The 72,089-nt window shown below is 37.0% G+C and overlaps 1 protein-coding gene and 4 long non-coding RNA genes across 9 annotated transcripts in view; all 5 read right to left on the bottom strand.

Moving 5' to 3' along the window:
- The window catches only part of LOC126876359 (uncharacterized), a 663-nt gene extending 355 nt beyond the window's left edge, over window positions 1-308 (bottom strand). Inside the window, exons 1-2 of one of the 4 annotated variants that reach the window (XR_007694134.1) lie at window positions 207-308; window positions 1-122 (exon numbers count right to left, since the gene is read on the bottom strand). The exon at window positions 1-122 is cut by the window's left edge and continues 19 nt beyond it. This is a non-coding gene — a long non-coding RNA (uncharacterized LOC126876359). Of the gene's footprint in view, window positions 148-193 lie in introns of all 4 variants that reach the window. The other 3 variants (XR_007694135.1, XR_007694137.1, XR_007694136.1) reach the window with 3 other exon arrangements.
- A 10-nt stretch (window positions 309-318) lies between these two features.
- Window positions 319-7,085, bottom strand: LOC126876360 (uncharacterized). Its single transcript, XR_007694138.1, has 4 exons — window positions 7,071-7,085; window positions 3,876-4,156; window positions 465-556; window positions 319-347 (listed from the first exon to the last, which is right to left on the bottom strand). It is a non-coding gene; the product is annotated as an uncharacterized LOC126876360 (long non-coding RNA).
- Window positions 7,086-27,187: 20,102 nt separating this feature from the next.
- On the bottom strand, window positions 27,188-28,071 carry LOC126876364 (uncharacterized). The gene is made up of 3 exons (XR_007694144.1): window positions 27,721-28,071; window positions 27,541-27,637; window positions 27,188-27,378 (listed from the first exon to the last, which is right to left on the bottom strand). It is a non-coding gene; the product is annotated as an uncharacterized LOC126876364 (long non-coding RNA).
- Window positions 28,072-28,083: 12 nt separating this feature from the next.
- LOC126876363 (uncharacterized) lies at window positions 28,084-30,363 on the bottom strand. Its single transcript, XR_007694143.1, has 4 exons — window positions 29,883-30,363; window positions 28,728-29,472; window positions 28,420-28,515; window positions 28,084-28,343 (listed from the first exon to the last, which is right to left on the bottom strand). It is a non-coding gene; the product is annotated as an uncharacterized LOC126876363 (long non-coding RNA).
- A 51-nt stretch (window positions 30,364-30,414) lies between these two features.
- LOC126876356 (venom serine protease Bi-VSP-like) lies at window positions 30,415-65,235 on the bottom strand. Of its 2 annotated transcripts, none has more exons than XM_050639213.1 (4): window positions 64,759-65,235; window positions 31,052-31,249; window positions 30,778-30,873; window positions 30,415-30,706 (listed from the first exon to the last, which is right to left on the bottom strand). In XM_050639213.1, the coding sequence occupies exons 2-4, from the start codon at window positions 31,122-31,124 to the stop codon at window positions 30,510-30,512; spliced, it is 366 nt and encodes a 121-aa protein (XP_050495170.1). In that variant the 5' UTR covers window positions 31,125-31,249; window positions 64,759-65,235; the 3' UTR covers window positions 30,415-30,509. The 2 variants fall into 2 exon arrangements, with proteins under 2 accessions (XP_050495170.1, XP_050495169.1); XM_050639212.1 differs by lacking the exon at window positions 64,759-65,235 and adding an exon at window positions 32,643-33,119.
- Between the last annotated feature and the right edge of the window lie 6,854 nt (window positions 65,236-72,089).

Raw genomic sequence — 72,089 nt, 5'->3', positions numbered from 1 at the left:
TTCTCCTAGTTCTTTCTACTCTAATTATATGTTCCCTCCTAGCATGCTGTCTACTCCTGTTGCTAGCTATAGACCTTTTAATAGTAATTTCTTCCATTTCTTCATCATTTCTTGCTACATACCTTTGGATCAAATATAGAACTATAACTAATCACATCTTTAATGTACAATCTCTGTATCATCATGTGTATACATTTTTGTTTTACCTCCGTTTCTAACAAACTTGCAGTTATCTCTGGAGTATAGGGTCACACGCCTGGAATCATATTGTTTCTGATCCACGATATTTTCTCTCCTATTGAATTCTGTTTCTGCAGGACATTTCTGCCTTCTGTCTATTTGATATTCTGAAACAAAACACATTGTCCATTTCCTTCTTTATTACACAAAAGTATTATATAATCATATAAAATAAATGAAATGTACATAACAAAATCACATAATTTAATAGTAATTGTATTTACTTTTTGGCTTTTTTCGTAATAGCGATAGACTTTCTGCTATTTGGGTGTATCATTTTCTTTGGCTTCAGGAATTCTTTTCTCATTGCAGTGGCCTATAAAAGACAACAAAATAAATTAGTTAAAATATTACCATGGCTATGAATTATTTCGATTATCCTAATCATCAAAACTCCAACTCAGGCTATCCGTTTACTCAATGTATAATCATGCACAGGCGAATCGTCGACAGTATCACACGCTTAGAAGCACTAATAGAGTAGACAAAACATCCTACATGCCACAGCTATCGAAACAATAACCAGATAGCAACGGATAGGCGCCTCTGATATACACCCGACGATAACCGCTTCAGAGGGACTAAAACCTCAGTACAAGAAGTCTTCCAAATTAGCGTTCTATACCTCTTTGTTATAACACCCTGAACCGTCACTCTGTTGGATTCATACGATAAATTTTACCACTATATCTAAAGTTTAATTCTTTAACTTATTTGTGAAACGTTCGAACTGCGACTCGAGGAGATCACCGGTGATTTGTCAATTTCGTGATTTGTTGTGTCTCGTATATGATAACAGCAACGACGGCGACGCCTATCGATAGTAAAAGTAATATCGAAGTATACCTTCCTACCATGACATTTCCGGGCTAACAAACTTCAAAATTGGTTTCTTTTGTTTCAAGATATTTTTAGCTATTTTTTTTTAATCTTATAATGATAACCTATTTTAAAATGTGCAATGTTTGATAAATGTACATTAGTAAAATTTCATACGAAGAAAGTTTTTGGGAATCCGTATTATATTCAGCGAGCAGAAAACGAAGACTTGACGGAAGTTGACAACAATGGAGATAAAAGTCTTTATCGTAATATTGTTTTTATTGATTTTAACGTCAGATGGAACGGGTTTCGACAGAAAACGATCCACCAAATTTCAAAGAGGTAACGAGCAAACTTCAAGTAAAAACGAGCAGAAGTCAACACCCGATTATTATTATTACTGCGACTCAACAGAGTTTGGAGTAGTATTATACAAAAGATTCCGTATTTGCGTTCTTGTTCGCCGTGCGACATGATAGAAATTGATTTCTCTTCCGCTTGTATCAGATGCGGGATGTTGGTTGATCCTTTTTCACCGGTCTCGATTATCCTATTTCTCTTTATTCGCCTATTTTTTAAACACAAATGTAATATCGTAGAATAAATTTGAATTAGAGATCGGTTGAAAATAGAAAAAACCGTGTATGTCGTCCTTCTGTGGTTCGTTTACATTTAAGAGCGCCTATGTGACTAAAGTCACCTAGTTCTTACAGAGATATGAGAAAAACAATAAAGAACGCTAGAGCAGAAGGACGGTTTCGGGTTCAAGGAGCGATGACCGAGAGGTCAGAGTATGCGAGTCGAAAAGCGAGTGTGTTGCGAGAGTCAGAGCGAATTGAGTCGTTGAAGAGTAGAGTCGTTAGAGCTAATTGAGTCGTTGAAGAGTAGAGTCGTTAGACGTTTCGAGTCGTCGAAGAGTAGAGTCGTGAGAATTGATAGAGTTGTTAGAGAGAGAGAGTGTGTGTGTTAGATTCGTTGTGACGAGAGTGATCAAATAACTGTAAAGTTATTTGATATAGATACGAGTATTGCATTTAGTTTCCGTTAAATATCGTTCTCTGTCCAATTTATATCCGTATATTCAGTTTAATATTAATAAATTGTAAGTAATCGGGAAAAAATTTCTATCCTTATTTTCCGATATTACACAAATATAGATTTTTTACGATTATTTATATTGTTCATGACATCATTTGACGAATTCTTCGAGAACTTCGCAAGGGAACCAAGACATAAATGATATTTAAAATGTTTATAGCAGTTCTGAAGTAAAGAGAAGCGATATTAGTTTGAAATGATGGATCATTTCAATGACTTTATTATTTATTGCCTTAATAGCTATCTACATATTATTTTAGTTGCGTTTTTCTTTTGGATCGGAAATGACTATCCTGTGTTTCGTCAATAATTTGTCTTGCTTCTCTTGGTGCATTTCTAAAAGTAGTATTGACATAAATGAATTTTTTACTGCAAGAGTTAACATCACTTTTTTTCGACTTCTCTTTTAGGTTACAAGAGTACAAAGCTATATATAGGCCAAAACATGTATGTATCTTTCGATAAAAGATAAATTTTTATTCAAAACCTACGAGACTGCACGCAGATATTTCAAATTGCAGCGAATATTATCACGAATACTTCGCGTTAAACATGTTATATCTTTTAACATTTTCAGAGACGCGTAAACATCTGCAAGCTATTTATCACTTTATTCGATTGCATATTGTAGCGGCATATGAGTCATAGGACGATGCGAATCGAGAGTAACTCATGTTGTTGTTTTGCCTCGGGGCATTGATACCGTCTCGAGGTACGAAACTTGATAATAAACAAACTCCGGACAGAACAATATCGCCGCTACGCGCAACCGTCAACCGAAGTCGAATTTAAATTCGTTAGAGGGAGATCGTTAGAAGAGTACTGCCGATAGTTTTAAATACATTTGACTACACCAAATATCAACTCGTCTCATCACTATATACACCAACGCGTTTAATCAACCTCCACATAATCGAGAAATGATTTCAAATTTGACCCACGTTTCTATCGACTTCGCTTTCTTCTTTATTTTGGAAGAAATGCACATTCACTATTTATCAGCTAAGCGAACTCGAAACGAATGAAAATTCCCAACCACCACGTAGACCAAAGCCTATCAGCCTTTTCCGAACCTGTAGGTTACAACGAGATTCTTAATTAATTAATTCGTTTCTTACAGGCTACAGAGTCTGAGAATAAAGAATTTTTTTGACCGTTTTGTTACGACCTATGTTAAAACCACATCATAGGAATAAGATAATAATACAGATCGTAATCATTATATATCGGTACATACTATCAATTTGATTGTGCAATTAAATAACATAATATCAAAAGTAATCAAATGTTGGGATACTTTTGCGCGATAGTGTATATGTGTAAAATAATATGATTCTATAAATTCATTCACAATAAATCAAAAACAATGTTGTGTTGCTTATTCTAGTAAACAATCCAACCATTTAACTGTAAGATATTTGGAAAGTTCATGTAACAAGCATACAATATGCCACCCGGAAGGTACCAACTACGTTCCTCTATGAAATTAGTACAAATGTTTCAAGACTTATATATTATTAACATTTCACGCAACGTTTTTATAAGATACGTTAATCCGTAGAAATGACCCGTCGCAGTAAATTTATACATAGATCAGAGTTAGAAAATACAAAAGAACGATATTTTCTCTGAGTATACGAAGTTAAAATGGTGTTGGACGCAAATTAATTGGTTGGAAAGAGGCGCCTTGAAGCGTACTAAAAGAGGTAGCTTACCTCGTTGAAATACCATGGAACGAAACCCTGTTGGGCAATGGGCATTCTGCTGTAGCCTGGAATTCCTTTTGCTCCCGTATTCTTCTTCTGTTTTCCGTGGTTTTTGTTACAACACTCGCGACGTTTTCATTCAAACGAACACACAACGCATAAACGGAGAAAAACAAACGTTGAAGGTTGCGTCGCGTCACGCGAATCACTGACGCTACACTTATACGTTGGAAACAGGAACGAAACCGACGCAGGTGCAACACGGGGCCCGTGAAATGTAAACTATCGAACTACGTATAATAGCACACGAAAGTATTTCTATTGTTTGTATATATATATATATGTGTGTGTGTTTGTATATTTGTGTGTGTGTATATATATATTTGTGTGTGTATATATATATATATATTTGTGTGTGTGTATATATATATTTGTGTGTGTGTGTGTGTGTGTGTGTGTGTGTGTGTGTGTGTGTGTGTGTGTGTGTGTGTGTGTGTGTGTGTTCATATATATATATTATAAATTGGTTATATATATATATATATATATATATATATATATATATGTCGGGTCACGATTCGAATTTTGGGCGCGCGACGACTCTTCGTGTGGACTAGCCATCGTTTCACAAAGCCGAGATTTTATTTAGACATATATACAGGTCTATCACTAAGCTTAACAAATAATAAGTACAACTAATAATAAGTCTAACAAACACTAAGCCTAATGAATAATACGATCTACGAATAATTAAATTAAATAATACTATTAGCAATGTTTGAGTTCAAACGAATCCACGATCACCGGGATAACTCCTTACTAAGCGAAACTAACTTAGACGCAAATGCGATCGTCGAAAATGCTCGATGTATCACTGCGCCAAATACGATAAGGATAGGTTCGACAAAAACAAAGCTAAAATAGTTAGGTTCAACCTTGGCGATTTCGTGTTACGTAAAAACGAGGAAAGAAACCAGACGAAGTTAGATCCGAAATTCAGGGGTCCATTCGTAATAGCCGAGATTTTGGAAGGAGATAGATATACCCTAAAAACCTTAGACGGCAAACGATCATATAAGGACAGACACGACAGACTGAGAAAAATGCCAGAAGGTTGCGTCCCTGCTGAGTTAGACGTCTGCGGTGATGACAACGGCGGTGATAATAACGATGCAAGTACACTGACCTCAGAGGATCATTAACACTGCGTTGTGGTCATAGTAATACACCGAGTGGTTTTATGTGCTTTTGTTGTAACCCGTTGAGTGGGTTGATGTGTTTTTGTTGTAACCCGTTGAGTGGGTTGATGTGTTTTTGTTGTAACCCGTTGAGTGGGTTGATGTGTTTTTGTTGTAACCCGTTGAGTGGGTTGATGTGTTTTTGTTGTAACCCGTTGAGTGGGTTGATGTGTTTTTGTTGTAACCCGTTGAGTGGGTTGATGTGTTTTTGTTGTAACCCGTTGAGAGGGTTGATGTGTTTTTGTTGTAACCCGTTGAGTGGGTTGATGTGCTTTTTGTTGTAACCCGTTGAGTGGGGTTACGTGCTTTTGTTGTAACCCGTTGAGTGGGGTTACGTGCTTTTGTTGTAACCCGTTGAGTGGGCTTACGTGCTTTCTGGGTGTAATGCACCCAACGTGGCAATATGATCCAACAAACTGAGGTTCACCGGTGTACGAAATCGAAAATGATCTGTTGTGTCATTACGGTCTGGCTGGCGACTCACAGAACGCACCTAACACTTTGAATACAAATTATAACATTACAAATTCCTATTCTCTTTTATTTTTCTGTTGTCAAACCTCCGAACGAAACTTTGTTATTGCACTGGACCCTTGACTTACTTGGACATTTAGTTAAATCGCAAATAATGTCAGTTGTATCGAATCTAATGTAAGAAATACGATATTTTAGTTACACACGAGGACGTGTGATAGTCAGGATGGCCGTGTCGGAGATGAAAGAACACCGGAGCCTTTGGAATTTTGGATAATCCCGCAACATTGTAACCTAGAGTCTACTATAGCTGTAATTGAACAATTGTAGTTATTCAACCCGATTGTAATTATTCGAGAATTGTGATAATGAGCTTGGGTTCGAGGCGACAGTCAGTCGCCGAACGTAGCCGCGGTCACGGGATGAACGCTTTGCCTAACAAAGGTATGAAGTAATTCTATAGCTCTCCTTAAAAGAAATATTTGTGGCGACACGCGACAGTAAACATTCCAACGGTTTCTGTCCCGTGGCTCGCCACGTGCAGACCCTATTCTTCGAGTAAGATGATTGCCAGATGTCGATGCGTCTCCGCAGTACATGTTCGGCTAGCCCGAGGGCCCGTTATAAATCTTAAGGTTTAGTTAACTAAAGTCCTTCAAACAGACAAACAGTCTTTGTCCCAACTACGGGAAGATAGGGAAGACATATTTTTCAACGAGCGGCGTCTCCCACTAGCAACTTTCCCTCGAGGGCGGCTAGCATCCTTTTCTAACCACCGATATGGAGATTAACCAATTAGCAGCAACACTTTCTGAACGAAGGCTTTTCTCGACGAATCCGATGATCTCGTATCCTTAGACACACCCCGTTATAGTTTTCCTGTGTGGCATCATCGGGACGGGAAAGGCTTTCTCGCTCGCGATCTCATCGATCCAAGAGTAACGCCTTCGCGATCAGTGATTATTCTCAGACTTAGACTTTGTGAGTACGTTCTGTTGTCATCCCGTTGACCGCGGATTCGTTATTGAACCTAGGATCATTGTCATTAGTATCTCGAGCACCTAACTACCGCGGTTACTTGTCCGGTTCTATAATAATCGTATTTGCACTAGTCAATGTCTTCTCCATTGCATAACGACAACGTGTAACCCAAACGAAGATTCGTTTCACGCCCCTAACCCTAATTCTAATGTAAACCCGATATATATATATATATATATGTATGTATAAGATTTATAAAATGAATGCTCGGTAAAATGTCTGTGATAAATAATAGCAATTAAAATGGAAAAATTTTTAATTGCATTGCTTCGACTATACATATACATATACTTAATGTGACTTACTTTGTATGAGAAAAATTCTGTTTGCCAATTCGATATCGAGAGCTGATAATGCTAACATACGATGAAACGATAACAGAAGAATCCGAATATTCAGAACTTTTCACGATATATGTTAAATAATATTATGAAATAAATTAAATAATTACCCCGCATTGCTTCCAGCGTACGTGTTCACGATTCTCGGCGAAACCGAATATGGCAGCAGGAAATCAACCAATCACAACTTCGGAAGAAAGTAAAGCGCGGGAAGAAATCGCGGCATCCAGCTTCCTGCGAATCTATTCTCGATCTCGATGTAAGCAGTAATCTTTCGATAATCGTTTTGCAAAATGGCGTGTCTTAAACGAAGTGTATAGTAAAATTCGTATTTGAGAGACGCATAAATAAACGATATCAGGCTATTTCCCGCGAGAAATTCACGTTCGGTTGCAACATAACATGTCACGTATGTATTTTCGTCGAAAACTGATTTCGAGGGACGTGTATATGTGCGTATCAAGTTACTTGGCGAAAGTTCAACGACAGACTGTGACTTTAAAACAGTATGTATGCCTATGTTTGTTGTCCGAGAATTGGAAGAATCTGTCATGTTTTGTTTACGTCGGCTGTAATGGAGTGGTGTTTTTGTCTTGTGGTAACTGAATGTCTCAAACAACAAACTCGAGATTTCAATCGATCTTCGAAAAGAAGTCATACCCATTGGCCTTGGGTGAGTTGTGATTTCATTAACTTTTTAATTCATAATTGATAACATAAGGTTATTGTAAGACCGATGAAAATATGGATAGCAACCAATTGCAATTGAATATCTGGCCTGTCTTGCACTATTGAAATTTTGCAAGTCACTAAAGTTACCAGCATTAATATGTTCCCTTGCACAAGTTTGACGATAAAACAAATGAAATTTTACTATTTGCAAGTTATTTGATTATTGTATTTAACGAAAAATTATAAAATCATAAAATAGAATTCTATATAACCTGTAAATCGTAACTTGTCAATCTACTAGTACATATATTATAAATTGGTAAACTTTTGTGTGTGGGGGAGGGGGTGCTAGATGTAACACTGATACGACATTTTGAAAAAATATTTAATTATAATCATGAAAGGCGTTATTGAAATATTGAGTTTTTATTAATGTTCCTTGCAACTTCGAGTTTGCGTACTATATTTAAAATGTACATAAGATATAAAGTATATTGACAAGTAACAGTCACAAAATTGTTTCAAATGAGGATAATCATCCTAATATCAACTTATCAATTGTGATCTGATAAACAAGAATTCAAAATACAGTTAAACTGTGTTCTACATACAATAATCTTTTTCGGAGGAGATTTAAATATATGAACATATTGTGATATTTTGTCCATAATAACATGAATAATATAAAGTTTCGTATTACATATACTCTATTTTTTAATATATTCTGCATATCTCATTTTATGACAACAGACAAGCAAACTATATTCCCATTATAAGCTTCGCTCTAATTTCGCATCGTTTCACCTGAATATATCGTGAAATTTCATCCCGTCAAAATTTTGCGTCAATCTTTTTTATCTTAAAGGATTAAAGACAGTTGCAAAACGCCACGGTGTTTCGGGGTTTGTTTAAATTTCCGCCAAATGAAAAAGAAGTTTCGCGAAAAATGGTAGTTACTAACGGCACGTCTGGTTACAATTTTCGTTTACAATTCTTTTGGCGAGTAAATATGACGTACTGGGTCGATACTAAGTAGTCGGTTGTCCCTGAAATTTGAACTGTTGAGAACGAGGTAATAACAGGGCGACTGGTTTGTTGCTGTGTAACGTATACACGTTTCTGAATAGTTTTCTACTTTAAATGAAATTAACTGCTACCCGACGGAGTTTCGACGTAGCGATAAACACGCCACTGAAAAAAGCGACGAATGGGAATGGAAAATACGTAAAGATTTTTTTGACAAAATAAAGAATCATTTTGTCAGATTTCAAGAAGAGTTTGGGTAAATTCAATTTATGCTCTTTGCTACTTGACTTATGTTTATAACACTAAAAGTTATCTTTACAAGCAGCGAAGTGATTTAGTTTCATCCGTAGTTCGGTTGCTTCCAATTTTTTCATTTTCACATTGTGTAAATTTCGACCAATTGCGGGGAGACGTAATCGCGAGGAGAGACGTCAACGGGGGTCGTAAATCCCCGTTACGATTATAACAATCGACACCACGAATTGATCGATCCCCTGATTTCCGTTGAGATAATAGGGGTGATTGAGTTTGTATAACACTGTGATTCACAGAATTATAAATTATATATTTCCAACACTTAGATTACACTGACGTAGAGAAATAAATAGTTAACAACTTGTCGCATGAAGATGCGATAGATATGTACGCTAGAGCAGGGCTCTTATAATGGAAATTAATGTATTAATGGACTTAGCACTATAATATATTTAGGAGAGAAGATGTGTGTTCGACAACACCGAGAACCGACAAAAGATTTGCGTGAAGTATGCGACTCTCGCGCTATGTGTAGACTGCCGCGTTAGGCGTTAGTTTTTAGACTGTCTGTCGCTCTTTTTCTAATACGGAAGAAAAGTTCGGTGTGGGTGTGCCCCTGTGCCTAAAGAACGCGGATTCGTTGTTCCCACTTTCGTTAGAAAAAGTGAGGGCCACGAAGCGCGGTGTCGATTGGTCATGACCTGCACTACTGCTCGAAGGGATGAGTATCGAGTCTCCTACCATCGTGGTGGATAGATGACTGTGTGCGTGAGAAAAACCTAGCTTGTTTTATTACAGGGCTATTCGGATTTTCCTAATGGGTGCATACCCGCTTTCTCCGTGTTTTAAGTGCGACTAATAAACCCAAGGACCTCTCTAAAAACCGACTGTGTTTCGAGAATATTTTTAAGCTTTAGAAATTCTTCAAGACAAACGGATTGAAGACACATGGCGAAACAATACAGGGAAGTGAAAGTTATGGTGGGTCCTTAGGTTTATTGAGGGTCGAAGTGACGTTACGCAGGTCGGTTGTTGTCCGGTCGCGCGGGCTGGCGTGCAGATGTTTTAGGCGGCGTAACACATTGCGTATTACAATATTGATGTTAAAATATTATTATAGAAAAACATGTTAGCAACTTAATTTTCTATTTGTTCGTTTCTCTGTTTTCCTTATTCTGTTTTTGGATTTGTGGTGGATGATTTAAATAATGACGTGACGAGTTGATACTTGATATTGTCAAATATATTTAAAATTATTCTAAATACAGAATTAATCGCACGGGAGACAAAGATTTTGTAACGAATCCTAGCGGCTGCCATTTGTCGTTCACGCGCTGTTGCCGATACCGAATGCGCTAATGTCACGTAAAATAACAAAATAAAAAAAGAAATTTGAGGTGTAAATAAAAAAAAGAAACTTTATTTTTTTTCTAACAACAATTCACTTTACAATCCACTTCCAAACTCTAGGCGTGACTTTCCAAGACTGAAGCTCTTATGATTTGACTTTCGATCGAATCCGATTACTTTCTTTTGTCATCCCTCAACATCCCCACCATGCATTTGCATTTGCTAGGCGTCCGCGACCGTTGCCACGTGCTCTTTCTTCTAGAACCTTCGGCGGAAGGACCGTTGGGATGTTGATGGTTCATTAGACACTTCAGCGATATTGCCGCCGATTGTCGCCGAGTGCCGCCACATCTTTATCTCCATCGTCAGTCCATCGGATTTGAAGTATGCCGGTCGTGACACTAACATTGTGGCGTCAGAGACGATGCGTTTTGACTCGCGAAAGGCGTTTTCGGTTTGCTTCGACCACTCGATTCGCCGCGAACAGCTCGTACGTATCTTTGTTCGCGGATCCGCGTAGTTTGTTGCACGAGTATACGTTTATATTGACACCGGTGTTCACAAGAAAAGAGATCCTTGGTGCCCTGTCCGTCACGAAAATGCGATGGGATACTAAAGCCATCGCCACATGCCGCGTTTACGGACGGCTGGTCTCGTTTCACTGGGTCCAGTTGCAAGGGGCCCGGCACTTCCTTGCGCGGTCTCGAAAGGTCTCGTGGTAATAGCAGAGACCAGACTTCTGCGGTCTGTCCTTCGAACTTGATATCAATCTTGCCTTCCGTATGTAGAATAACGATGTGAGGTGGATAGTGGGTGAAGGTGCCCACAAGAAATACTCTTGATGTTCAACAAAAAAGTTAATTAAATTATTAACAATCAACAGTCAACAATTTATGATCAACAATTAACGACTAACGATTAACTGTCAACAACAATTAACGATTAACGATGAACGATCAAAAACAATTAACGATTAACGATGAACAACGATTAACGATTAACGATTAACTATCAAGAGTCAATAATCACGTATCTCTAATTGTGTTTGCTTCGCTATGACGCTTAACCTTTCGCACTCCGCAGCTCGGGGCAGAATGAATCTTTGATTCGAAACCAAATGGATTCTTTTCTTTGTTGCCCCTCGATATCTCCACTACGCACGCGTTTATTAGATGTCCGCAACGGTTGCCGCGTATGCATTCTTCCGAATATTCGGCGAAAGAACTGTAGGGATATCAATGGTACATTAGGCGTGTCGGCCTTACGCTTTGAAGGTATAGCGCTTTGTGTCGCGAAACCGTTGGAAAGTTCCATGGTCGAGTGCCACCACAGATGCATGACGATTAGATACAAACGCTTCAAGTATTACAATTAATAGCTGATACAATTGCAACAAAACAGATGTCCTTTATGCAAGACTACTGAAATTACACAGCTACAATAAAATAAGGAATACGTCTGTACTATGGGAAACATAAATAAATATACACATAGTAGCTTATACAACATGTATGTGGAGGACGATTAAACGCGTTGTTGATTAATGACCAGACGAGTTGATACTTAGTGTAGTCAAATGTATTTAAAATTATTTGCAGTACAGAATTAGTCGTCGTTCGCTTAGTGTTGCTCGATATGTGTATACAAGGTAATGCTTACGTTCGTTCGATATTAATTCGCTATAAGAATGTTCGATACTAACTGTCTTAACGATCGTGTTCTTTTATTTATACTCGGGGGAGTATCGAAAACTTTAAATTCAACCTCGGTTGACGATTGCACGCAGCGGCAACATTGTTTTGCCCGGAGTTTGTTTATCGTTACGCTTTGCTTGTCACGTAAAAGTAATGGGAAAATAATAATAAAAAAATGTTGGGTTCTTGAACCAGAGTTCGAGATACCTCTATTCTATAATAGGATTACAAGTGTGCGATTAAACTGTTACCGAAAGACTGAAGCCTCGATCAAGAACCAGCCCTTCTAGATGTTCGTTTATCTTATGCCTACGTGCCGAATTCATAATCCTTTATTTTGGGAGTCGGTGTCGTGTGCAAGGCGGTTCAGGTTTCCTGAGTCGGTTGGACATATTTGTTGACGTTACATTCCCCCAGTGTTAGAGTGCGGCTGGTCCTCCAGACTCTTATTTTCGGTGTAGTGCCTCCTTTTGTATGCCCTTTTGGAATCTTACATGCCTTGCTTCGAGGATGACTGAATTGGTGTCTTCAGGTAATTCTCGTAATGGTTGTATTTCAGGTGTGGAATATGTGTTTAAAGGTGCGCTCTATTGGTCTAGAGATATTGCTTATACCTGTGTCTTTTTTTTTCTTTGGTTTTACAACATAATACGCGAATACATAATTTGGAAGGTAGGCATTTGCTTATAATATCGAATAATCCTATTTTGTTAAATATACATATGTTCCTAGTAATGCTAGATCAATATAACTAATAATTTATAAGACACTTAGTTCCTATTTCTTAAGACTTCTAATTCTATGTTCATAATTAAGAGAGTTTACTTCGTTGGAAATTTGATTGAGGTGCATTCTATACGATTATACATTATTAATGATTTTTGGAGCGTTTTCAATTTTTGTTAGGATTTCTTCTAGACTGTCAGTTAAGGGTAAAGCTATAGTTTTGAAATTTGTTTTGTAAGTTATATTGGTTTTTAAGTTATTGTTTTCATCAAAAAATTTATCTATATTTTTATTCATTAATTCTAAATTATCGTTATCCAGAGTTACAAATAGACTTCTAGAAATGGATCCAACAAAATTCAATGAGCCTCTTCGGTAACAAGTGTGTGTCATAAATTTAATATGCATGATTACATTGTCTAAATTTCTTTTGCGAGCGCGTGTAATCATTTCATTGGAATACGGGCATTCACTTTTAAAATGTTCTGTTAACATTAGTCTAAATCTTTTAATTTCGCTGAGTTTTGCATATATATCCTTAATGTCTAAACCTATAATTACGTTTACGGATTCGCTATATAAGTATGCATGAGCTAATTTTTCTTGATATATAGAACTACCATTAAGGGGTATAACGTTTAGCTTAGCTAACTATGAAGAAGGTGAAGATCGTCCTGGAAAGTAAGGTTTAATACGGTTACCATGTATTTTCCTAATCGAGTGATTTACTATTATTTCATAATAAGGGGTTTTTCACTTTTTCAATGGTGTATGGCCCTGGCCATTCAGTATCTATCTTGTGTTCTTTATGATCGTTATGAATTAATACTAAATGTCCTTCTTTAAAAATAGATTGAGGTTTGGCAATTTTAGAGAAGTTTCTAATAAATTTTCTATAGTATCCAGCTAGCCCAAGGAATGATTTTACATCTGTAGGATTTTTTGGTAGTTTGAAATTCTTTACTGCTTCTATCTTTTTAGGGTTAGGTTTTACTCCATCTGCTGTCACTACATGTCCTAGATATTCTAATTCGGGCTTTAAGAATTCACATTTATCTGGTTGTATTCTTAGACCTACTTTCCCGAGTCTTTGGAATATAATGACTAAGTTTTTAGTATGTTCTTCCATCGATTGCCCGAATATAATGATATCATCGAGATAAACGAAACAATGATTGTTAATCAAACCTCTTAACGTGGTATCCATCATTCTTTGAAAGGTAGCAGGTGCGTTCTTGAGCCCGAATGGCATTCTATTATAGTGGAAGTGTTCTTATGGTGTGCTAAATGTAGTGTATTTCTTTGAATTCTCGTCCATGGGTATTTGATGGAACCCTGAGGATAAGTCTAAAGAGGAGAAATATTTCTTATTTCCTAGCTGTGATAGTATATCGTTAATGTCAGGTAGTGGATACGCGTCTTGGTCTGTTAGTTCGTTTAACTTCCTAAAGTCAATCACTACTCGCCACTTTTGTTTCCCTGATGCGTCGATTTTCTTTGGAACGACCCAGACAGGAGAGTTATAGGGAGAGTCGGAGGGTTCTATAATCTCTTTGTTTAACATTTCAGTCATCTGTTTATTTATTTCGGTTTTATGATGTTCGGGAGGACGGTAGGATTTTACGTTGATGATCTTGTTACGTAGATGATACATTTACACTGTACACGTGAATGTGTGTGTAAGCGTCAGAGGGCGTCCAGGTCTCAGTAGAGACAAAAGACGATTGGAGGCTGTTAGGAGAATCTAGAGGAGGTGGTTGACAACAAGCGTGCGTGCAAGAAGGTTATCGAAGTCTTCAGAGTGTAATATATATATGTATAGCTGTTGTGTGCGAAATAAAGTAAACTATTTGTATTTTCGAATCCTCTCTATACCTTAACATGGTAGCAGAGCGTGGTTACTAGTTTTGCAAGCTATTTAGTGCGTGGTTTTTAGTCTTGCGAGTTTAGTAAGGGAAGAAACGTTCAAAGAATATAAAATAAAAGAAAAAATACTTCAAGCACGTAGGAACGCTTGAGTAAAGAATAGGAAATCAATTAAAATGGAGAGATCGGAAATTATGCTATCGATATTCGATGGTGAGGGTTACGGTATGTGGAAGAAAAGAATAACAATGTTTCTGAGATATAAAGAATGTGATATTGTTATAACTAGAGTGAAGACTGAAACAGACAATCCAGACTGGGATAAAAAGGATCTGAAGGCGATAAATATAATTTACAGTGCCTTCTCAAATAGACAATTAGAATATATTAGGGAAGAAAAAACAGCGTATGAAATAATGAAAAAGTTCGACGAAGTGTACTTGAAAGAATCGACGGCACTAGATCGTGTGCAGAAGGAGATTGGAGAAGATAAGTCTTGATAAATACAGTGATTCAGCATCGTTTTTTAGCGATCTTGAAAAATTAATAAATGAATTAAAAGGTGCAGGCGCAAAAGTGAGTGAAAGGGAAAAGCTGAATTACATGATAAATACGTGTTACGTCGCGTAACTCTACCTAGCCCAGGCCACACACCGCGGGCAAGATGGCAACCAGATGTCTTCGGATACTCACTGCGTACCCTCAATAGTCTCAAGTATCTTCCATAAATCTTAGGAATTTCCTAGTCGAGGTCCTTCAAACTGAACAAACGTCTGTTTCCAAAGCATTTCTAAAGACCTTTGTCTACTACGGCTTGACAAGGGAAAGTTGGTTTTTCTCACGTATGATGCAACTTTCCTCCCACGAACCACTTTCTCTCGAGGGCGGTTAAGACCCTTCGTTTAACCAATTAACAACGAAGACTATTTCCCTCACTCCCTTAGTCAAAATCGTCACCAACAAATCCGATGGTCCCGTGCGCTAGACACACCCATCCTTAGCTTTCCTCCGCCACAGCATCGTCTCCGAACATCACTGACTTTACATCCTTCGAACAGTCAACATCCTTCGACCGGGTTTACACCCGAAGATCAGTCAGTCTCAATCAAGCATCTCGTCAAGCGGTCAGCAATTCGAATACAATGAGTCGACAAATCCATCAGTATACGCGATAATCCGTCTAGAGACTCAGGTCGCACTCATTCGTAGTCATCTCATAACAAATATTCATTTTGTGTTACACCGAAGTTGTTGGTTTGTGAAAATATATAATAACCTGTTAGCAACAGCGTTATCCTTCATTTAACTACCCTTATTATCCTAAACGAAATAAGGGATCGAGCGATTCGCGGCGTCGATTAGCAAATCGTAACGGGAATTTACGACTCCCGTTGGCGCGCTTCTTCGAGATCGCGTCTCCCAGCGAACGTGCGAAAACAATACGTTACCCGAAGAGTATAGCTACATAGCGGATATAATAGATGCAGTGAAAGAAGAGAAACAAACGGTAGCGTGCGTGAAGAATAAAATAGAAATAGCGGAAAAGAAAGATAAGTCTAATCGAGGAGAAATGAAAACTAATGCCTTTGCTGCAAAAAAGGAAGGATGCTTCAAATGTGGAAGAGTGGGATATTTTGCATGAGAGTGTCAAAATGGCGTCCAAGCGGGAAGCAGTAACAGTTATCGGCGTGGGTCAACACGTGGTCGCAGCAGAGGAAGAGGAAACAAAGGCAATACGAACAGGGGGCGTGGAAACTTCCATCGTCAATCAGCAGCCGGCACGAGCGAATATGGCAACTCAGGAGCAGGCATATGGATGGCAACAGCGCACGCAGCACACAGCAGCGAGATGAACGAGATAAGTGGTAACGAAATAACATACTTATTTGTTAGGGAAGTGATACATTTACACTGTACATGAGAGTGTGTGTGTAAGGGTTAGAGGGCGTCAAGGTCTTAGTGGAGACAAAAGACTGTTGCCAGATGTTAGAAGAATCTAGGATAGTCGGTTGGCGACCAGCGTGCGTGCAAGACGTTCTTCAGAGAGTAATATAGATGTATAACTGTTGTGTGGGAAATATAGTCAATTATTTGTATTCCCAAATCCTCGAATTTCCTTAACATGGTAGCAGAGCGTGGTTACTAGTTTTGCAAGATATTTAGTGCGTGGTTACGATCTTGCGAGTGAGTTTTCAGTAAAGAAAAAAAAACTTTCAGAGAAAAAAAATATACTTCGAGCACGTAGGAACGCTTGAGTAAGAAAAGAAAAAAAAAGAAGAATCAATTAAAATGGAGAGATCGGAAATCATGATACCTATATTCGATGGTGAGGATTATGGAATGTGGAAGCAAAGAATCACGATGTTTCTCAAATATAAGGAATGCGAGGTTGTTACAACTAGAATGAAGAACGAAAGAGACGATGAAGACTGGGACAAAAAGGATTTGAAGGCGATAAATATAATTTATAGTGCAATATCGAATAGACAATTGGAGTATGTTAGGGAAGGAAAAACGGCGTATGATATAATAAAAAGGTTCGATGAAATGTACTTGAAAGAGTCGACGGCACTGCAGATCGTATGCAGAAGGAGATTGGAAAACATAAGACTGGAGAACTACAGTGATTCAGCATCATTCTTTAACGATTTCGAAAAATTAATAAATGAATTAAAAAGTGCGGACGCACAAGTAAGTGAGAGGGAAAAGCTGAATTACATGCTGAATACGTTACCCGAAGAATACAGCTACATAGCGGACATAATAGACGCATTGAAAGAAGAGGATCAAACGGTAGCGTATGTAAAAAATAAAATAGAGATAGCAGAGAAGAAAAATAAATCCAATCGAGGAGAAAGGCAAACCAACGCCTTTTCTGCAAAAAAGGAAGGATGCTTCAGATGTGGAAGATTAGGACACTTTGCGAGAGAGTGTCAAAATGGCGTCCAAGCGGGAAGCAGTAACGGCTATTGGCATGGGCCAACACCTGGTCGAAACAGAGGAAGAGAGAACAAAGGCAATACGAGCAGAGGACGTGGAAACTTTCATCATCAATCAAGAACCGGCACGGGCGAGCATGGAAACTCAAGAGCAGGCATATGGACAGCAACGGCGCACGCAGCAAACAGCAGTGAGACGAATGAAATAAGTAAGAACGAAATAGTGTGGCTATTAGATAGCGGTTGTACCGATCACATAATTAATAATATAAATTATTTCGATAAATCTATCGACCTAAAAGAACCGGTAAATATATATTTAGGCGATAATAGACCGATAAAAGCGACAAAAGTTGGGAATGTTATAAGTTATTTTGAAGCATTCGGAAAACAAAATAAAATAAATATGAGGAAAGTATTTTACGCGAAAGAAATGTCCGCAAATTTGATTAGTTTAGGTAAACCAGCAGACGATAAGAATACGGTTATTTCCAAAGGAAATATTGCGAAAGTAATAGATGAGGATAATATACTTACAGCTCAGTTCAAAGAGAATGGGACATATAGAATAAAAAGTATATTGAAAGGGAAGAAGCACTTAGTAAACAGCGCCGAACGTAGTGGTATGAGTAAAAAGGAAAGATGGCATAGGATGCTAGGACACGTAAATTTTAAATATTTAGAGATTTTGGGTAAAGAGCAGCTAGTGACTGGCATACCGAATGAATTTGAAAAGGAACTTTTGAAATGTAGGGTGTGTATAGAAAGCAAAATGCATAACTTACCTTTCAAAAATAATCGAACTAAGGCTAGGGAAATAATGGAAATTATTCATACGGACGTATGTGGTCCCTTTAAGACTACCGGATTCAATGGAGAAAAATATTTCATTTCATTTATCGATGATTATAGTAAAATAGCTAGGATCTATTGTATAAAATCAAAAGATGAGGTCTTTGATTCTTTCGTACAGTTCGTAAATGAAGCCGAAAATTTAACGGGCAAGAGGTTAAAAATATTAAGATGCGATAATGGTAAAGAATATTTAAATAATCGAATTTATAAATTTGCTAGGGATAAAGGTATAAGAATAAATAATTGCCCAACATACGTACATGAATTAAACGGGACAGCGGAAAGGTATAATAGAACAGTGATGGACATGGCGCGTTGCTTGTTAGCGGAAGCGAAAGTACATAAAAGGTACTGGCCGGAAATAGTTTGTACAGCGGCATACTTGAAAAATCGAATATTAGCGAATACTATAGAAAGAAAGACACCTTTTGAAATATTCTTCGGGAGAAAACCAAGTGTTAAAAATCTACATCTATATGGAAGTAAAGTTTTTGTAAGAAGGCCAGAACAAAAAAGAGTTTCCAAATGGGATAAGAAGGCAGATATGGGAATTCTGTTAGGATATAGTGAAGTAGGTTAGAGAGTCCTATTAGGTGTAAAAATAACAGTAGCGACATGTAGAGGTCGTAGAAACAGACAAAAAATGTATCGGTTTTGAGGAGAATTCATTCGATGCAGTTAGCGATGATAGTAAAGATAATTATTTATTGGACAGCATGAATAAGGAAGAGTTAGAAAGTAGAGAAGATGAAAATGATAATAGTTCTGAAAGCGTAAAGATTCCTAGGAGATCTACACGTAATAAGAAAACTCCAGTAAGGTATCCAGAAAAGGAAAACAGTAGTGAGATTCACGCAAATTATTGTAGAGTAGATATCTTTTGCACATTTGAGGAGGCGATTTGTTGTGAAAATAGTGAAGTTTGGAAACAGGCTATGGATAAGGAAATAGAATGTCTCTATAAGAATAAAACTTGGAAATTGGTAGAAAGGGTAAAAGGCAAAGAAGTATTAGATGTAAAATGGGTTTACACGAAAAAATCAGAGGACAGGTATAAGGCTAGATTAGTGGTAAGGGGATTTCAACAAAGAAACGTAGCCGATGACATATATTCTCCAGTGGCGAGTAATCAGACCTTTAAGATATTGCTATCATATTGTTGTCAAAATGGAGTAATAATTGAGCAAATGGATGTAGAAACTGCCTTTTTAAATGGTGAAGTAACCTCGGAGGTATATGTAAATCAACCAAAGGGATATGCGGACGGAACGAATAGAGTTTGTAAATTATCGAAAGCGCTTTATGGGTTAAAAGAAAGTCCGAGGGATTGGTATGAGTGTTTTGATAGGTATGTGACGACATTGGATTTTAAGAAGAATAACATAGAGTTGTGCCTATATACTCATGGAGAGGGGGAAAATGTTGTTTATTTGCTAATATATGTAGACGATTTGTTAATCTGTAGTAAAAACAAAAAAAGGATACAAAATGTAAAGAAGCTATTACCTGATAAATTTAAAATGAAAGATTTAAGTGAAGTAAAAGAATATTTTGGAATAAATATAGAGTATGATTATATAAAAAATGAAATGAAACTAAGCCAAACGAAATACATTGAATCATTAGCGAACAAATATAAATTACAAAACAGCAAATTGTACTGTACACCAACGGAAACAAATTTAAAAATTGAAAACGCTGAGATAAATAGAAATGACATTGGATACAAGAATTTAATTGGCGCATTGCTGTATATTAGTACAAATACCAGACCCAATATAAGTTATAGTGTGAATTATCTTAAGTAGATTTCAAGATTGTTGTAGCGAGACACATTTTAAATATGCTTTGCGAATATTGAAATATTTGTACCGAAATATTGAAATATTTAATATTAAAGATTTAAGGTTACATTAGAAAAGGAATGAAAAGTGTGAAACGATAGATTGTTATGTGGACGCTGATTGGGCAGGAGATCATTTAGATAGAAAATCTACTTCTGGATATGTAATTAAATTGTATGGAAATGTAATCGGTTGGAAATCTAAAAAACAAAGGTGTGTGACAAAAGCCTGGACGTATGCAGAGTATGTAGCTCTATCGGAAGCGGTGAGTGAATTAATGTCTATTAGAGAAATTATGAAGGTCTTCAATGTAAATCTAGACAATAACCCTGTAAAAATTTATGACGATAACTCTGGAGTGATAAGTATAGCAAAGTACGGAAATTTCACAAAAAATTCTAAACACATTGAAGTTCATTACCACTACGTTCACGAATGCTTAAAGGAAAATAAGATAAATATAATTTAAGTAGGTACAGACGAAAATACTACATAGGTTCTCTAAGAGGTTTTTCTATGTGCGATAGTCGAATCAAAGATTTGAATTTTTAGATTTGATCTACAGTGTTTATATTTTCAATAATGTTAGAAATTTGGACTGAAAACTTACCACCATTGATAAAGCATACTGGCGTTGGCTTTCCGTCGAAGTATACAATTTTTTGAACGATTTCTCCCGATGCGAGGGGTGGTTCTTGCTGCAGCAGAAGAGTATTATTATCTAATTTTAATGTTTTATTGGAGAGTTCGAATCGATATTGATTTAAACCGGGTAAGCCTAATATGCCGTCTTCTATGATAGGGAAATTATCATCTACTAAGGAAAATTCTATCTCTTTGTTGAATAAATTTAGTTTAATTTTGGAATTGGATTCGTATTTGGAATGTTCCATGGAGAATTTCTATGTGTCTGGTATTATTGTCCTTCCTGGGTAGCATCCTCGTTTAAGCAAGTTGATTCCTGCTCCCGAGTCAACGAAAAATCGCAATCCTCGTCGTCCTGGTAATTGTAGTCGTATTGTGGATAATCTTCCTGAGGTAGCATTGTTAATTCTGATTGTTCTTGAATGTGGTTTATTCCTGGAGGGGCTTTTGTTTGAGGCGGTATTCGAAAATTTTGGCATTGATTGGCAAGGTGTCCCAATCGATCGCATTTGAAACATTTCGTTTGTGGCCTTTCGTTTAATGGTCGATTTTCAAGCTTTGTAAAATTATTCATTCTTGGTAGAATGTTTTGTGTGGGTGGAGTTTTGTTATTCATGTTACTTGTAATCGTGAAGCGGTTACCTACTGGACGAGACGTCTGGTTACGATAAGATGGTGGAGTGGTTGTTTGTCGTGTCATCCGTCTGCGAGCGTTGTCTTCGCGAAAGTATTTTTCCACGTCCATTGCCTTTTTTTCTGCATCGATGATGTTTGGGGGGGGGGATTAGCCAATAGCACGTGTCCTATTTCTGAACGAAGGCCTCTTACATAGTCAATCACAGAAACCATGTATAGTCGATCGTTCATCGCTCATCGAGTTAGTTCGTCTTTATATTCATTGGTAATGCTGTATTGAAGTTTGTTGAAAACACGTCGAAATCTAATGTTATAATTTTGCACGCTTTCGGTTATTCCTTGCTTTATCACTCTTAACTGATCTTGGTGTTCTCTTACTGATGCTTGAGTAGCTACGTTACGTCTTAATCCTTCGTACAGAGTTTCGAATTCGTTAATATGGATATTGCGGATTGTCATTGCGGCTTTTCCTACAATTTTCTCTATTTTGATCATTTTTAATAATAACGTTTGTTCGCTACACATCATTCTCATTTCTTTTATTTCACGAATAAAATCTTCTACACTTATATCGTTTTCTCCGTTTAGTATCGGAGATACTAAACAGCTTTTAGATTTCCAGAGTTTCCAGCTGTTGAATTGGATGGTTGGACATATGTTGGTGGCTTTTGTGGCATAGGTGGAGGTGGATTAGTATCGTGTTTTAATACTGATATATTATCGTCATCGTCAGTCATCATAGAACCGAATTCAGTTGATTTTACGTTTATTTGTGGTAGTTTAACACGAGAGAGGTTTCTACTTAATATTTCCATTTCGTTAGCGCGTTTTCTATTTTCTTCGTTCGCTAATTTTAAAGCATTCTTTATTTCGTTAAATTGTTGTCGAAATTCTTCGTTCTGTCTCTGTATTAAGTCTAAAATTGCTCTGGTAGAGGAATCGAGTGTTCCCGTTTTATTTTGAACTCCACTTGTAGAGGGTAAACTTGTCTCGGCTTTTGTGTCTTTCTTGTTCATATTGTCTCTTCGCTAGAGTTACTAGAGAAACTAACTTTTCGCGTTCTATATTGTTTAAAAGAATTCCGACTTTTCTCACCTTGATACGTAAGTTCGTAGAATGAGGTTCCCTTGCGGTGTTTTCCTCTGTGGCGCGTTCAAATGCGTTTGAGTGTCAAACTCGTTCTGTTGATTTGTTCTATGCTGACAGTGGCCCCGTTAATTTGGTCCACCGTGGTAAATTATTGACAGCAAAGTTCATAACACAAGTAGTTCGAATCCTTCGATCTTCAATAATGTCCGTAGACCGAAATCGTAACTTCGTTTACACTGAAGCGAATGGATCCTGGCAGAATCGCCAAAATGTCACGTAAAAATAATGGGAAAATAATAATAAAAAAATGTTGGGTTCTTGAACCAGAGTTCGAGGTACCTTTATTTTATAATAGGATTACAAGTGTGCGATTTGACCGTTACCGAAAGACTGAAAGACTCGATCAAGACACAGCCCTTCTAGATGTTCGTTTATCTTATGCCTATGTGCCGAATTCATATTCCTTTGTTTTGGGAGTCGGTGTCGTGTGCAAGGCTGTTCAGGTTTCCTGAGTCTGTTGGAGATATTTGTTGACGTTACATGTACGTCAAGACTGTGTAAGTGTCACGAGGCAAAACAATAATATGAGTCGCTCTCGATTTGCATCGTTCTCTAACTCATGCGCCGCTACATACTTATATAGCTATTATTTCTTACAACCTAGCGTATGCAGTTGTGTATGGGGCCTTAAGTTCACTGTTTATAGATACTGCTAGGAATTAATCGAACGAATTCAACGCAGTCGCGTTTACAGAGTTCCGTATTATCGGAAATGCCGAATTCGCGTGGTTTCGCTTTGACGTTCGTCCACGTTGACGATTGTTCAAAGAACAACCGAGAGGCCTCCGCGTCGCAGCTACGAAAGACATCGAAGCCGCGACACCCTTCAGTGACTTCCCTATCTTTTCCTAAAACCAAGGATGACGCAACTCAGGCAATCGTTACAAGCGTTCGAACTTCACATTTTCTTACCATACTATCAACAAAAAATGAAAGCTGGTTTTCAATGAGTCATTATATAATTATATGTCGGAGATGAAAGAACACCGGAGCCTTTGGAATTTTAGATAATCCCGCAACATTCTAACCTAGAGTCTACTATAGCTGTAATTGAACAATTGTAGTTATTCAATCCGATTGTAATTGTTCTAGATTAGTGACGGTGAGCTTTGGCTCGAGGTGACAGTCTGTCGCCCAACGTAGCCGCGGTCAAGGGATAAACGCTTTGCCTAACAAAGGTATGGAGTAATTCTATAGCTCTCCTTAAAAGAAATATTCGTGGCGACACGCGACAGTAAACATTCCAACGGTTTCTGTCCCGTGGCTCGCCACACGCAGACCCTATTCTTCGAGTAAGATGATTGCCAGATGTCGATGCGTCTCCGCAGTACATGTTCGGCTAGCTGGAGGGCCCGTTATAAATCTTAAGGTTTAGTTAACTAAAGTCCTTCAAACAGACAAACAGTCTTTGTCCCAACTACGGGAAGATAGGGGAGACATATTTTTCAACGAGCGGCGTCTCCCACTAGCAACTTTCCCTCGAGGGCGGCTAACATCTTTTTCTAACCACCGATATGGAGATTGACCAATTAGCAGCAACGTCAATTTCCCTTACTTCCTAAACGAAGGCTTTCCTCGACGAATCCGATGATCTCGTGTCCTTAGACACACCCCATTATAGTTTTCCTCTGTGACATCGTCGGGACGGGACGGGCATTCTTTTACGCGCTCCCGTCGACCAAAGAGTAACGTCTTTACGCTCAGCAATTATTTTTACGAGTCAGACTTAGATTCAGCGAGAACGCCCATCTGTCATCCCGTTGGCCGCGGATTCGTTATTGAACCGGAGACCACTGTCACTAGTGTCGCGGACGTCTCACCGCCGTGGTAGATTGTCAAAACCTGTGTTATTCATGCCTGTGTCAATAAATCGTATCTTCGTTACACCGCAACGATGGCTACCTTCAATGAAGACTCCTCAAACACCGACAACCCTATCCCCAATGTCATTCCGACATATATATCCACCGAAAATGCGCTCTTGTAGACAAACGCTCGATTCGCGTCATAGCTTTTAAAGCTTGTCGCATCTCAATCCGTTGGAAAAAATTTTTCCTGTAGCATATTTTATTTTTACGAACCAACAAGGTCTTTGTTTATTTCCTTCTTTTTTTTTGCTCCAATTTCCCCATTGTTTTTTCAAGGATAGTATTTCAGAGCCACTAGTCAAGTTTATTGTAACAATAAACTTACGTTTCGGAAACATTTTGTGCTGTGAAACAGAATACACTAAAGTTTGAAGGTCACATCGATTTTCGAAAGTTTATAAATGGAGGTGTATGACAGTATCACCAGCTGTTGCTGTCCAAGTAACTCCAACATCGAAATACTACAACGATTCCAATCGAAAGCGCTAAGAGCCTTAATAGACGCACCTTGGTATGTTACCAACGAAACCATCCATCGCGACCTCAAGATACCTACAGTCAAAGAGGAAATAGCAAAATATAGCGACAGATATAGCAAAAGAGTCAAGAAACACCGAAACCCCCTAATCACTGGACTACTCGATACGACGGACCAGATTCGCAGGCTGAAGAGGCACTACTCGCTAGACCTAAACGTTAGATTCATTTAATTATCCAAATTAAGCATATGCACTTACTTATAATACTTATAAATTATACCTATCTATAATAAGTATTAACTTATTGTAAATAAACAGCCATGTCACTGCGCCACGCCGGAAAAATTACTGAAAATTCTCAACGCGAGAATTGATTGTAATTTCAACAAATAAATAAAAACAAAAAAAAAGCTGTTGCTGTCCCCAAGCGCCAAAATACGTTCTGACTACTATTTTATGTATCTCACAGAAGTATGTCTTCATTCATCATCTCCCATGCCATCCACCAACGTGTTCTTAACATGTTATCTCCTAGTAAAATATTGATGTTGAGTCAGATATCCAACTGAATAATCTTTTCGGTGTCTACTATAAGACATTTAAAACCAAGGCTCGTACACACGTGTGCTTATACGTCAGATGTAATACTTAACACGAAACCTGCTTATATTAATATTAAATTTATGCATAGTAGGATGTTCGACCTTTGTAAAAATGAAATTATAATACATACAGTTTCACCGTGGAAAAGTGAATCTTTCTAGCATGTCCACGCAAATGCAGCGGAGGGGAGGACTGTGCATGCACCAAACAACTTTACGTTCGTAATTTTTCACACAAATGTACAACTGTAGGGAAAAAATTATCTCTGATTTTTCGGATGTTAGGAATCGACAATATCGCATAACGGAATGCTGTGTTCTACGTATTCTATTTTTGTTACGAAAGTGGTACAAACGAAGTCCACGTAAGAATAGTACAACAAAATCGGTTGAGGTTAGGTTATCGTGCAGATATCGCGGCTTTTGCATTGGAAATCACGCAACTGCCAGTCTCGTCGTTCCTTGTAAACGAAAGAAAGGTATTGTAATCGGTCGGAATTAACATAAAACTCGTCGTTTCATGATAATACTGTGCATTCTGAATATGCTATGATTTGGTTTAAAATAATAAATAGTCCATTCTTGCATACTATTGCTCCAGCTTTACTTGTATTTTCGATATTGGTATAAATAGAAAGACAATTAATGTCGTTCGAGTCTATTTTCGGATCATTTATATTACGTTTAATCCATATAGTTATCATATGAGACATAGTATCGTAAAATTTGGAAGAATAAAACGTTCGTACAGGAAGTACATTTTATAAGAACTCCAACAAATCTGCGTGTGCACCTAAAATACAAACTGATAGTGATAGTGATTGTTCATAAGTTTATATACATTATCTAATGTCAATCGAAGGTATCAATTCTTTTTCTCCATAAGAGTACTTTTTCATTTATATGTGTTCAAAAATACATGTGTTCAACCGTGAAGCATATGTCACCTACAACGAAAAAGAGTTTTCCTATACTTAATATTTCCTTTATATACCTATGAAAGTCTATTCTTCGCGTAGTATGAAATTATGAATAAATCTGGAATATTGTTCAATCTGAAAAGAAAAATAACTTATTGACATCATTCATTGATACGAGATTCAGAATGTTTGTTTTGTCTTGCAGAAAAAGAAGGCAGCCCTCCCTTTCTTTTAATGTGAAATAGAAAGCGAAAATTTGAAAACAGATTTTTTGGAAATTTACTTGCAAATATCGTTTTCAATATCGTGATTTTCTTCCCAATGGTACTGTACTTTCAAATTTTCCAGTATCCCTCTAAAAACAAAAAGTCGAACCTCGTTATTGTTAACGTAGGCATTACAAGGAAGAGAAGTATTAGAAAGCAGCTCCTTTTTGTTATGGATTTCTTTATAATCATGTAAATAAGAAATTCCGGAAATTTTTTCCTAAAGAATTTAATTCTTGTGCTTTGATTGATAATTATTACACTACATACTAACTTTTCGCATACTGTTCGCGTCTAACAATTTCCTAATAATAACTACTTCAAAATAACATATGTTCTTGCACGAATTCAAAAGTACGTATGATACAATTACAATTGATTCTAAAATAATAATTATTTAAAGATATTAAGATACTAATTAAACGTTTCACTATATTTCAAAATCTGGAACAACAAATTTTTATTTATAAAAAATGAAACTGTGTTTATATATTCTTTGTCATGATGCTATTTCTTATTACCATGTCGACATTTTTTAAAATTCATTTTGTTATCTCTACGCAATATGAAAATTCATATACTGCTTAATATTTTTTACATATTATCCATCCACCGCATGATATCTCCTGAAAAATCAAAATATTAATGTTATATTATTACAATGCTTCTTAAATTTCAATTTTTGACAAATTTGAAATCCAATATATTTTGCACAATTATTATTTATCAAAAAATTCCAAGTTAGTAACTTTCTTTTCAAATGGCAAATAACATATACTTTGACTTACCTGTAAGTTTTTGTTCCTAATCATCATTTCCTCTTATAGAACATCATTATTGTTCTTATAATTACTACCAGTGTCATAGATATTGTAGTGGCTACAACTGAATTAATAGAAAATGATAAATAACTGTGTATAACACTAACACATAATTGTGTATAACAATGACAGATAACTTTTACTTACATATCAGTCGATAAGGGATTACTGTGATATCCTGTTGATGTTTCTTAAGGCACTTGATTAGGTGCGATACGGTATCATTCCTTATGGTATACTGTAGATAAGTATTTTAGAAAATAACAAGAATAAATCTAAATTATTCAGAGGTTCCAGTTTCGGCTTAGACATAAATACAGGGCCATTTGCAAAGAAGAAAGGGTGCGTTTCTACAGCCTCGTTATAGTAACCATGAATACCAATCTCTGAATTACTGGTTACTAAACATAAATATCCTATAAAATTTAATATATTTCTTTAATTTTTAATACATACATGAGTTAGTAGTTCTAAATTATGAATCATCCTACCTGTGATATTACGCTTTTCCTTATAATATCATCACTCGAGTGAACAACATTAAGATCATGTAAACCATGTCATCCTATCTTACTGTGAAGATACTTAGTTATGTTATCTAACATTATAAAAATATCATCAAATTCAAGTCCTTTTATTCACATCACATGGCCACGACGATCTGGTTCTTCGTTATATAATGTTCTAAAATTTGTCGTATATATAGGATGTACAAACCGTGATATCAAGGTATCAGTTCTTCCTTCCCAAGGGACAGTTTCATTAAAATTCTGATAGAATTAAAAATTAATTATTAATATTCTAACAATCATATATGTTAAATACATTATAGTCAACGATATATACCTGAGCGAATGTAGGGGTGATTCCTTGATAATTATAAATGTCATCAGCCCACATCATTGTGCCACTTCTTTGTACTCCAGCCTCTAGATTAACAGCCTAAACAAACATACGAAATTTTATAGAAGCTGTACAAAATATAGTATATATGCGCAATATTGAAGCGTTCAAGGGGATATAAAGGTAATGTACATCACATACACGTGTACTCTCATGCAACAAAATACAATTAGATTTAATAGTATAAGCTCTTTTATTCATCATAATAGATTGGAAATTTAAGTGTCTTACGAGGGTGAGTAAAAAGTTACCCGCTCTGTCGGTGTAGAATTTATTTTAAGCAATTGTCAAAAAAGACATACATCATTTTTTGACATAATCACTCGATTTCTGTATACACTTTGTCCATTTGCCGAAGGACCTTTATATTTTCTCATTAAAAAATGTTTTGGGCTGAGCTGCGAACCACGAATGCATCGTCGTCTTCACCTTTTCATCAGCTTTTTCGGCATCCATCTCGCACAAACTTTTTAAAATCCAAATCTGTCGTGCACTATTGCATAAGCAGAGCCGTGGCTGATTTGCAAATGATTTGCCACATTATCCAGTGTCACTCGTCTATTCCATAGAGCATAAGTTCATGAGCACGTTCAATGTTGTCATCGTGGATGTGGACGGGCGTCCAGCTGTTTTTTCATAACACTCGTGCGATCTTCTTTGAACTTTTGTGCCCATTCAAACACACTTCGTGACAAAACACTTTCTCCATAATGTGCATTAAATCTTTGATAAATATAGGCATCAAACATAACCTCCGACCACAAGAAACGAATCACAGCATCCTGCACTGTTTTCCTGCAAATCACCATTGCAAAGCGCCATTACTCGCGCAACGGTCACAAACGAATTGACGTAACACAAAGAAACCTGCGCAGCAGCACTGAACAGATATTGACGTCATACGAAGAGTGCAGATGGATCAATACGGTCGACAGAAGTTTTAACTATCTGGAGTGCGGATAAATTTTTACTGAGAGTCGTATAGGAATCTATAATCTGTAAGTACACCTTTGGCTGAATGGAAATTTCTCTTACATATAGTCAAAAATGCAGAAACTGTGTATTGAATTGGAAAGTGATAAAAAATAAGTGAAGTTTCGAGGTTGCATGTGATTGCATGAGTACACAGGACGTTTTTAGCGAATAAAAAGTAATTTTGAAAGACACGAGACTTATCTTGTATTTTATGCACTCTCTGTGTCCGAATTTTCAGAAGCTCTCTATCTTATGAAGTGTTTTAGATTAGCCGGAAAATTTTGTACGTACATACAAGAAGTATACGATCTAAGTGGAATATTCCATTATTCTCTTGATACAACAGAAACGAAATTTACAGAACTTCTCAGAAAGTTGGTTTATTATTACCAAATTTATAGAATTAATATACGTTTATCATCTTTACATACCTAAGTCGTGGAGGTTTATCGTGCGTAAAAAATTAGTGTCGTTTCAAAGTTACATTTCGTACATTTTAAGCCTATAATTTGTAACGTACAAAACAATGTAAATTTGAGCTGTTTCTTATCTCCACAATAAGAAAATCCAACTTTACGTTTTTTACACAATGATATTTATGGAACAGTAATATCATATTATTGCATCGCTTGGAGAATGAAGTCAAGGTACGATGTGACCCTAGTGTAAACGCTGGGATACCCAGCTGTGCCGCACTTATAAGCATAAGACACAATACCTATTAAATACGAGGTTAATTCATGTTGTATCAGCAGTGATCCGCCGCGGTCAGCCTGAAAGGATCGTTAAATTTTTAATCAAAGATACTGAAATATATCGATCGAATTGTATTGAAATTATACTTATATACAGTAATAATCTTCTATTGATTTGTGTATTGAAATACTCCAATTTATAACGTACATGTTATATGTATTTTGAGCAAAACTAAGATTAGAGGAAATTAGATTAAATACCATAACGAGGTGTGAGAAGTGGGCAAAACTATTAAATTGTGTTTATCTATTATTTTTAATGTTTAAGACGTCGATTTGATGTTAATTCGAATCGACGTGTCTTCAGATACCGTATAGTTTGTAGTAACTCTGTAACTTAATTACCGTACAAGAATCCTCTCCACCCTGAGCATGTTCGGCGCATATTATACCATCAGTGATATCAGGTGCATTAGGAAATTTGGAATAAGCTATTTTGCATTCGGCGTTCTTAATCACTGGCATTTGTACTTCCATTAATGCATTACGTCGTGGTCGTCCTACGAAGAAAATAAGAAAGATATTTAAGACTGGAACTATTTAATTTTATTATAAAATTGATATCACTTACTATATCTTAATGCTCCCGATCCAGCAACAAGGGGGTTATAGCCGACGAAGTTGCTCTTTCGTAGGGGCTCTTTCGTACAAATGGGATATACGTACCCTGAAAAATAAAAAAATAAATGAAAATGCAGGAAACTAATGACCAAAAGTATGAGAAAGAATTATACACGCTTTATGACACAATATATGTGTACAGTAAGAAATTTCAGGATATGATACTTCAGTAATACTCAATAGCATATATATATATATATATATATATATATTTGAGGACTTACTCGAAAATGGCACCTCCTCCACCAATCTAAGAATGGCAATATTATGATTGTGTATGTTTTCTATTCCATCCATATGTGCACAATGTGCTGCGGTCAAAACATGCCTAGCCGATATCAGGGAACCTCCGCACTTCCATAGTGGTTTGTCTGGGTTTCGGGGATTACGAAAACCTAATGCAGCGATTCATGGCCAAGCGCCTAAAATGCAATAGTCATAGTTGTGAATATACATAATTTTTTCTCACATAACGAGTAACAACGATTATTACCTATTCGAAATTCGATCATACAGCAGACGATAAGTACATACGTACAAATACTCTGAAACAGAGATTTGATAAAGACAGAAATTAAATTTTTATTCCAGTGGAATACAAATTATTAAATAATTCTATATAATTTCTATTTGAACTATACTGAACTATAAAGTTCAAACGTGTAATTTCTGCCCTAACAGTTTTTGATCTCTATCCATATTATTACTCCTATATCAATTTTTTATTTCAAGCAAAAAGATACTCTTCCTAACATGAAGTAAAAGAAAGAAATAATTCAAGTTAATAAGTAAAGTTACTACCGATAAAATCATAGCATTATTATTTAGTCTAATTGAAATGTACATTGATGTGCTGTTTAATGCCTTTAAAGTTCATTCTTTGCAGTAAATGGCTTATTATTAATCGGAAAGAAAGACATAAAACGTACCAAGTTCAGCTGGTTTACCATCGACCACCCTGGTATGAGAGACGTTGCTAAAACCTCAGTATGGTGGTCGCAAAGCCTTATACTTATACACAGTTTTTATTAAAATTTCTCTCTTCTCTTTGTTTGGATCGTTCGGACAGCAAACGATCGTAACATTGCCCTGGTATCTGCACACTGATCGTCTATAAAAATCGGTGGCTGTACGGTACTGTATCTGCCATATTTCTTGCAGAGGTTTACATTTTCTGTAGTCAAGGCACCTGCCTTCTTGATTGTCCGGTGTGGTACATTCTGGATCAAACAATTTTAAAACATTTATACAGTTCAAAGATGCGTAAGAAAGCGACACCGATTACTCAACTTTCGAAGTAAAAAGCCGATCGAGTCCACCGGATTGCCCTACAGACACGTATTAATCCGTAAGAGTTAGTCATCATGTTGATAATAATTATCTAAAGAAACTTTTCACGTGAAAATATAAAATTTTAATTGATTAGATATTGTGTTAGCCATACTTAAGAAAGAAAATGAAAATGAATGAAATGAAAGAAAAGGACTACCTTCAACCTCATTTTTTAAATAAACACTTTGTCAGTTTTGCGGTAAATAAGTTCTTAGGAATTCAGGACAGTTTTTAGTGAATCATTTTGTTTCGACCGTTCGCGGAGAGACGCGATCGCGAGATAGCACGTCAACGAGAGTTGTAATTTCCCGTTACGATTAAATAATCGACGCCACGAACTGATCAGTTCAGTAGTTCAATGAAATTCCACAGAATTAACACAAATAAATTAATGTTTATTTCAACAACTTATTAACTAGAAAGATATAAATGGAACAAAAAAAATGTAACTGCGTTTTGGTTGATAAGTAATGCGCGACATACCACCTGTGTTGACGGTTCGACTTCTCGAAAAGTTCTGAACGCCTTTCGATTTTTTTCGTTTTTTCTGGAAGGCGACCCCCACTACGTTCGGATCACGCCACATTCTTTTACGCGAGGTAAAATAACGACCACGAGTCGACGTTTCTGGAAGTCGCCCTGCTTAATGAATCATGCGCTTGCCACTACAATGTTTGTTTGCCGGGCAGACGCGACGGTCCGTCTGCGACATTATAGTGCCGCGATCGATAGTTAAGAATATGACCTATGGTAAGCCGCATGGCGTAACATTCTCCCCCCGTTGAGAGGGTACCGATCAAACTAGCGAGGTGTGGTTGAAGTTCCCATCTTATTTCGTCTCGGTGGCTAGTTGTTCGGGTTTCTCGAGATCGGGTTGAATTGGCAGTGGGACAAGCCTTTTGACGCCCCGATCCAAAATGCTTTTTGCCGTCTGAACTGTAGCTGTCCGGATGACACTGTCACGACCGGCATACTTCAAATCCGACGGACTGACGATAGAGATAAAGCACTCGGCGACAATGTATATCGCTGAAGTGCCTAATGAACCATCAACATCCCAACGGTCCTTCCACCGAAGGTTCTAGAAGAAAGAGCACGTGGCAACGGTCGCGGACGCCTAGCAAATGCATGGACGGTGGGGATGTTGAGGGATGACAAAAGAAAGTAATCGGATCCGATCGAAAGTAAAATCATAAGAGTCAGTCTTAAAAAGTCACGCCCAGAGTTCGGAAGTAGATTGTAAAGTGTATTGATGTTAGAAAAAAAATAAAGTTTCTTTTTTTTATTTACACCTCAAATTTCTTTTTTTATTTTGTTATTTTACGTGACAACACCATCGGCGCCTGGATGAACTCGGCCCAGAGGCCAATGCATGGAGGGAACGTTGTCCTCTCTGAGGATGACGATTGTGCCCTTTTGGATGCTGTGTCCACCCTTGCTCCATTTATTGCGGTTGGTTAGCTCGTTCAAATACTCCTTATGCCAGCGGTTCCAAAAATGTTGTTTAAGCTGTTGGATATGCTGCCATTTGGAGAGTCGGTTCGATGGAATGTCTCTGAAATCTCGATCACGTAAGCACATTAATGAATCGCCAATGAGGAAATGTCCGGGAGTGAGGGCTAGGAGATCATTTGGATCGGTGGAGATAGGAGTTAGCGGGCGGGAATTGAGGACTGCTTCTATTTCTATGATAAGAGTATTACGGTGTTAAGCTCATATGTTTCTGTTTCTCCACTCGCGCTGCGCCATAATATCCTTTGATATTTCCGATCCTCTGGTCGTACGAGGAATTGCCGATACATTTTCTCGATCTCGCCAGTGAGTACGTACTGATGAGCGCGGAATCTAATTAATATACAAAATAAATTGTGAATTGATTCGAGAATATAGGATTTCCCCATTTTCATGATTATCGTGATTTTTGTATAAATATATTTTTGAAGATACTAATAATTAGGTACTTATAAATTAGTATTATCAATTATTTTGCATTTATAATTCCGCCTCTAGTATAAGTGTTAATTGAAAACTAACTTTATGTTTCAAAAAGTACTAGCAAAGTCGTTGAGTAACAAGCCACTGATGCTAACACAAATAGCATTGTCGTAATTAAATATTTCTAAATATTCATTTTTCATTTTGAACCTGTAGAAACAATTTATTATATATACTATTAGCTAAGTAATTGCATATTTAATTAAGTCGAAATATAAAACTTAGTTATTTTAATAATTTAAAAAATAAAAAACTGACAAACATTTCAATTTAATTTATGGTTGGAACAAAAGACATTTCATTAATTGAAATATTGTAACGCAGAGTACTTTCCAAAATACGCCGAGAGTATTCCTGATGGTGAAACGAGCGTTGCTTCATCGAACGCAGCTAAAGAAAACAACATCTATGTAGTTGGTGGTACGATGCCTGAAATAGAGGGCGATAAATTGTACAATACCTGTACTATTTGGGGTCCCGATGGAACTTTGATAGCAAAACACCGAAAGGTAAGTAATATATTCCTTTATGGCTTTGAATTTGAAAATATTGGGGCGAAGAAAGTGACTCTATCTAGGAATAATTTAGGAATATACATATGTACATACGTATACTATAACCAATTCTATAATTTACGGTTTATAAAATACGTTATGATACGGGAAACGCCCATTTTTGTTGTAATGTGTTTGTGTTGTATAAATTTTTCAAATACTTAAAATATTATTATACTTATTTTTTCTCCTTTTTAAACATTATTAAATGATAAGATTTTTTAATAAAAGAAAGTGATAAAAACGCTGTCAGTTATTAAATAAAAAATAATTAAAGTTTAGGAGTTGGTAACTTTGATATTAAATTACAAAAGTTGCAGCAATAGAATTAGCGACTACATTTTTATGTTATTAGGTACATCTATTCGACATCGACATTCCTAATAAGATTACTTTTCGAGAGAGTGATTCACTCAGTCCTGGTAACTCCCTAACGACGTTCGATGTGAAGGGCTGCAAAATAGGTATTGGCATTTGCTATGATATTAGATTCGAGGAAATGGCACGCATTTATCGGAACAAAGGTACAGTAACTTAATCGATCAATACTTAACTAGCAAAAAATTAAATATCTTTCTTAAATATATTCTATATAAAATTAATATAATCTGTAACTCTGTATAAACAGAAGCTTAATTTAAAAAAACCAGTATATTTGCTGAAAATGAAACAAATAAAAGAATTAAAAGCACAATAAGAGGACTGTCCTCGCATATTCAGAAATGATGGAATGTGAACCGTGCAACTACGAAGTTAATTGGTATTCGGTAGCTTCATATTTCCTGCTTCTCTGGGTTAGGTTGCCAAATGCTGATATATCCAGCGGCATTCAATATGACCACTGGACCACTGCACTGGTCATTACTTCAGCGTTTCAGAGCGAATGATAATCAATTATACGTTGCCTGCATATCACCGGCTCGTGTTCCTTAAGCAAGTTACGTCGCATGGGGACATACACAGTTGACCAATCCCTGGGGAAAGATTCTTTACGATTTGGAAACTCAAGAGAATATGGCAGTCACCGATATCAAAAAAAAAAAAAACTGGCGAACCGTGTGTTACCACAACGAGACACGCGATGCTATTTGTCGCTTTAAATTGTGCCGCAACTCGTTTTTGAGATCTTTGCCAGGGGCGCGTTAAAACATGCTGAAAATATATTTCTGGCTTTTCTGGGGTTTAACTGAAATATGACAAATAACGTTGTAAAACATATGTACTTATGACTTACAGAGTAATTGAGTGTACAAAATATATAGTATACAAAATAGCCAGCGATTTAGGGCTTTAAAAGATCAAAAGGAAAGAAAAGGAAAGAAAAGAAGAAAGATAATATATTGTGGCAGTCTAAGTCGATCTAAGAAAATAGATAAAGGGAGGGAGGGGCAAAGCTAGTTAATCTGGAAAGAATCCAAGCGTCAATTTCAAGCATTTACAGAGAATCAAGCGGGCTGGTTAAAGTCGTGAGTTGAGCAATTATCCCGCGTTAGGTTCAATCAGGTTAGTCCCACGCGAAATTGATCCAACCATGCGAAAACGAGTGTATTCTGATTTCTGTCGCAGATACTTCTGGCTAGTGCAGTACCTACACGGTGGTTGTTGAAATAGCCGCTTCTCATCTATTTTCCCTAGCGCGGACATCATCCTTTGATCCCTTACGACTAACGAAGTTTTCTAAGATGTACGGCAGTTTGAGATTCTACTTGAAAATGATCATGATTGCGGTCTGTGTGTCGTCTGCTCTTCTTTTTGTCCTTCCGTTAAAGACTGGTAAGTTGATACTGATTAATTATGCGATCGAAACCCTATATAATGGCTACAAAAATGCCGCTAATATAATATTCCTTCTTTCTTGTATCTTCTTTCTTGTATCTTCTTTCTTGTATATATATCTTGTATATATATATATATATATATATATGTCGGGTCACGATTCGAATTTTGGGCGCGCGACGACTCTTCGTGTGGACTAGCCATCGTTTCACAAAGCCGAGATTTTATTTAGACATATATACAGGTCTATCACTAAGCTTAACAAATAATAAGTACAACTAATAATAAGTCTAACAAACACTAAGCCTAATGAATAATACGATCTACGAATAATTAAATTAAATAATACTATTAGCAATGTTTGAGTTCAAACGAATCCACGATCACCGGGATAACTCCTTACTAAGCGAAACTAACTTAGACGCAAATGCGATCGTCGAAAATGCTCGATGTATCACTGCGCCAAATACGATAAGGATAGGTTCGACAAAAACAAAGCTAAAATAGTTAGGTTCAACCTTGGCGATTTCGTGTTACGTAAAAACGAGGAAAGAAACCAGACGAAGTTAGATCCGAAATTCAGGGGTCCATTCGTAATAGCCGAGATTTTGGAAGGAGATAGATATACCCTAAAAACCTTAGACGGCAAACGATCATATAAGGACAGACACGACAGACTGAGAAAAATGCCAGAAGGTTGCGTCCCTGCTGAGTTAGACGTCTGCGGTGATGACAACGGCGGTGATAATAACGATGCAAGTACACTGACCTCAGAGGATCATTAACACTGCGTTGTGGTCATAGTAATACACCGAGTGGTTTTATGTGCTTTTGTTGTAACCCGTTGAGTGGGTTGATGTGTTTTTGTTGTAACCCGTTGAGTGGGTTGATGTGTTTTTGTTGTAACCCGTTGAGTGGGTTGATGTGTTTTTGTTGTAACCCGTTGAGTGGGTTGATGTGTTTTTGTTGTAACCCGTTGAGTGGGTTGATGTGTTTTTGTTGTAACCCGTTGAGTGGGTTGATGTGTTTTTGTTGTAACCCGTTGAGAGGGTTGATGTGTTTTTGTTGTAACCCGTTGAGTGGGCTTACGTGCTTTCTGGGTGTAATGCACCCAACGTGGCAATATGATCCAACAAACTGAGGTTCACCGGTGTACGAAATCGAAAATGATCTGTTGTGTCATTACGGTCTGGCTGGCGACTCACAGAACGCACCTAACACTTTGAATACAAATTATAACATTACAAATTCCTATTCTCTTTTATTTTTCTGTTGTCAAACCTCCGAACGAAACTTTGTTATTGCACTGGACCCTTGACTTACTTGGACATTTAGTTAAATCGCAAATAATGTCAGTTGTATCGAATCTAATGTAAGAAATACGATATTTTAGTTACACACGAGGACGTGTGATAGTCAGGATGGCCGTGTCGGAGATGAAAGAACACCGGAGCCTTTGGAATTTTGGATAATCCCGCAACATTGTAACCTAGAGTCTACTATAGCTGTAATTGAACAATTGTAGTTATTCAACCCGATTGTAATTATTCGAGAATTGTGATAATGAGCTTGGGTTCGAGGCGACAGTCAGTCGCCGAACGTAGCCGCGGTCACGGGATGAACGCTTTGCCTAACAAAGGTATGAAGTAATTCTATAGCTCTCCTTAAAAGAAATATTTGTGGCGACACGCGACAGTAAACATTCCAACGGTTTCTGTCCCGTGGCTCGCCACGTGCAGACCCTATTCTTCGAGTAAGATGATTGCCAGATGTCGATGCGTCTCCGCAGTACATGTTCGGCTAGCCCGAGGGCCCGTTATAAATCTTAAGGTTTAGTTAACTAAAGTCCTTCAAACAGACAAACAGTCTTTGTCCCAACTACGGGAAGATAGGGAAGACATATTTTTCAACGAGCGGCGTCTCCCACTAGCAACTTTCCCTCGAGGGCGGCTAGCATCCTTTTCTAACCACCGATATGGAGATTAACCAATTAGCAGCAACACTTTCTGAACGAAGGCTTTTCTCGACGAATCCGATGATCTCGTATCCTTAGACACACCCCGTTATAGTTTTCCTGTGTGGCATCATCGGGACGGGAAAGGCTTTCTCGCTCGCGATCTCATCGATCCAAGAGTAACGCCTTCGCGATCAGTGATTATTCTCAGACTTAGACTTTGTGAGTACGTTCTGTTGTCATCCCGTTGACCGCGGATTCGTTATTGAACCTAGGATCATTGTCATTAGTATCTCGAGCACCTAACTACCGCGGTTACTTGTCCGGTTCTATAATAATCGTATTTGCACTAGTCAATGTCTTCTCCATTGCATAACGACAACGTGTAACCCAAACGAAGATTCGTTTCACGCCCCTAACCCTAATTCTAATGTAAACCCGATATATATATATATATATATATATATATATATATGTATGTATAAGATTTATAAAATGAATGCTCGGTAAAATGTCTGTGATAAATAATAGCAATTAAAATGGAAAAATTTTTAATTGCATTGCTTCGACTATACATATACATATACTTAATGTGACTTACTTTGTATGAGAAAAATTCTGTTTGCCAATTCGATATCGAGAGCTGATAATGCTAACATACGATGAAACGATAACAGAAGAATCCGAATATTCAGAACTTTTCACGATATATGTTAAATAATATTATGAAATAAATTAAATAATTACCCCGCATTGCTTCCAGCGTACGTGTTCACGATTCTCGGCGAAACCGAATATGGCAGCAGGAAATCAACCAATCACAACTTCGGAAGAAAGTAAAGCGCGGGAAGAAATCGCGGCATCCAGCTTCCTGCGAATCTATTCTCGATCTCGATGTAAGCAGTAATCTTTCGATAATCGTTTTGCAAAATGGCGTGTCTTAAACGAAGTGTATAGTAAAATTCGTATTTGAGAGACGCATAAATAAACGATATCAGGCTATTTCCCGCGAGAAATTCACGTTCGGTTGCAACATAACATGTCACGTATGTATTTTCGTCGAAAACTGATTTCGAGGGACGTGTATATGTGCGTATCAAGTTACTTGGCGAAAGTTCAACGACAGACTGTGACTTTAAAACAGTATGTATGCCTATGTTTGTTGTCCGAGAATTGGAAGAATCTGTCATGTTTTGTTTACGTCGGCTGTAATGGAGTGGTGTTTTTGTCTTGTGGTAACTGAATGTCTCAAACAACAAACTCGAGATTTCAATCGATCTTCGAAAAGAAGTCATACCCATTGGCCTTGGGTGAGTTGTGATTTCATTAACTTTTTAATTCATAATTGATAACATAAGGTTATTGTAAGACCGATGAAAATATGGATAGCAACCAATTGCAATTGAATATCTGGCCTGTCTTGCACTATTGAAATTTTGCAAGTCACTAAAGTTACCAGCATTAATATGTTCCCTTGCACAAGTTTGACGATAAAACAAATGAAATTTTACTATTTGCAAGTTATTTGATTATTGTATTTAACGAAAAATTATAAAATCATAAAATAGAATTCTATATAACCTGTAAATCGTAACTTGTCAATCTACTAGTACATATATTATAAATTGGTAAACTTTTGTGTGTGGGGGAGGGGGTGCTAGATGTAACACTGATACGACATTTTGAAAAAATATTTAATTATAATCATGAAAGGCGTTATTGAAATATTGAGTTTTTATTAATGTTCCTTGCAACTTCGAGTTTGCGTACTATATTTAAAATGTACATAAGATATAAAGTATATTGACAAGTAACAGTCACAAAATTGTTTCAAATGAGGATAATCATCCTAATATCAACTTATCAATTGTGATCTGATAAACAAGAATTCAAAATACAGTTAAACTGTGTTCTACATACAATAATCTTTTTCGGAGGAGATTTAAATATATGAACATATTGTGATATTTTGTCCATAATAACATGAATAATATAAAGTTTCGTATTACATATACTCTATTTTTTAATATATTCTGCATATCTCATTTTATGACAACAGACAAGCAAACTATATTCCCATTATAAGCTTCGCTCTAATTTCGCATCGTTTCACCTGAATATATCGTGAAATTTCATCCCGTCAAAATTTTGCGTCAATCTTTTTTATCTTAAAGGATTAAAGACAGTTGCAAAACGCCACGGTGTTTCGGGGTTTGTTTAAATTTCCGCCAAATGAAAAAGAAGTTTCGCGAAAAATGGTAGTTACTAACGGCACGTCTGGTTACAATTTTCGTTTACAATTCTTTTGGCGAGTAAATATGACGTACTGGGTCGATACTAAGTAGTCGGTTGTCCCTGAAATTTGAACTGTTGAGAACGAGGTAATAACAGGGCGACTGGTTTGTTGCTGTGTAACGTATACACGTTTCTGAATAGTTTTCTACTTTAAATGAAATTAACTGCTACCCGACGGAGTTTCGACGTAGCGATAAACACGCCACTGAAAAAAGCGACGAATGGGAATGGAAAATACGTAAAGATTTTTTTGACAAAATAAAGAATCATTTTGTCAGATTTCAAGAAGAGTTTGGGTAAATTCAATTTATGCTCTTTGCTACTTGACTTATGTTTATAACACTAAAAGTTATCTTTACAAGCAGCGAAGTGATTTAGTTTCATCCGTAGTTCGGTTGCTTCCAATTTTTTCATTTTCACATTGTGTAAATTTCGACCAATTGCGGGGAGACGTAATCGCGAGGAGAGACGTCAACGGGGGTCGTAAATCCCCGTTACGATTATAACAATCGACACCACGAATTGATCGATCCCCTGATTTCCGTTGAGATAATAGGGGTGATTGAGTTTGTATAACACTGTGATTCACAGAATTATAAATTATATATTTCCAACACTTAGATTACACTGACGTAGAGAAATAAATAGTTAACAACTTGTCGCATGAAGATGCGATAGATATGTACGCTAGAGCAGGGCTCTTATAATGGAAATTAATGTATTAATGGACTTAGCACTATAATATATTTAGGAGAGAAGATGTGTGTTCGACAACACCGAGAACCGACAAAAGATTTGCGTGAAGTATGCGACTCTCGCGCTATGTGTAGACTGCCGCGTTAGGCGTTAGTTTTTAGACTGTCTGTCGCTCTTTTTCTAATACGGAAGAAAAGTTCGGTGTGGGTGTGCCCCTGTGCCTAAAGAACGCGGATTCGTTGTTCCCACTTTCGTTAGAAAAAGTGAGGGCCACGAAGCGCGGTGTCGATTGGTCATGACCTGCACTACTGCTCGAAGGGATGAGTATCGAGTCTCCTACCATCGTGGTGGATAGATGACTGTGTGCGTGAGAAAAACCTAGCTTGTTTTATTACAGGGCTATTCGGATTTTCCTAATGGGTGCATACCCGCTTTCTCCGTGTTTTAAGTGCGACTAATAAACCCAAGGACCTCTCTAAAAACCGACTGTGTTTCGAGAATATTTTTAAGCTTTAGAAATTCTTCAAGACAAACGGATTGAAGACACATGGCGAAACAATACAGGGAAGTGAAAGTTATGGTGGGTCCTTAGGTTTATTGAGGGTCGAAGTGACGTTACGCAGGTCGGTTGTTGTCCGGTCGCGCGGGCTGGCGTGCAGATGTTTTAGGCGGCGTAACACATTGCGTATTACAATATTGATGTTAAAATATTATTATAGAAAAACATGTTAGCAACTTAATTTTCTATTTGTTCGTTTCTCTGTTTTCCTTATTCTGTTTTTGGATTTGTGGTGGATGATTTAAATAATGACGTGACGAGTTGATACTTGATATTGTCAAATATATTTAAAATTATTCTAAATACAGAATTAATCGCACGGGAGACAAAGATTTTGTAACGAATCCTAGCGGCTGCCATTTGTCGTTCACGCGCTGTTGCCGATACCGAATGCGCTAATGTCACGTAAAATAACAAAATAAAAAAAGAAATTTGAGGTGTAAATAAAAAAAAGAAACTTTATTTTTTTTCTAACAACAATTCACTTTACAATCCACTTCCAAACTCTAGGCGTGACTTTCCAAGACTGAAGCTCTTATGATTTGACTTTCGATCGAATCCGATTACTTTCTTTTGTCATCCCTCAACATCCCCACCATGCATTTGCATTTGCTAGGCGTCCGCGACCGTTGCCACGTGCTCTTTCTTCTAGAACCTTCGGCGGAAGGACCGTTGGGATGTTGATGGTTCATTAGACACTTCAGCGATATTGCCGCCGATTGTCGCCGAGTGCCGCCACATCTTTATCTCCATCGTCAGTCCATCGGATTTGAAGTATGCCGGTCGTGACACTAACATTGTGGCGTCAGAGACGATGCGTTTTGACTCGCGAAAGGCGTTTTCGGTTTGCTTCGACCACTCGATTCGCCGCGAACAGCTCGTACGTATCTTTGTTCGCGGATCCGCGTAGTTTGTTGCACGAGTATACGTTTATATTGACACCGGTGTTCACAAGAAAAGAGATCCTTGGTGCCCTGTCCGTCACGAAAATGCGATGGGATACTAAAGCCATCGCCACATGCCGCGTTTACGGACGGCTGGTCTCGTTTCACTGGGTCCAGTTGCAAGGGGCCCGGCACTTCCTTGCGCGGTCTCGAAAGGTCTCGTGGTAATAGCAGAGACCAGACTTCTGCGGTCTGTCCTTCGAACTTGATATCAATCTTGCCTTCCGTATGTAGAATAACGATGTGAGGTGGATAGTGGGTGAAGGTGCCCACAAGAAATACTCTTGATGTTCAACAAAAAAGTTAATTAAATTATTAACAATCAACAGTCAACAATTTATGATCAACAATTAACGACTAACGATTAACTGTCAACAACAATTAACGATTAACGATGAACGATCAAAAACAATTAACGATTAACGATGAACAACGATTAACGATTAACGATTAACTATCAAGAGTCAATAATCACGTATCTCTAATTGTGTTTGCTTCGCTATGACGCTTAACCTTTCGCACTCCGCAGCTCGGGGCAGAATGAATCTTTGATTCGAAACCAAATGGATTCTTTTCTTTGTTGCCCCTCGATATCTCCACTACGCACGCGTTTATTAGATGTCCGCAACGGTTGCCGCGTATGCATTCTTCCGAATATTCGGCGAAAGAACTGTAGGGATATCAATGGTACATTAGGCGTGTCGGCCTTACGCTTTGAAGGTATAGCGCTTTGTGTCGCGAAGCCGTTGGAAAGTTCCATGGTCGAGTGCCACCACAGATGCATGACGATTAGATACAAACGCTTCAAGTATTACAATTAATAGCTGATACAATTGCAACAAAACAGATGTCCTTTATGCAAGACTACTGAAATTACACAGCTACAATAAAATAAGGAATACGTCTGTACTATGGGAAACATAAATAAATATACACATAGTAGCTTATACAACATGTATGTGGAGGACGATTAAACGCGTTGTTGATTAATGACCAGACGAGTTGATACTTAGTGTAGTCAAATGTATTTAAAATTATTTGCAGTACAGAATTAGTCGTCGTTCGCTTAGTGTTGCTCGATATGTGTATACAAGGTAATGCTTACGTTCGTTCGATATTAATTCGCTATAAGAATGTTCGATACTAACTGTCTTAACGATCGTGTTCTTTTATTTATACTCGGGGGAGTATCGAAAACTTTAAATTCAACCTCGGTTGACGATTGCACGCAGCGGCAACATTGTTTTGCCCGGAGTTTGTTTATCGTTACGCTTTGCTTGTCACGTAAAAGTAATGGGAAAATAATAATAAAAAAATGTTGGGTTCTTGAACCAGAGTTCGAGATACCTCTATTCTATAATAGGATTACAAGTGTGCGATTAAACTGTTACCGAAAGACTGAAGCCTCGATCAAGAACCAGCCCTTCTAGATGTTCGTTTATCTTATGCCTACGTGCCGAATTCATAATCCTTTATTTTGGGAGTCGGTGTCGTGTGCAAGGCGGTTCAGGTTTCCTGAGTCGGTTGGACATATTTGTTGACGTTACATTCCCCCAGTGTTAGAGTGCGGCTGGTCCTCCAGACTCTTATTTTCGGTGTAGTGCCTCCTTTTGTATGCCCTTTTGGAATCTTACATGCCTTGCTTCGAGGATGACTGAATTGGTGTCTTCAGGTAATTCTCGTAATGGTTGTATTTCAGGTGTGGAATATGTGTTTAAAGGTGCGCTCTATTGGTCTAGAGATATTGCTTATACCTGTGTCTTTTTTTTTCTTTGGTTTTACAACATAATACGCGAATACATAATTTGGAAGGTAGGCATTTGCTTATAATATCGAATAATCCTATTTTGTTAAATATACATATGTTCCTAGTAATGCTAGATCAATATAACTAATAATTTATAAGACACTTAGTTCCTATTTCTTAAGACTTCTAATTCTATGTTCATAATTAAGAGAGTTTACTTCGTTGGAAATTTGATTGAGGTGCATTCTATACGATTATACATTATTAATGATTTTTGGAGCGTTTTCAATTTTTGTTAGGATTTCTTCTAGACTGTCAGTTAAGGGTAAAGCTATAGTTTTGAAATTTGTTTTGTAAGTTATATTGGTTTTTAAGTTATTGTTTTCATCAAAAAATTTATCTATATTTTTATTCATTAATTCTAAATTATCGTTATCCAGAGTTACAAATAGACTTCTAGAAATGGATCCAACAAAATTCAATGAGCCTCTTCGGTAACAAGTGTGTGTCATAAATTTAATATGCATGATTACATTGTCTAAATTTCTTTTGCGAGCGCGTGTAATCATTTCATTGGAATACGGGCATTCACTTTTAAAATGTTCTGTTAACATTAGTCTAAATCTTTTAATTTCGCTGAGTTTTGCATATATATCCTTAATGTCTAAACCTATAATTACGTTTACGGATTCGCTATATAAGTATGCATGAGCTAATTTTTCTTGATATATAGAACTACCATTAAGGGGTATAACGTTTAGCTTAGCTAACTATGAAGAAGGTGAAGATCGTCCTGGAAAGTAAGGTTTAATACGGTTACCATGTATTTTCCTAATCGAGTGATTTACTATTATTTCATAATAAGGGGTTTTTCACTTTTTCAATGGTGTATGGCCCTGGCCATTCAGTATCTATCTTGTGTTCTTTATGATCGTTATGAATTAATACTAAATGTCCTTCTTTAAAAATAGATTGAGGTTTGGCAATTTTAGAGAAGTTTCTAATAAATTTTCTATAGTATCCAGCTAGCCCAAGGAATGATTTTACATCTGTAGGATTTTTTGGTAGTTTGAAATTCTTTACTGCTTCTATCTTTTTAGGGTTAGGTTTTACTCCATCTGCTGTCACTACATGTCCTAGATATTCTAATTCGGGCTTTAAGAATTCACATTTATCTGGTTGTATTCTTAGACCTACTTTCCCGAGTCTTTGGAATATAATGACTAAGTTTTTAGTATGTTCTTCCATCGATTGCCCGAATATAATGATATCATCGAGATAAACGAAACAATGATTGTTAATCAAACCTCTTAACGTGGTATCCATCATTCTTTGAAAGGTAGCAGGTGCGTTCTTGAGCCCGAATGGCATTCTATTATAGTGGAAGTGTTCTTATGGTGTGCTAAATGTAGTGTATTTCTTTGAATTCTCGTCCATGGGTATTTGATGGAACCCTGAGGATAAGTCTAAAGAGGAGAAATATTTCTTATTTCCTAGCTGTGATAGTATATCGTTAATGTCAGGTAGTGGATACGCGTCTTGGTCTGTTAGTTCGTTTAACTTCCTAAAGTCAATCACTACTCGCCACTTTTGTTTCCCTGATGCGTCGATTTTCTTTGGAACGACCCAGACAGGAGAGTTATAGGGAGAGTCGGAGGGTTCTATAATCTCTTTGTTTAACATTTCAGTCATCTGTTTATTTATTTCGGTTTTATGATGTTCGGGAGGACGGTAGGATTTTACGTTGATGATCTTGTTACGTAGATGATACATTTACACTGTACACGTGAATGTGTGTGTAAGCGTCAGAGGGCGTCCAGGTCTCAGTAGAGACAAAAGACGATTGGAGGCTGTTAGGAGAATCTAGAGGAGGTGGTTGACAACAAGCGTGCGTGCAAGAAGGTTATCGAAGTCTTCAGAGTGTAATATATATATGTATAGCTGTTGTGTGCGAAATAAAGTAAACTATTTGTATTTTCGAATCCTCTCTATACCTTAACATGGTAGCAGAGCGTGGTTACTAGTTTTGCAAGCTATTTAGTGCGTGGTTTTTAGTCTTGCGAGTTTAGTAAGGGAAGAAACGTTCAAAGAATATAAAATAAAAGAAAAAATACTTCAAGCACGTAGGAACGCTTGAGTAAAGAATAGGAAATCAATTAAAATGGAGAGATCGGAAATTATGCTATCGATATTCGATGGTGAGGGTTACGGTATGTGGAAGAAAAGAATAACAATGTTTCTGAGATATAAAGAATGTGATATTGTTATAACTAGAGTGAAGACTGAAACAGACAATCCAGACTGGGATAAAAAGGATCTGAAGGCGATAAATATAATTTACAGTGCCTTCTCAAATAGACAATTAGAATATATTAGGGAAGAAAAAACAGCGTATGAAATAATGAAAAAGTTCGACGAAGTGTACTTGAAAGAATCGACGGCACTAGATCGTGTGCAGAAGGAGATTGGAGAAGATAAGTCTTGATAAATACAGTGATTCAGCATCGTTTTTTAGCGATCTTGAAAAATTAATAAATGAATTAAAAGGTGCAGGCGCAAAAGTGAGTGAGAGGGAAAAGCTGAATTACATGATAAATACGTGTTACGTCGCGTAACTCTACCTAGCCCAGGCCACACACCGCGGGCAAGATGGCAACCAGATGTCTTCGGATACTCACTGCGTACCCTCAATAGTCTCAAGTATCTTCCATAAATCTTAGGAATTTCCTAGTCGAGGTCCTTCAAACTGAACAAACGTCTGTTTCCAAAGCATTTCTAAAGACCTTTGTCTACTACGGCTTGACAAGGGAAAGTTGGTTTTTCTCACGTATGATGCAACTTTCCTCCCACGAACCACTTTCTCTCGAGGGCGGTTAAGACCCTTCGTTTAACCAATTAACAACGAAGACTATTTCCCTCACTCCCTTAGTCAAAATCGTCACCAACAAATCCGATGGTCCCGTGCGCTAGACACACCCATCCTTAGCTTTCCTCCGCCACAGCATCGTCTCCGAACATCACTGACTTTACATCCTTCGAACAGTCAACATCCTTCGACCGGGTTTACACCCGAAGATCAGTCAGTCTCAATCAAGCATCTCGTCAAGCGGTCAGCAATTCGAATACAATGAGTCGACAAATCCATCAGTATACGCGATAATCCGTCTAGAGACTCAGGTCGCACTCATTCGTAGTCATCTCATAACAAATATTCATTTTGTGTTACACCGAAGTTGTTGGTTTGTGAAAATATATAATAACCTGTTAGCAACAGCGTTATCCTTCATTTAACTACCCTTATTATCCTAAACGAAATAAGGGATCGAGCGATTCGCGGCGTCGATTAGCAAATCGTAACGGGAATTTACGACTCCCGTTGGCGCGCTTCTTCGAGATCGCGTCTCCCAGCGAACGTGCGAAAACAATACGTTACCCGAAGAGTATAGCTACATAGCGGATATAATAGATGCAGTGAAAGAAGAGAAACAAACGGTAGCGTGCGTGAAGAATAAAATAGAAATAGCGGAAAAGAAAGATAAGTCTAATCGAGGAGAAATGAAAACTAATGCCTTTGCTGCAAAAAAGGAAGGATGCTTCAAATGTGGAAGAGTGGGATATTTTGCATGAGAGTGTCAAAATGGCGTCCAAGCGGGAAGCAGTAACAGTTATCGGCGTGGGTCAACACGTGGTCGCAGCAGAGGAAGAGGAAACAAAGGCAATACGAACAGGGGGCGTGGAAACTTCCATCGTCAATCAGCAGCCGGCACGAGCGAATATGGCAACTCAGGAGCAGGCATATGGATGGCAACAGCGCACGCAGCACACAGCAGCGAGATGAACGAGATAAGTGGTAACGAAATAACATACTTATTTGTTAGGGAAGTGATACATTTACACTGTACATGAGAGTGTGTGTGTAAGGGTTAGAGGGCGTCAAGGTCTTAGTGGAGACAAAAGACTGTTGCCAGATGTTAGAAGAATCTAGGATAGTCGGTTGGCGACCAGCGTGCGTGCAAGACGTTCTTCAGAGAGTAATATAGATGTATAACTGTTGTGTGGGAAATATAGTCAATTATTTGTATTCCCAAATCCTCGAATTTCCTTAACATGGTAGCAGAGCGTGGTTACTAGTTTTGCAAGATATTTAGTGCGTGGTTACGATCTTGCGAGTGAGTTTTCAGTAAAGAAAAAAAAACTTTCAGAGAAAAAAAATATACTTCGAGCACGTAGGAACGCTTGAGTAAGAAAAGAAAAAAAAAGAAGAATCAATTAAAATGGAGAGATCGGAAATCATGATACCTATATTCGATGGTGAGGATTATGGAATGTGGAAGCAAAGAATCACGATGTTTCTCAAATATAAGGAATGCGAGGTTGTTACAACTAGAATGAAGAACGAAAGAGACGATGAAGACTGGGACAAAAAGGATTTGAAGGCGATAAATATAATTTATAGTGCAATATCGAACAGACAATTGGAGTATGTTAGGGAAGGAAAAACGGCGTATGATATAATAAAAAGGTTCGATGAAATGTACTTGAAAGAGTCGACGGCACTGCAGATCGTATGCAGAAGGAGATTGGAAAACATAAGACTGGAGAACTACAGTGATTCAGCATCATTCTTTAACGATTTCGAAAAATTAATAAATGAATTAAAAAGTGCGGACGCACAAGTAAGTGAGAGGGAAAAGCTGAATTACATGCTGAATACGTTACCCGAAGAATACAGCTACATAGCGGACATAATAGACGCATTGAAAGAAGAGGATCAAACGGTAGCGTATGTAAAAAATAAAATAGAGATAGCAGAGAAGAAAAATAAATCCAATCGAGGAGAAAGGCAAACCAACGCCTTTTCTGCAAAAAAGGAAGGATGCTTCAGATGTGGAAGATTAGGACACTTTGCGAGAGAGTGTCAAAATGGCGTCCAAGCGGGAAGCAGTAACGGCTATTGGCATGGGCCAACACCTGGTCGAAACAGAGGAAGAGAGAACAAAGGCAATACGAGCAGAGGACGTGGAAACTTTCATCATCAATCAAGAACCGGCACGGGCGAGCATGGAAACTCAAGAGCAGGCATATGGACAGCAACGGCGCACGCAGCAAACAGCAGTGAGACGAATGAAATAAGTAAGAACGAAATAGTGTGGCTATTAGATAGCGGTTGTACCGATCACATAATTAATAATATAAATTATTTCGATAAATCTATCGACCTAAAAGAACCGGTAAATATATATTTAGGCGATAATAGACCGATAAAAGCGACAAAAGTTGGGAATGTTATAAGTTATTTTGAAGCATTCGGAAAACAAAATAAAATAAATATGAGGAAAGTATTTTACGCGAAAGAAATGTCCGCAAATTTGATTAGTTTAGGTAAACCAGCAGACGATAAGAATACGGTTATTTCCAAAGGAAATATTGCGAAAGTAATAGATGAGGATAATATACTTACAGCTCAGTTCAAAGAGAATGGGACATATAGAATAAAAAGTATATTGAAAGGGAAGAAGCACTTAGTAAACAGCGCCGAACGTAGTGGTATGAGTAAAAAGGAAAGATGGCATAGGATGCTAGGACACGTAAATTTTAAATATTTAGAGATTTTGGGTAAAGAGCAGCTAGTGACTGGCATACCGAATGAATTTGAAAAGGAACTTTTGAAATGTAGGGTGTGTATAGAAAGCAAAATGCATAACTTACCTTTCAAAAATAATCGAACTAAGGCTAGGGAAATAATGGAAATTATTCATACGGACGTATGTGGTCCCTTTAAGACTACCGGATTCAATGGAGAAAAATATTTCATTTCATTTATCGATGATTATAGTAAAATAGCTAGGATCTATTGTATAAAATCAAAAGATGAGGTCTTTGATTCTTTCGTACAGTTCGTAAATGAAGCCGAAAATTTAACGGGCAAGAGGTTAAAAATATTAAGATGCGATAATGGTAAAGAATATTTAAATAATCGAATTTATAAATTTGCTAGGGATAAAGGTATAAGAATAAATAATTGCCCAACATACGTACATGAATTAAACGGGACAGCGGAAAGGTATAATAGAACAGTGATGGACATGGCGCGTTGCTTGTTAGCGGAAGCGAAAGTACATAAAAGGTACTGGCCGGAAATAGTTTGTACAGCGGCATACTTGAAAAATCGAATATTAGCGAATACTATAGAAAGAAAGACACCTTTTGAAATATTCTTCGGGAGAAAACCAAGTGTTAAAAATCTACATCTATATGGAAGTAAAGTTTTTGTAAGAAGGCCAGAACAAAAAAGAGTTTCCAAATGGGATAAGAAGGCAGATATGGGAATTCTGTTAGGATATAGTGAAGTAGGTTAGAGAGTCCTATTAGGTGTAAAAATAACAGTAGCGACATGTAGAGGTCGTAGAAACAGACAAAAAATGTATCGGTTTTGAGGAGAATTCATTCGATGCAGTTAGCGATGATAGTAAAGATAATTATTTATTGGACAGCATGAATAAGGAAGAGTTAGAAAGTAGAGAAGATGAAAATGATAATAGTTCTGAAAGCGTAAAGATTCCTAGGAGATCTACACGTAATAAGAAAACTCCAGTAAGGTATCCAGAAAAGGAAAACAGTAGTGAGATTCACGCAAATTATTGTAGAGTAGATATCTTTTGCACATTTGAGGAGGCGATTTGTTGTGAAAATAGTGAAGTTTGGAAACAGGCTATGGATAAGGAAATAGAATGTCTCTATAAGAATAAAACTTGGAAATTGGTAGAAAGGGTAAAAGGCAAAGAAGTATTAGATGTAAAATGGGTTTACACGAAAAAATCAGAGGACAGGTATAAGGCTAGATTAGTGGTAAGGGGATTTCAACAAAGAAACGTAGCCGATGACATATATTCTCCAGTGGCGAGTAATCAGACCTTTAAGATATTGCTATCATATTGTTGTCAAAATGGAGTAATAATTGAGCAAATGGATGTAGAAACTGCCTTTTTAAATGGTGAAGTAACCTCGGAGGTATATGTAAATCAACCAAAGGGATATGCGGACGGAACGAATAGAGTTTGTAAATTATCGAAAGCGCTTTATGGGTTAAAAGAAAGTCCGAGGGATTGGTATGAGTGTTTTGATAGGTATGTGACGACATTGGATTTTAAGAAGAATAACATAGAGTTGTGCCTATATACTCATGGAGAGGGGGAAAATGTTGTTTATTTGCTAATATATGTAGACGATTTGTTAATCTGTAGTAAAAACAAAAAAAGGATACAAAATGTAAAGAAGCTATTACCTGATAAATTTAAAATGAAAGATTTAAGTGAAGTAAAAGAATATTTTGGAATAAATATAGAGTATGATTATATAAAAAATGAAATGAAACTAAGCCAAACGAAATACATTGAATCATTAGCGAACAAATATAAATTACAAAACAGCAAATTGTACTGTACACCAACGGAAACAAATTTAAAAATTGAAAACGCTGAGATAAATAGAAATGACATTGGATACAAGAATTTAATTGGCGCATTGCTGTATATTAGTACAAATACCAGACCCAATATAAGTTATAGTGTGAATTATCTTAAGTAGATTTCAAGATTGTTGTAGCGAGACACATTTTAAATATGCTTTGCGAATATTGAAATATTTGTACCGAAATATTGAAATATTTAATATTAAAGATTTAAGGTTACATTAGAAAAGGAATGAAAAGTGTGAAACGATAGATTGTTATGTGGACGCTGATTGGGCAGGAGATCATTTAGATAGAAAATCTACTTCTGGATATGTAATTAAATTGTATGGAAATGTAATCGGTTGGAAATCTAAAAAACAAAGGTGTGTGACAAAAGCCTGGACGTATGCAGAGTATGTAGCTCTATCGGAAGCGGTGAGTGAATTAATGTCTATTAGAGAAATTATGAAGGTCTTCAATGTAAATCTAGACAATAACCCTGTAAAAATTTATGACGATAACTCTGGAGTGATAAGTATAGCAAAGTACGGAAATTTCACAAAAAATTCTAAACACATTGAAGTTCATTACCACTACGTTCACGAATGCTTAAAGGAAAATAAGATAAATATAATTTAAGTAGGTACAGACGAAAATACTACATAGGTTCTCTAAGAGGTTTTTCTATGTGCGATAGTCGAATCAAAGATTTGAATTTTTAGATTTGATCTACAGTGTTTATATTTTCAATAATGTTAGAAATTTGGACTGAAAACTTACCACCATTGATAAAGCATACTGGCGTTGGCTTTCCGTCGAAGTATACAATTTTTTGAACGATTTCTCCCGATGCGAGGGGTGATTCTTGCTGCAGCAGAAGAGTATTATTATCTAATTTTAATGTTTTATTGGAGAGTTCGAATCGATATTGATTTAAACCGGGTAAGCCTAATATGCCGTCTTCTATGATAGGGAAATTATCATCTACTAAGGAAAATTCTATCTCTTTGTTGAATAAATTTAGTTTAATTTTGGAATTGGATTCGTATTTGGAATGTTCCATGGAGAATTTCTATGTGTCTGGTATTATTGTCCTTCCTGGGTAGCATCCTCGTTTAAGCAAGTTGATTCCTGCTCCCGAGTCAACGAAAAATCGCAATCCTCGTCGTCCTGGTAATTGTAGTCGTATTGTGGATAATCTTCCTGAGGTAGCATTGTTAATTCTGATTGTTCTTGAATGTGGTTTATTCCTGGAGGGGCTTTTGTTTGAGGCGGTATTCGAAAATTTTGGCATTGATTGGCAAGGTGTCCCAATCGATCGCATTTGAAACATTTCGTTTGTGGCCTTTCGTTTAATGGTCGATTTTCAAGCTTTGTAAAATTATTCATTCTTGGTAGAATGTTTTGTGTGGGTGGAGTTTTGTTATTCATGTTACTTGTAATCGTGAAGCGGTTACCTACTGGACGAGACGTCTGGTTACGATAAGATGGTGGAGTGGTTGTTTGTCGTGTCATCCGTCTGCGAGCGTTGTCTTCGCGAAAGTATTTTTCCACGTCCATTGCCTTTTTTTCTGCATCGATGATGTTTGGGGGGGGGGGATTAGCCAATAGCACGTGTCCTATTTCTGAACGAAGGCCTCTTACATAGTCAATCACAGAAACCATGTATAGTCGATCGTTCATCGCTCATCGAGTTAGTTCGTCTTTATATTCATTGGTAATGCTGTATTGAAGTTTGTTGAAAACACGTCGAAATCTAATGTTATAATTTTGCACGCTTTCGGTTATTCCTTGCTTTATCACTCTTAACTGATCTTGGTGTTCTCTTACTGATGCTTGAGTAGCTACGTTACGTCTTAATCCTTCGTACAGAGTTTCGAATTCGTTAATATGGATATTGCGGATTGTCATTGCGGCTTTTCCTACAATTTTCTCTATTTTGATCATTTTTAATAATAACGTTTGTTCGCTACACATCATTCTCATTTCTTTTATTTCACGAATAAAATCTTCTACACTTATATCGTTTTCTCCGTTTAGTATCGGAGATACTAAACAGCTTTTAGATTTCCAGAGTTTCCAGCTGTTGAATTGGATGGTTGGACATATGTTGGTGGCTTTTGTGGCATAGGTGGAGGTGGATTAGTATCGTGTTTTAATACTGATATATTATCGTCATCGTCAGTCATCATAGAACCGAATTCAGTTGATTTTACGTTTATTTGTGGTAGTTTAACACGAGAGAGGTTTCTACTTAATATTTCCATTTCGTTAGCGCGTTTTCTATTTTCTTCGTTCGCTAATTTTAAAGCATTCTTTATTTCGTTAAATTGTTGTCGAAATTCTTCGTTCTGTCTCTGTATTAAGTCTAAAATTGCTCTGGTAGAGGAATCGAGTGTTCCCGTTTTATTTTGAACTCCACTTGTAGAGGGTAAACTTGTCTCGGCTTTTGTGTCTTTCTTGTTCATATTGTCTCTTCGCTAGAGTTACTAGAGAAACTAACTTTTCGCGTTCTATATTGTTTAAAAGAATTCCGACTTTTCTCACCTTGATACGTAAGTTCGTAGAATGAGGTTCCCTTGCGGTGTTTTCCTCTGTGGCGCGTTCAAATGCGTTTGAGTGTCAAACTCGTTCTGTTGATTTGTTCTATGCTGACAGTGGCCCCGTTAATTTGGTCCACCGTGGTAAATTATTGACAGCAAAGTTCATAACACAAGTAGTTCGAATCCTTCGATCTTCAATAATGTCCGTAGACCGAAATCGTAACTTCGTTTACACTGAAGCGAATGGATCCTGGCAGGATCGCCAAAATGTCACGTAAAAATAATGGGAAAATAATAATAAAAAAATGTTGGGTTCTTGAACCAGAGTTCGAGGTACCTTTATTTTATAATAGGATTACAAGTGTGCGATTTGACCGTTACCGAAAGACTGAAAGACTCGATCAAGACACAGCCCTTCTAGATGTTCGTTTATCTTATGCCTATGTGCCGAATTCATATTCCTTTGTTTTGGGAGTCGGTGTCGTGTGCAAGGCTGTTCAGGTTTCCTGAGTCTGTTGGAGATATTTGTTGACGTTACATGTACGTCAAGACTGTGTAAGTGTCACGAGGCAAAACAATAATATGAGTCGCTCTCGATTTGCATCGTTCTCTAACTCATGCGCCGCTACATACTTATATAGCTATTATTTCTTACAACCTAGCGTATGCAGTTGTGTATGGGGCCTTAAGTTCACTGTTTATAGATACTGCTAGGAATTAATCGAACGAATTCAACGCAGTCGCGTTTACAGAGTTCCGTATTATCGGAAATGCCGAATTCGCGTGGTTTCGCTTTGACGTTCGTCCACGTTGACGATTGTTCAAAGAACAACCGAGAGGCCTCCGCGTCGCAGCTACGAAAGACATCGAAGCCGCGACACCCTTCAGTGACTTCCCTATCTTTTCCTAAAACCAAGGATGACGCAACTCAGGCAATCGTTACAAGCGTTCGAACTTCACATTTTCTTACCATACTATCAACAAAAAATGAAAGCTGGTTTTCAATGAGTCATTATATAATTATATGTCGGAGATGAAAGAACACCGGAGCCTTTGGAATTTTAGATAATCTCGCAACATTCTAACCTAGAGTCTACTATAGCTGTAATTGAACAATTGTAGTTATTCAATCCGATTGTAATTGTTCTAGATTAGTGACGGTGAGCTTTGGCTCGAGGTGACAGTCTGTCGCCCAACGTAGCCGCGGTCAAGGGATAAACGCTTTGCCTAACAAAGGTATGGAGTAATTCTATAGCTCTCCTTAAAAGAAATATTCGTGGCGACACGCGACAGTAAACATTCCAACGGTTTCTGTCCCGTGGCTCGCCACACGCAGACCCTATTCTTCGAGTAAGATGATTGCCAGATGTCGATGCGTCTCCGCAGTACATGTTCGGCTAGCTGGAGGGCCCGTTATAAATCTTAAGGTTTAGTTAACTAAAGTCCTTCAAACAGACAAACAGTCTTTGTCCCAACTACGGGAAGATAGGGGAGACATATTTTTCAACGAGCGGCGTCTCCCACTAGCAACTTTCCCTCGAGGGCGGCTAACATCTTTTTCTAACCACCGATATGGAGATTGACCAATTAGCAGCAACGTCAATTTCCCTTACTTCCTAAACGAAGGCTTTCCTCGACGAATCCGATGATCTCGTGTCCTTAGACACACCCCATTATAGTTTTCCTCTGTGACATCGTCGGGACGGGACGGGCATTCTTTTACGCGCTCCCGTCGACCAAAGAGTAACGTCTTTACGCTCAGCAATTATTTTTACGAGTCAGACTTAGATTCAGCGAGAACGCCCATCTGTCATCCCGTTGGCCGCGGATTCGTTATTGAACCGGAGACCACTGTCACTAGTGTCGCGGACGTCTCACCGCCGTGGTAGATTGTCAAAACCTGTGTTATTCATACCTGTGTCAATAAATCGTATCTTCGTTACACCGCAACGATGGCTACCTTCAATGAAGACTCCTCAAACACCGACAACCCTATCCCCAATGTCATTCCGACATATATATCCACCGAAAATGCGCTCTTGTAGACAAACGCTCGATTCGCGTCATAGCTTTTAAAGCTTGTCGCATCTCAATCCGTTGGAAAAAATTTTTCCTGTAGCATATTTTATTTTTACGAACCAACAAGGTCTTTGTTTATTTCCTTCTTTTTTTTTGCTCCAATTTCCCCATTGTTTTTTCAAGGATAGTATTTCAGAGCCACTAGTCAAGTTTATTGTAACAATAAACTTACGTTTCGGAAACATTTTGTGCTGTGAAACAGAATACACTAAAGTTTGAAGGTCACATCGATTTTCGAAAGTTTATAAATGGAGGTGTATGACAGTATCACCAGCTGTTGCTGTCCAAGTAACTCCAACATCGAAATACTACAACGATTCCAATCGAAAGCGCTAAGAGCCTTAATAGACGCACCTTGGTATGTTACCAACGAAACCATCCATCGCGACCTCAAGATACCTACAGTCAAAGAGGAAATAGCAAAATATAGCGACAGATATAGCAAAAGAGTCAAGAAACACCGAAACCCCCTAATCACTGGACTACTCGATACGACGGACCAGATTCGCAGGCTGAAGAGGCACTACTCGCTAGACCTAAACGTTAGATTCATTTAATTATCCAAATTAAGCATATGCACTTACTTATAATACTTATAAATTATACCTATCTATAATAAGTATTAACTTATTGTAAATAAACAGCCATGTCACTGCGCCACGCCGGAAAAATTACTGAAAATTCTCAACGCGAGAATTGATTGTAATTTCAACAAATAAATAAAAACAAAAAAAAAGCTGTTGCTGTCCCCAAGCGCCAAAATACGTTCTGACTACTATTTTATGTATCTCACAGAAGTATGTCTTCATTCATCATCTCCCATGCCATCCACCAACGTGTTCTTAACATGTTATCTCCTAGTAAAATATTGATGTTGAGTCAGATATCCAACTGAATAATCTTTTCGGTGTCTACTATAAGACATTTAAAACCAAGGCTCGTACACACGTGTGCTTATACGTCAGATGTAATACTTAACACGAAACCTGCTTATATTAATATTAAATTTATGCATAGTAGGATGTTCGACCTTTGTAAAAATGAAATTATAATACATACAGTTTCACCGTGGAAAAGTGAATCTTTCTAGCATGTCCACGCAAATGCAGCGGAGGGGAGGACTGTGCATGCACCAAACAACTTTACGTTCGTAATTTTTCACACAAATGTACAACTGTAGGGAAAAAATTATCTCTGATTTTTCGGATGTTAGGAATCGACAATATCGCATAACGGAATGCTGTGTTCTACGTATTCTATTTTTGTTACGAAAGTGGTACAAACGAAGTCCACGTAAGAATAGTACAACAAAATCGGTTGAGGTTAGGTTATCGTGCAGATATCGCGGCTTTTGCATTGGAAATCACGCAACTGCCAGTCTCGTCGTTCCTTGTAAACGAAAGAAAGGTATTGTAATCGGTCGGAATTAACATAAAACTCGTCGTTTCATGATAATACTGTGCATTCTGAATATGCTATGATTTGGTTTAAAATAATAAATAGTCCATTCTTGCATACTATTGCTCCAGCTTTACTTGTATTTTCGATATTGGTATAAATAGAAAGACAATTAATGTCGTTCGAGTCTATTTTCGGATCATTTATATTACGTTTAATCCATATAGTTATCATATGAGACATAGTATCGTAAAATTTGGAAGAATAAAACGTTCGTACAGGAAGTACATTTTATAAGAACTCCAACAAATCTGCGTGTGCACCTAAAATACAAACTGATAGTGATAGTGATTGTTCATAAGTTTATATACATTATCTAATGTCAATCGAAGGTATCAATTCTTTTTCTCCATAAGAGTACTTTTTCATTTATATGTGTTCAAAAATACATGTGTTCAACCGTGAAGCATATGTCACCTACAACGAAAAAGAGTTTTCCTATACTTAATATTTCCTTTATATACCTATGAAAGTCTATTCTTCGCGTAGTATGAAATTATGAATAAATCTGGAATATTGTTCAATCTGAAAAGAAAAATAACTTATTGACATCATTCATTGATACGAGATTCAGAATGTTTGTTTTGTCTTGCAGAAAAAGAAGGCAGCCCTCCCTTTCTTTTAATGTGAAATAGAAAGCGAAAATTTGAAAACAGATTTTTTGGAAATTTACTTGCAAATATCGTTTTCAATATCGTGATTTTCTTCCCAATGGTACTGTACTTTCAAATTTTCCAGTATCCCTCTAAAAACAAAAAGTCGAACCTCGTTATTGTTAACGTAGGCATTACAAGGAAGAGAAGTATTAGAAAGCAGCTCCTTTTTGTTATGGATTTCTTTATAATCATGTAAATAAGAAATTCCGGAAATTTTTTCCTAAAGAATTTAATTCTTGTGCTTTGATTGATAATTATTACACTACATACTAACTTTTCGCATACTGTTCGCGTCTAACAATTTCCTAATAATAACTACTTCAAAATAACATATGTTCTTGCACGAATTCAAAAGTACGTATGATACAATTACAATTGATTCTAAAATAATAATTATTTAAAGATATTAAGATACTAATTAAACGTTTCACTATATTTCAAAATCTGGAACAACAAATTTTTATTTATAAAAAATGAAACTGTGTTTATATATTCTTTGTCATGATGCTATTTCTTATTACCATGTCGACATTTTTTAAAATTCATTTTGTTATCTCTACGCAATATGAAAATTCATATACTGCTTAATATTTTTTACATATTATCCATCCACCGCATGATATCTCCTGAAAAATCAAAATATTAATGTTATATTATTACAATGCTTCTTAAATTTCAATTTTTGACAAATTTGAAATCCAATATATTTTGCACAATTATTATTTATCAAAAAATTCCAAGTTAGTAACTTTCTTTTCAAATGGCAAATAACATATACTTTGACTTACCTGTAAGTTTTTGTTCCTAATCATCATTTCCTCTTATAGAACATCATTATTGTTCTTATAATTACTACCAGTGTCATAGATATTGTAGTGGCTACAACTGAATTAATAGAAAATGATAAATAACTGTGTATAACACTAACACATAATTGTGTATAACAATGACAGATAACTTTTACTTACATATCAGTCGATAAGGGATTACTGTGATATCCTGTTGATGTTTCTTAAGGCACTTGATTAGGTGCGATACGGTATCATTCCTTATGGTATACTGTAGATAAGTATTTTAGAAAATAACAAGAATAAATCTAAATTATTCAGAGGTTCCAGTTTCGGCTTAGACATAAATACAGGGCCATTTGCAAAGAAGAAAGGGTGCGTTTCTACAGCCTCGTTATAGTAACCATGAATACCAATCTCTGAATTACTGGTTACTAAACATAAATATCCTATAAAATTTAATATATTTCTTTAATTTTTAATACATACATGAGTTAGTAGTTCTAAATTATGAATCATCCTACCTGTGATATTACGCTTTTCCTTATAATATCATCACTCGAGTGAACAACATTAAGATCATGTAAACCATGTCATCCTATCTTACTGTGAAGATACTTAGTTATGTTATCTAACATTATAAAAATATCATCAAATTCAAGTCCTTTTATTCACATCACATGGCCACGACGATCTGGTTCTTCGTTATATAATGTTCTAAAATTTGTCGTATATATAGGATGTACAAACCGTGATATCAAGGTATCAGTTCTTCCTTCCCAAGGGACAGTTTCATTAAAATTCTGATAGAATTAAAAATTAATTATTAATATTCTAACAATCATATATGTTAAATACATTATAGTCAACGATATATACCTGAGCGAATGTAGGGGTGATTCCTTGATAATTATAAATGTCATCAGCCCACATCATTGTGCCACTTCTTTGTACTCCAGCCTCTAGATTAACAGCCTAAACAAACATACGAAATTTTATAGAAGCTGTACAAAATATAGTATATATGCGCAATATTGAAGCGTTCAAGGGGATATAAAGGTAATGTACATCACATACACGTGTACTCTCATGCAACAAAATACAATTAGATTTAATAGTATAAGCTCTTTTATTCATCATAATAGATTGGAAATTTAAGTGTCTTACGAGGGTGAGTAAAAAGTTACCCGCTCTGTCGGTGTAGAATTTATTTTAAGCAATTGTCAAAAAAGACATACATCATTTTTTGACATAATCACTCGATTTCTGTATACACTTTGTCCATTTGCCGAAGGACCTTTATATTTTCTCATTAAAAAATGTTTTGGGCTGAGCTGCGAACCACGAATGCATCGTCGTCTTCACCTTTTCATCAGCTTTTTCGGCATCCATCTCGCACAAACTTTTTAAAATCCAAATCTGTCGTGTACTATTGCATAAGCAGAGCCGTGGCTGATTTGCAAATGATTTGCCACATTATCCACTGTCACTCGTCTATTCCATAGAGCATAAGTTCATGAGCACGTTCAATGTTGTCATCGTGGATGTGGACGGGCGTCCAGCTGTTTTTTCATAACACTTGTGCGATCTTCTTTGAACTTTTGTGCCCATTCAAACACACTTCGTGACAAAACACTTTCTCCATAATGTGCATTAAATCTTTGATAAATATAGGCATCAAACATAACCTCCGACCACAAGAAACGAATCACAGCATCCTGCACTGTTTTCCTGCAAATCACCATTGCAAAGCGCCATTACTCGCGCAACGGTCACAAACGAATTGACGTAACACAAAGAAACCTGCGCAGCAGCACTGAACAGATATTGACGTCATACGAAGAGTGCAGATGGATCAATACGGTCGACAGAAGTTTTAACTATCTGGAGTGCGGATAAATTTTTACTGAGAGTCGTATAGGAATCTATAATCTGTAAGTACACCTTTGGCTGAATGGAAATTTCTCTTACATATAGTCAAAAATGCAGAAACTGTGTATTGAATTGGAAAGTGATAAAAAATAAGTGAAGTTTCGAGGTTGCATGTGATTGCATGAGTACACAGGACGTTTTTAGCGAATAAAAAATAATTTTGAAAGACACGAGACTTATCTTGTATTTTATGCACTCTCTGTGTCCGAATTTCCAGAAGCTCTCTATCTTATGAAGTGTTTTAGATTAGCCGGAAAATTTTGTACGTACATACAAGAAGTATACGATCTAAGTGGAATATTCCATTATTCTCTTGATACAAAAGAAACGAAATTTACAGAACTTCTCAGAAAGTTGGTTTATTATTACCAAATTAATAGAATTAATATACGTTTATCATCTTTACATACCTAAGTTGTGGAGGTTTATCGTGCGTAAAAAATTAGTGTCGTTTCAAAGTTACATTTCGTACATTTTAAGCCTATAATTTGTAACGTACAAAACAATGTAAATTTGAGCTGTTTCTTATCTCCACAATAAGAAAATCCAACTTTACGTTTTTTACACAATGATATTTATGGAACAGTAATATCATATTATTGCATCGCTTGGAGAATGAAGTCAAGGTACGATGTGACCCTAGTGTAAACGCTGGGATACCCAGCTGTGCCGCACTTATAAGCATAAGACACAATACCTATTAAATACGAGGTTAATTCATGTTGTATCAGCAGTGATCCGCCGCGGTCAGCCTGAAAGGATCGTTAAATTTTTAATCAAAGATACTGAAATATATCGATCGAATTGTATTGAAATTATACTTATATACAGTAATAATCTTCTATTGATTTGTGTATTGAAATACTCCAATTTATAACGTACATGTTATATGTATTTTGAGCAAAACTAAGATTAGAGGAAATTAGATTAAATACCATAACGAGGTGTGAGAAGTGGGCAAAACTATTAAATTGTGTTTATCTATTATTTTTAATGTTTAAGACGTCGATTTGATGTTAATTCGAATCGACGTGTCTTCAGATACCGTATAGTTTGTAGTAACTCTGTAACTTAATTACCGTATAAGAATCCTCTCCACCCTGAGCATGTTCGGCGCATATTATACCATCAGTGATATCAGGTGCATTAGGAAATTTGGAATAAGCTATTTTGCATTCGGCGTTCTTAATCACTGGCATTTGTACTTCCATTAATGCATTACGTCGTGGTCGTCCTACGAAGAAAATAAGAAAGATATTTAAGACTGGAACTATTTAATTTTATTATAAAATTGATATCACTTACTATATCTTAATGCTCCCGATCCAGCAACAAGGGGGTTATAGCCGACGAAGTTGCTCTTTCGTAGGGGCTCTTTTGTACAAATGGGATATACGTACCCTGAAAAATAAAAAAATAAATGAAAATGCAGGAAACTAATGACCAAAAGTATGAGAAAGAATTATACACGCTTTATGACACAATATATGTGTACAGTAAGAAATTTCAGGATATGATACTTCAGTAATACTCAATAGCATATATATATATATATATATATATATATTTGAGGACTTACTCGAAAATGGCACCTCCTCCACCAATCTAAGAATGGCAATATTATGATTGTGTATGTTTTCTATTCCATCCATATGTGCACAATGTGCTGCGGTCAAAACATGCCTAGCCGATATCAGGGAACCTCCGCACTTCCATAGTGGTTTGTCTGGGTTTCGGGGATTACGAAAACCTAATGCAGCGATTCATGGCCAAGCGCCTAAAATGCAATAGTCATAGTTGTGAATATACATAATTTTTTCTCACATAACGAGTAACAACGATTATTACCTATTCGAAATTCGATCATACAGCAGACGATAAGTACATACGTACAAATACTCTGAAACAGAGATTTGATAAAGACAGAAATTAAATTTTTATTCCAGTGGAATACAAATTATTAAATAATTCTATATAATTTCTATTTGAACTATACTGAACTATAAAGTTCAAACGTGTAATTTCTGCCCTAACAGTTTTTGATCTCTATCCATATTATTACTCCTATATCAATTTTTTATTTCAAGCAAAAAGATACTCTTCCTAACATGAAGTAAAAGAAAGAAATAATTCAAGTTAATAAGTAAAGTTACTACCGATAAAATCATAGCATTATTATTTAGTCTAATTGAAATGTACATTGATGTGCTGTTTAATGCCTTTAAAGTTCATTCTTTGCAGTAAATGGCTTATTATTAATCGGAAAGAAAGACATAAAACGTACCAAGTTCAGCTGGTTTACCATCGACCACCCTGGTATGAGAGACGTTGCTAAAACCTCAGTATGGTGGTCGCAAAGCCTTATATTTATACACAGTTTTTATTAAAATTTCTCTCTTCTCTTTGTTTGGATCGTTCGGACAGCAAACGATCGTAACATTGCCCTGGTATCTGCACACTGATCGTCTATAAAAATCGGTGGCTGTACGGTACTGTATCTGCCATATTTCTTGCAGAGGTTTACATTTTCTGTAGTCAAGGCACCTGCCTTCTTGATTGTCCGGTGTGGTACATTCTGGATCAAACAATTTTAAAACATTTATACAGTTCAAAGATGCGTAAGAAAGCGACACCGATTACTCAACTTTCGAAGTAAAAAGCCGATCGAGTCCACCGGATTGCCCTACAGACACGTATTAATCCGTAAGAGTTAGTCATCATGTTGATAATAATTATCTAAAGAAACTTTTCACGTGAAAATATAAAATTTTAATTGATTAGATATTGTGTTAGCCATACTTAAGAAAGAAAATGAAAATGAATGAAATGAAAGAAAAGGACTACCTTCAACCTCATTTTTTAAATAAACACTTTGTCAGTTTTGCGGTAAATAAGTTCTTAGGAATTCAGGACAGTTTTTAGTGAATCATTTTGTTTCGACCGTTCGCGGAGAGACGCGATCGCGAGATAGCACGTCAACGAGAGTTGTAATTTCCCGTTACGATTAAATAATCGACGCCACGAACTGATCAGTTCAGTAGTTCAATGAAATTCCACAGAATTAACACAAATAAATTAATGTTTATTTCAACAACTTATTAACTAGAAAGATATAAATGGAACAAAAAAAATGTAACTGCGTTTTGGTTGATAAGTAATGCGCGACATACCACCTGTGTTGACGGTTCGACTTCTCGAAAAGTTCTGAACGCCTTTCGATTTTTTTCGTTTTTTCTGGAAGGCGACCCCCACTACGTTCGGATCACGCCACATTCTTTTACGCGAGGTAAAATAACGACCACGAGTCGACGTTTCTGGAAGTCGCCCTGCTTAATGAATCATGCGCTTGCCACTACAATGTTTGTTTGCCGGGCAGACGCGACGGTCCGTCTGCGACATTATAGTGCCGCGATCGATAGTTAAGAATATGACCTATGGTAAGCCGCATGGCGTAACATTCTCCCCCCGTTGAGAGGGTACCGATCAAACTAGCGAGGTGTGGTTGAAGTTCCCATCTTATTTCGTCTCGGTGGCTAGTTGTTCGGGTTTCTCGAGATCGGGTTGAATTGGCAGTGGGACAAGCCTTTTGACGCCCCGATCCAAAATGCTTTTTGCCGTCTGAACTGTAGCTGTCCGGATGACACTGTCACGACCGGCATACTTCAAATCCGACGGACTGACGATAGAGATAAAGCACTCGGCGACAATGTATATCGCTGAAGTGCCTAATGAACCATCAACATCCCAACGGTCCTTCCACCGAAGGTTCTAGAAGAAAGAGCACGTGGCAACGGTCGCGGACGCCTAGCAAATGCATGGACGGTGGGGATGTTGAGGGATGACAAAAGAAAGTAATCGGATCCGATCGAAAGTAAAATCATAAGAGTCAGTCTTAAAAAGTCACGCCCAGAGTTCGGAAGTAGATTGTAAAGTGTATTGATGTTAGAAAAAAAATAAAGTTTTCTTTTTTTTATTTTTTACCTCAAATTCCTTTTTTATTTTGTTATTTTACGTGACAACACCATCGGCGCCTGGATGAACTCGGCCCAGAGGCCAATGCATGGAGGGAACGTTGTCCTCTCTGAGGATGACGATTGTGCCCTTTTGGATGCTGTGTCCACCCTTGCTCCATTTATTGCGGTTGGTTAGCTCGTTCAAATACTCCTTATGCCAGCGGTTCCAAAAATGTTGTTTAAGCTGTTGGATATGCTGCCATTTGGAGAGTCGGTTCGATGGAATGTCTCTGAAATCTCGATCACGTAAGCACATTAATGAATCGCCAATGAGGAAATGTCCGGGAGTGAGGGCTAGGAGATCATTTGGATCGGTGGAGATAGGAGTTAGCGGGCGGGAATTGAGGACTGCTTCTATTTCTATGATAAGAGTATTACGGTGTTAAGCTCATATGTTTCTGTTTCTCCACTCGCGCTGCGCCATAATATCCTTTGATATTTCCGATCCTCTGGTCGTACGAGGAATTGCCGATACATTTTCTCGATCTCGCCAGTGAGTACGTACTGATGAGCGCGGAATCTAATTAATATACAAAATAAATTGTGAATTGATTCGAGAATATAGGATTTCCCCATTTTCATGATTATCGTGATTTTTGTATAAATATATTTTTGAAGATACTAATAATTAGGTACTTATAAATTAGTATTATCAATTATTTTGCATTTATAATTCCGCCTCTAGTATAAGTGTTAATTGAAAACTAACTTTATGTTTCAAAAAGTACTAGCAAAGTCGTTGAGTAACAAGCCACTGATGCTAACACAAATAGCATTGTCGTAATTAAATATTTCTAAATATTCATTTTTCATTTTGAACCTGTAGAAACAATTTATTATATATACTATTAGCTAAGTAATTGCATATTTAATTAAGTCGAAATATAAAACTTAGTTATTTTAATAATTTAAAAAATAAAAAACTGACAAACATTTCAATTTAATTTATGGTTGGAACAAAAGACATTTCATTAATTGAAATATTGCAACGCAGAGTACTTTCCAAAATACGCCGAGAGTATTCCTGATGGTGAAACGAGCGTTGCTTCATCGAACGCAGCTAAAGAAAACAACATCTATGTAGTTGGTGGTACGATGCCTGAAATAGAGGGCGATAAATTGTACAATACCTGTACTATTTGGGGTCCCGATGGAACTTTGATAGCAAAACACCGAAAGGTAAGTAATATATTCCTTTATGGCTTTGAATTTGAAAATATTGGGGCGAAGAAAGTGACTCTATCTAGGAATAATTTAGGAATATACATATGTACATACGTATACTATAACCAATTCTATAATTTACGGTTTATAAAATACGTTATGATACGGGAAACGCCCATTTTTGTTGTAATGTGTTTGTGTTGTATAAATTTTTCAAATACTTAAAATATTATTATACTTATTTTTTCTCCTTTTTAAACATTATTAAATGATAAGATTTTTTAATAAAAGAAAGTGATAAAAACGCTGTCAGTTATTAAATAAAAAATAATTAAAGTTTAGGAGTTGGTAACTTTGATATTAAATTACAAAAGTTGCAGCAATAGAATTAGCGACTACATTTTTATGTTATTAGGTACATCTATTCGACATCGACATTCCTAATAAGATTACTTTTCGAGAGAGTGATTCACTCAGTCCTGGTAACTCCCTAACGACGTTCGATGTGAAGGGCTGCAAAATAGGTATTGGCATTTGCTATGATATTAGATTCGAGGAAATGGCACGCATTTATCGGAACAAAGGTACAGTAACTTAATCGATCAATACTTAACTAGCAAAAAATTAAATATCTTTCTTAAATATATTCTATATAAAATTAATATAATCTGTAACTCTGTATAAACAGAAGCTTAATTTAAAAAAACCAGTATATTTGCTGAAAATGAAACAAATAAAAGAATTAAAAGCACAATAAGAGGACTGTCCTCGCATATTCAGAAATGATGGAATGTGAACCGTGCAACTACGAAGTTAATTGGTATTCGGTAGCTTCATATTTCCTGCTTCTCTGGGTTAGGTTGCCAAATGCTGATATATCCAGCGGCATTCAATATGACCACTGGACCACTGCACTGGTCATTACTTCAGCGTTTCAGAGCGAATGATAATCAATTATACGTTGCCTGCATATCACCGGCTCGTGTTCCTTAAGCAAGTTACGTCGCATGGGGACATACACAGTTGACCAATCCCTGGGGAAAGATTCTTTACGATTTGGAAACTCAAGAGAATATGGCAGTCACCGATATCAAAAAAAAAAAAAAAAAAAAAAAAAAAAAAAAAAAAAAAAAAAAAAAAAAAAAAAAAAAAAAAAAAACTGGCGAACCGTGTGTTACCACAACGAGACACGCGATGCTATTTGTCGCTTTAAATTGTGCCGCAACTCGTTTTTGAGATCTTTGCCAGGGGCGCGTTAAAACATGCTGAAAATATATTTCTGGCTTTTCTGGGGTTTAACTGAAATATGACAAATAACGTTGTAAAACATATGTACTTATGACTTACAGAGTAATTGAGTGTACAAAATATATAGTATACAAAATAGCCAGCGATTTAGGGCTTTAAAAGATCAAAAGGAAAGAAAAGGAAAGAAAAGAAGAAAGATAATATATTGTGGCAGTCTAAGTCGATCTAAGAAAATAGATAAAGGGAGGGAGGGGCAAAGCTAGTTAATCTGGAAAGAATCCAAGCGTCAATTTCAAGCATTTACAGAGAATCAAGCGGGCTGGTTAAAGTCGTGAGTTGAGCAATTATCCCGCGTTAGGTTCAATCAGGTTAGTCCCACGCGAAATTGATCCAACCATGCGAAAACGAGTGTATTCTGATTTCTGTCGCAGATACTTCTGGCTAGTGCAGTACCTACACGGTGGTTGTTGAAATAGCCGCTTCTCATCTATTTTCCCTAGCGCGGACATCATCCTTTGATCCCTTACGACTAACGAAGTTTTCTAAGATGTACGGCAGTTTGAGATTCTACTTGAAAATGATCATGATTGCGGTCTGTGTGTCGTCTGCTCTTCTTTTTGTCCTTCCGTTAAAGACTGGTAAGTTGATACTGATTAATTATGCGATCGAAACCCTATATAATGGCTACAAAAATGCCGCTAATATAATATTCCTTCTTTCTTGTATCTTCTTTCTTGTATCTTCTTTCTTGTATATATATCTTGTATATATATATATATATATATATATATATATATATGTCGGGTCACGATTCGAATTTTGGGCGCGCGACGACTCTTCGTGTGGACTAGCCATCGTTTCACAAAGCCGAGATTTTATTTAGACATATATACAGGTCTATCACTAAGCTTAACAAATAATAAGTACAACTAATAATAAGTCTAACAAACACTAAGCCTAATGAATAATACGATCTACGAATAATTAAATTAAATAATACTATTAGCAATGTTTGAGTTCAAACGAATCCACGATCACCGGGATAACTCCTTACTAAGCGAAACTAACTTAGACGCAAATGCGATCGTCGAAAATGCTCGATGTATCACTGCGCCAAATACGATAAGGATAGGTTCGACAAAAACAAAGCTAAAATAGTTAGGTTCAACCTTGGCGATTTCGTGTTACGTAAAAACGAGGAAAGAAACCAGACGAAGTTAGATCCGAAATTCAGGGGTCCATTCGTAATAGCCGAGATTTTGGAAGGAGATAGATATACCCTAAAAACCTTAGACGGCAAACGATCATATAAGGACAGACACGACAGACTGAGAAAAATGCCAGAAGGTTGCGTCCCTGCTGAGTTAGACGTCTGCGGTGATGACAACGGCGGTGATAATAACGATGCAAGTACACTGACCTCAGAGGATCATTAACACTGCGTTGTGGTCATAGTAATACACCGAGTGGTTTTATGTGCTTTTGTTGTAACCCGTTGAGTGGGTTGATGTGTTTTTGTTGTAACCCGTTGAGTGGGTTGATGTGTTTTTGTTGTAACCCGTTGAGTGGGTTGATGTGTTTTTGTTGTAACCCGTTGAGTGGGTTGATGTGTTTTTGTTGTAACCCGTTGAGTGGGTTGATGTGTTTTTGTTGTAACCCGTTGAGTGGGTTGATGTGTTTTTGTTGTAACCCGTTGAGAGGGTTGATGTGTTTTTGTTGTAACCCGTTGAGTGGGCTTACGTGCTTTCTGGGTGTAATGCACCCAACGTGGCAATATGATCCAACAAACTGAGGTTCACCGGTGTACGAAATCGAAAATGATCTGTTGTGTCATTACGGTCTGGCTGGCGACTCACAGAACGCACCTAACACTTTGAATACAAATTATAACATTACAAATTCCTATTCTCTTTTATTTTTCTGTTGTCAAACCTCCGAACGAAACTTTGTTATTGCACTGGACCCTTGACTTACTTGGACATTTAGTTAAATCGCAAATAATGTCAGTTGTATCGAATCTAATGTAAGAAATACGATATTTTAGTTACACACGAGGACGTGTGATAGTCAGGATGGCCGTGTCGGAGATGAAAGAACACCGGAGCCTTTGGAATTTTGGATAATCCCGCAACATTGTAACCTAGAGTCTACTATAGCTGTAATTGAACAATTGTAGTTATTCAACCCGATTGTAATTATTCGAGAATTGTGATAATGAGCTTGGGTTCGAGGCGACAGTCAGTCGCCGAACGTAGCCGCGGTCACGGGATGAACGCTTTGCCTAACAAAGGTATGAAGTAATTCTATAGCTCTCCTTAAAAGAAATATTTGTGGCGACACGCGACAGTAAACATTCCAACGGTTTCTGTCCCGTGGCTCGCCACGTGCAGACCCTATTCTTCGAGTAAGATGATTGCCAGATGTCGATGCGTCTCCGCAGTACATGTTCGGCTAGCCCGAGGGCCCGTTATAAATCTTAAGGTTTAGTTAACTAAAGTCCTTCAAACAGACAAACAGTCTTTGTCCCAACTACGGGAAGATAGGGAAGACATATTTTTCAACGAGCGGCGTCTCCCACTAGCAACTTTCCCTCGAGGGCGGCTAGCATCCTTTTCTAACCACCGATATGGAGATTAACCAATTAGCAGCAACACTTTCTGAACGAAGGCTTTTCTCGACGAATCCGATGATCTCGTATCCTTAGACACACCCCGTTATAGTTTTCCTGTGTGGCATCATCGGGACGGGAAAGGCTTTCTCGCTCGCGATCTCATCGATCCAAGAGTAACGCCTTCGCGATCAGTGATTATTCTCAGACTTAGACTTTGTGAGTACGTTCTGTTGTCATCCCGTTGACCGCGGATTCGTTATTGAACCTAGGATCATTGTCATTAGTATCTCGAGCACCTAACTACCGCGGTTACTTGTCCGGTTCTATAATAATCGTATTTGCACTAGTCAATGTCTTCTCCATTGCATAACGACAACGTGTAACCCAAACGAAGATTCGTTTCACGCCCCTAACCCTAATTCTAATGTAAACCCGATATATATATATATATATATATATATATATGTATGTATAAGATTTATAAAATGAATGCTCGGTAAAATGTCTGTGATAAATAATAGCAATTAAAATGGAAAAATTTTTAATTGCATTGCTTCGACTATACATATACATATACTTAATGTGACTTACTTTGTATGAGAAAAATTCTGTTTGCCAATTCGATATCGAGAGCTGATAATGCTAACATACGATGAAACGATAACAGAAGAATCCGAATATTCAGAACTTTTCACGATATATGTTAAATAATATTATGAAATAAATTAAATAATTACCCCGCATTGCTTCCAGCGTACGTGTTCACGATTCTCGGCGAAACCGAATATGGCAGCAGGAAATCAACCAATCACAACTTCGGAAGAAAGTAAAGCGCGGGAAGAAATCGCGGCATCCAGCTTCCTGCGAATCTATTCTCGATCTCGATGTAAGCAGTAATCTTTCGATAATCGTTTTGCAAAATGGCGTGTCTTAAACGAAGTGTATAGTAAAATTCGTATTTGAGAGACGCATAAATAAACGATATCAGGCTATTTCCCGCGAGAAATTCACGTTCGGTTGCAACATAACATGTCACGTATGTATTTTCGTCGAAAACTGATTTCGAGGGACGTGTATATGTGCGTATCAAGTTACTTGGCGAAAGTTCAACGACAGACTGTGACTTTAAAACAGTATGTATGCCTATGTTTGTTGTCCGAGAATTGGAAGAATCTGTCATGTTTTGTTTACGTCGGCTGTAATGGAGTGGTGTTTTTGTCTTGTGGTAACTGAATGTCTCAAACAACAAACTCGAGATTTCAATCGATCTTCGAAAAGAAGTCATACCCATTGGCCTTGGGTGAGTTGTGATTTCATTAACTTTTTAATTCATAATTGATAACATAAGGTTATTGTAAGACCGATGAAAATATGGATAGCAACCAATTGCAATTGAATATCTGGCCTGTCTTGCACTATTGAAATTTTGCAAGTCACTAAAGTTACCAGCATTAATATGTTCCCT

Source organism: Bombus huntii, unplaced genomic scaffold (assembly GCF_024542735.1).
Source record: "Bombus huntii isolate Logan2020A unplaced genomic scaffold, iyBomHunt1.1 ctg00000072.1, whole genome shotgun sequence".
NCBI lineage: Eukaryota > Metazoa > Arthropoda > Insecta > Hymenoptera > Apidae > Bombus > Bombus huntii.
This window is presented reverse-complemented; position numbering and strand designations above follow the sequence as displayed.

Coding starts and splice junctions, on each gene's coding strand:
- LOC126876356 (XM_050639213.1), bottom strand. CDS start 31,124: ATGGATGGAATAGAAAACATACACAATCATAATATTGCCATTCTTAGA. Junction 30,874..31,051: donor GGAGGAGGTGCCATTTTCGA/GTAAGTCCTCAA, acceptor TTTATTTTTCAG/GGTACGTATATCCCATTTGT. Junction 30,707..30,777: donor ATCGGGAGCATTAAGATATA/GTAAGTGATATC, acceptor TTTTCTTCGTAG/GACGACCACGACGTAATGCA.